This window comes from Hippopotamus amphibius, chromosome 11 (assembly GCF_030028045.1).
Source record: "Hippopotamus amphibius kiboko isolate mHipAmp2 chromosome 11, mHipAmp2.hap2, whole genome shotgun sequence".
Classification (NCBI taxonomy): Eukaryota; Metazoa; Chordata; class Mammalia; order Artiodactyla; family Hippopotamidae; genus Hippopotamus; species Hippopotamus amphibius.
In genome coordinates, this window is record NC_080196.1 from 105,848,244 (window position 1) to 105,918,083 (window position 69,840).

Below are 69,840 nucleotides of genomic sequence, written 5' to 3' on the forward strand. Positions count from 1 at the left end.
AGTAATTTTTGTCGTAAAGCAAAACATCTGGTTGTACTATAAAATATAAGGAAAACAGCAAAGGACAAACTTTTGTGTGTATCAGCTGTAGAAAGCTTAAGGGAAATTTTTTAATTAATTTTATTTTCTCTGCTTTACGAGAATGACCCAAGTGGTGGAATTTTATAACAGCCCTAAACACTTTTCAGTTTTTAACAAGGACCTTCGATTTGGGGACTGTAATCACTAAAGTAGTCCTTTCTTCTTTTTGATATAACCTGTAAAAATTTAATAAGCAGGATTTACTCTGCAAATAGAACTGTTGGATAAAATATATTAAAATTACCTTTAATTTATCTGAAATAATCAGATTATAGCTGATCCAGAAATTAGAGTACTACATTATACATGAGACAAGAAATGAGCAAAGAATTACCTGAAGTCCCGGAATCCCTATGGAGAAAAGACTAATGGGGCATAGACAGAATAATTGGAGCAAAATCCCTAAGAATCCAGATTGATTCTTCTTAGATTAATGTATATCTTTATTTTTGTATGAATACGAAGAGGTTAAGATTATGCTCTTAGGGCATTAACTCGGGGCCTACATCAAAGATATGTTGTCTATAAAACCTGATATTCTGATCCAGTAGCCAAAACTGATCCTTCTCGCCTCAGAGCAGTTAGTCTTCAACTGAATTAATCAAAGCATCTTCGTGTCTTCTACTAGGATCATCTGTAAATCCAATGCTACTATACTAGGTGAATCTCTGAGGATAATGAAAAACACAATTAATTATAAATAGTTTTTGCTTTCTTCTTCTTATATTGCCATTCATTTTTGTAATGCTCCTAATCAAGCAGCTCTATTAAGCTTACACAGTAAAGATCTCATGATTGTGATTTCGTAGGCAGAGAGACTCAAAAGGTTAAAAGCTGGTCCTTTCTAGGCATGTCAGTTTGCCATAAATAAAGTGATAAGTATACACACTGAAAGTAAATATATTTGGAGTAATCATTATGTGATACCTTTTGTCTTTAGTGAAAAAGTCAATAGTAAAAATATAGAGTCTAGAGAAAATATTGTTAGCAGATTATCATGCTAAAGAGGCTGCACTGGCAAAATCTTTACGCAAGAATCTTTTATAAAACAAACACAAAGCATGAGGAGGATCAAAAACTTCATCATAGATATGGAAGTGTGACCCCTACATTTAAAAAATGAGCACTGGCAATGATCAGATTTAAAATCCGCAGGGGTAAGATTTAGAAATGTTAGACTAGCCATCTGACTGTCCCAGGTAAAACCTCAGATGCACACTTGCCAAAACCCTCCTTGGAGCAACACAGTAGAGACTAACTGTAAACATTCAGCAAACGTTGTGAGAGACACTGGGAGGAAACTTTTCTAAGATAGCGGCGCCTGGGAAATTCATGACTTTTATGTGACTGATGTAATTAAGAAAAAGTAAAGGTAAAACTGAAGTGGAACTATGTCCTAAAAAGATCCTTTCGGCCTCTTCAAATAGATTTTATATAATCTCCTTCCTCTGTGGTTGTGGCAATATCCGAATAATAGTTTATTATCTGAACTGGTTAGACCATTTTCCTATAGAACGACAACCCTCATAATGGCTAAAACAAAAATAGATACTGTGTTTCCCAACAGGGACAGTCAAGTTTATCTACCCAGTGAAAGAGGAATATATTTTACTGGGACAGCAGTTTATAGACTTTGCAAAGATTTGTCACTTACTCCGAAACTTAATTTCCTTATCAGTCCCAATACTCTTGAAAAGTGGCAAAAAATAAACATTAAAACTACAGTTAGCTAACCAACCAGACACCGTTGAATTCCCATGGCTTAAAGTACTACCCTTAGTTTGTGTGGCCCTGTGGTCTTGCCTCTCAGATACTCATAGACTGTCTCTTCATGAATCATTCACAAGCAGGCCCCTGCATCCAGAAGTGTGGCCATTCATGCTGGATTCCAACAGTTTAAATGCTGCTCTAGCTAACCATTGTGGGGGATGATCAAATTTAATCAGTCCTACCATTAACAGATGCAGGCTGCCTTTCCTCAAAAAACACCTAACCAGCTCCTCACATGACCTAAAAACAGGTGAACAAGAATCCTGGGGAGATATCAGAGAAGGGTTACCCTTAAAACCTGCTGGTGGAAGACCTTGCCAAGGACTCTATTGCCAGTATGGAAATTAACGACAAGGAACTAATCCTTGGCTACATATTTCTCAACTAAAACGACCACACAACCTGTAAGAATTGGGATAACACCTGTTAAATATCTTAAGCTGCTATTCTTCACAGAACTTTCAGAAGCATTTGGTACATAGAACACTAACACAGGATATTTGGAAAACACAGGCAAACGCCACGTAGAGTTCTGCCCAAGACCAGTGGAAAAATATTCTATGTGTCACACCTTATATTAAGACTCAAAGGCAGAGTGCTCCGTGGACCTGATTTGATTCTGCGTCATAGTAGATGGTGATCCCTTGACTTCTAATTACCCGTCCAGTCTTATTACCCATCAGAGAAAAGGCTCTGTCTAGAGCCTGCTTGATTGACACAGGACTCTTCAAAGAAGTCAACTATTTGACCTGAAATGAATGTCTTGGTCCTTCTGGTATCAGTTATCCCCGTGGGATCCTGATTCACCAAACAAAATCTTGCCTCTGACCTTACACTAAACTTTTAAAATGTGTTTTTGTGGGGAAAAACGTAAAAAGTCATCACAAGGAAGAGCCCACAAGTTTTACTTTTTTGGAGATTCAGAATGGGACTGGGAAAAGAAATTTACTTAATTACTTCCTATCAAATTTGATAATTTAAATACTTAAACAGCAGATGCTGTTTTAGAGTATGCCAAAGTTGTCTCCTGGTATAGTTTGCTGATCGTTATTTTTATGTGTGAGAAAAGGCATTTTTAATGAAAGAAAATTTAGTTATCCTTGTGGAAGGATTTCACTGTTACTGGTTTTACAGAAGTTTCCTCTAGACAGTGTTAAACTTTTAAAGTGGAAAATGATTGCTAATAAACTATAATAATATCCTTCTACATGTTTTATAACACGATAGAGCATTGGAGGAATAGAATGGTCATTTCAGTGGTATCATGAATTATACATTCATGGCCATCAATGCATGTTAAAAGTTGAATTGTGACATTCACTGTAGGGCTTCATGGGAATATGAGCGGCTTAGATATATAAGGGCATGGGAACCATCAACTGCATCACGATTACCTATAAAATAGAGGTTAAAGAAATGTAAAAGAAATTGTGTCTCATTCTATCCTATGCAAAATGCCTTTAAAAACCTTTCATAGGGCTTGCAATTTATTTAGTCCTTTAATGAAAGTCAGTAATATACTTAAAAATTTGGAGTATGTTCCATGGTTAAAAATCCCTGACTCTTCCAGGGTTCAGTAGCATGCCAGGAGCTATTTTTCCAAAAGGTATATATAATTATGTATTTCAGTTGGCATATTTTAGATCAGAAACTTCTCATGGTCAATGCAATGATTATTCCATTAGGTCTTATTACATATGGTGTCTTTTCTCATCATTGATAACATTACACATGGAATCAGGCACATGGTCCAAGCAGCTGGCTAGACCTGCCATGGAGAACATCTGAGTCTGTGCGCCACTGAAAGCAGACACCTTTCCTGTCACCCACTGTGTAGGTCAGGGCACACTCCTAAGTGCGAAACATGCTGTCTCCAGAACTCAAAGAAGCCCATCAAGTAGTGTGCTTTTCTCCTTTATCGTGGGTGCTTGAAGACACAATAATCTGTCCTTTACTCTCCTGGGTTCAAACTTATGGTCAGATAATCCATAAGTTTCACCACTCTTTAAATTATTATTCTTAACAGAACTCTTGGACTCATAATGCTTTTATAGTTTTCTTGAAAATTTTCTTCTGAAATTAAAACAGTAAAATAGCAAAGAATGTATTTAAACTGACATATATAAAATTAAAAAACTATAGTAGTATAGTTTTGTTTGTAGCTTAGTTTGTAGTTCCTCTACAAAATAAGTACACATTGCTGCCTTTAATCAGATTTTTAAGTGTAATCACTTTAACTTTCTTGAAGTCAGTGTATAACCAATAAACTTAAGGTGTATTATTTCTTCTCATTGACATGATACAAGAAAGCAAAGATAATTTTGAAGGTGATCAAAATGCTTTACGGAGGAAACTGAGTATAAACTCCAAAGCCTTGAGGGATATCAAAATATTTGCATTCTGAAAACAGACAATTTAAAAAATGAGATATATAATCTGCAATCGATAAGAATCTGCATTAAACTGCTGATGATAAATGGTACAAAATAAACCGGTAGATATTGTTTCAATTTGCATTTTCTGTGGATTAAGGTGAATATGATTACTTGATATAAATTCTGGAAATGATTGCCAGGACACAAAATATTTGAATACCCTGGAGTAGATTTAATAATATATTAATTCACTGATGGTTTATGCAAATACTAAATTTATATTAATATATTATATATTAATATATAATATTATGTATATTATGTAGTGTATATTATATGCTATATTAAATTTATAATTTAAAAAAATCATTGAAAACAGTCAAGACTTCAGCAAGTCCAGTCCACTAGGGTTATAACACTTAAGCACAAATGTATGAGAGTTGATTCATTTGACAGAATGATTTGTTTCATACTGCAGTTAGAAAAATGATTACAGCTCTTTGATTCAGTCGGCAAAGAGATTTTGAAAGCTTTTCAAATTTATGCAACTGCTTTCTTAAACCTCATAGCTACTTCCTACAACTGCTCACTAGATTTGCATATCAACAGGAGAAAACAGTAACAACTTTCAAGTTAAAGCACCCAGACTTCTTTAGCTCTAACCCTGTTGAATTTCCTATTAAACTTAAATTTTTTATTAACTCAATATCGATAATAACGTTGTTGCTGCCTTCTTCCTAAAGTAAAATTACTCTTGTATTTCAGCAGACCAGTCTCCTCCTCTTCTTATTCTACATCGTTCTTCTCCTCCTCCTTCTTCTAAAATACCCTTGGATGCATATTATTAATGATAATTAATTAATGATCATTCTTATTTCATAACACGTTGTCATTATTGGTCCATGCCTGGCCCCTTTCTTTCCTTCCTCCCTTCCTCCCTTCTTCCCTTCCTCTCTTCCTTCCCTTCCACCCTCCCTCCTCTTTTTCTTTCATTCTTAAAATTAAGATGAACATCTGAAACCTACTACCTTACCCAGCACTAGAACCTTAACATTAGTGTCTGGTTTCCTCCCTCCTCCCATTCTTCTTAATCCTTCAATTTTTGAGGATTAATTAAAGAGAAAAAGGGACAAATATAAAATGCTAAATTTGAGAAATTATCAGAAGACAGAACATTAAGGAGACAAAGGGTTGGGGAGAGATGGGCAGATGAAGAGGAAGAAGTGAGAGTCAAAACAGAAAGAAAGGGATGGACAGAGGAAATACAAGAAGGCGGAGGAAGGAGCACCCCTTTCCTCCGCCCTCCTGTTTCCCTCTCAGCAAGTATTTGTTATTAGAGAGTGTGATTCTGAGAAGCACTGATGGCTGACAAGCCATTTACTCTTCTGGGCCTGAGGACTGGTCATTTTTAAGATCTTTTCTAGGTGACGTATTTCTCTTATCACTTCTAAATTTCTGCACCTCATGGGAAGGATTATTTTGCCATGTGGGACCAGCTAATGTAAGATTATTAGTCCAAGACAGGAGTTTAGAGTAAACTCTCCCTGAATATCAGTCTGGTATTTACCAGGTTTACCCAGAAATGACGATGGACCCTTCCATCTTTAGGACAGAATTCCCTCTTGAAGTAACATCATGTCATACTCATCTAGGCTTAGATGTAATATAAACTTAGAATGTTTAAAAAATTCATGAATAGTAAGTGAAATGAAAAGAAAGATATGTATCTCTTCTTCTTCTGCATTCATTATTGGCGGTCATTAATGTATGTTGAAAACTATTAATTGGTGCTGTCACTGCACGACATTGCTACGACATTATGTAAGTTTGAGGCTAGTTCCATAGCCTTTCTTTTGAACACTCAAACCTCACTCTTCATCACGTTCTAACTTACAACATAATTTGTTTACTTGGCCTATTGTTTATTTTTCACCCCTCTAGAATGAAGGCAGAAACCTTTGTCTGATGACTACATCCCAAGCACTTGTAGCTTCTTATATGTAGTAGGTGCTCCCTACATTTTTATAGAACAAGTGAAAGGATTCCGTTTGGAAACTGTGTATATTTCCACTTTAACAAAGTCTAATGTTTCAATAAAATAATTCCTTTGGGAGTTTCTCCATAAAAAAATGAAGTTCTCAACTATGTTTTAAAGAGCAAACTCTTCCAACCTTTTATTACTCATCACTCATTAATCAACTTGATATAAAATTAACAATACTCAATTTAAAATTATTATTACATACATATTATTCTCTTAACATTAAAAAGCTTAAGCAGATACATTTATTTCAGTGTTTTGGTTAGTTTTAGTGAAAGAACCAACAAGAAATTGAAAAAAATACTGATGAAAGTATATATATACATAGAAAGTCTTACAAAGCCAACAATAAATGGCTGTATGCATGTTCTACAAAGAATACTCCTATTAAATTCAGTCAATTGGGCAATTTTAGCACCTGGTCAAATAAATGTATCAGGTAGTAATTCTTATAATTAAGTATAAATACCTATTTTTGTCTAATAATATATAAATTTAGGTGTTTTTTGACCCTACATTCCTTATGCTGTTTCCTTAATTTTATAAACCAGACTTGGATGTCAAATTTTTACAACTGAATTTGTTTGCAGTGCAATATCCAATCACTTATTACTTTCTACTTTGCACAGCAATGTCTCTCTTAGAAAGAGACAGAGGGGAGGGCAAGGAATGGAGGGATGGAGGGAAGAAAGAAGAGAGAGAAGGAATGGTTGGATATTTTTTTTAAGAGCAACACAAAGAGCCATATAAGTGGGATCAGCGCTACTAACCTTGGAGCAAAAAATAGTTACAGATTCACAAGCCTTGTCCAAATGCCCTGGAGCCAGACTTATTTCAAAAGTACAAATGTTTCACACTTTAGGAAAGTGATCGAGTGTATATATTGCTATTTTGTCACATCCTCAGAGAAGTCGAAGGTAGCCCTCCCGTAATCAAGCACATTAATATATCTGCAGTAGAATATATGATTACTCATTTTAAGTGGGGTCAGTATTCAATAACTGGTAGTAAGCACAAATAAGTGCATTGTGCATATGCTAATTACAAGTGCAGAATCCACGCCGCTCCATATATATGGAAAATTGTTAATCATTTCTTATTGTCTCTAAGGATATATATTGTTTTGTAAAAATATGTACTATGGTTAAAGTTTCTCAAATTTATTCAATTCAGAGAGGGCAAGAATACTAAAAGTTAAAAGTTGAAATGACCTGAATTGTGAAAAATGACCTGAACTATGAAAAAGTTAGAGACCCTTTAGGATTTTAGATTTATTTAGGATTCAATATAGAAGTTAGAATAAGTAAACAAGAAGATGATTGGAGCATGTAGCCTATGGAAGAAAATTAAACCTAAACCAGAGTCCATGCACTGGAATAAGAGAAAGTAAAACTTAAGAACAACCAATCACAAACAGCTAAGGAGCTTTCCCCAAATAAGGCAACTGCTTAACCTATAGCCAATCAAATTATTGCTTTGCTTTGCTTTGCTTTGCTTTGCTTTGCTTTGCTTTGCTTTGCTTTGCTTTGCTTTGCTTTGCTTTGCTTTGCTTTGGGTAAAAACCTCTCTACTGGATTCTGCCAGTGGAGCAAACCTACACACTTTCAGTTGGATGCTGCCTGGCATGATGTTTGCTCAAAAGAAACACTACAAATTTTAATGTGCTCAGTTTACCTTTTAACATACACATAGATTAGTTTTAAGATAAGAGATGTTATGGGATTAAATGCAAACAGTAATGGTACAGATTAAAAGTAGCATTACCTTCAGTAAAGGTCTGTTAAGTGGTTAAGGGAAGATAATAAGGAGAATGTACATATTGAACTGGATACATGTATTGGGAACAGATCAAGGGGTGTTAAGGGACAACAGACAAAGGGACCATGTGTTGTAAGTTGTTCTAGGTCAACATTGTCACCTAGGGGAACACCAGGTCCTTTTGCACTAGTGAAACATTTCACTTTCATGTTTACGCTGTTTGGACACAGCTTTGTCCGAAAGACCCTGTCAAAATGAAATCATTTGGGAATTTTTATGCACAATAATGTAGGAAGAAGACAGTTTGGTCCTTACTTCGCACTAATTCATTTCATTACACCAGACTTTCGCTACCCACAAATTCATTTGACTTTTTTGCTTCTAAGAAGATGTTACTTTTATAATTACAGAAGACTCAGTTACTAAGTTTGTCATTCCTCTTTCATCTAAATTCCATTACTAATCAACTAAATGTATTATTAATTAAAAGACCATTAGGATAATGAATTGTAACAAAATGACAGATCAGATGAGTTATTTAAAACATCCATATTCTCAGAGAATGAGCTTTTTTTTAGATAATCAGTTATAATAGTCAGATAAGTCATGATTACATCTGATTTACCTGATAGATATTGCCAAATCTCATAACATTTCTTACCCTACCATCCCTGTGCCATAGGTGATCATCTATAAGCTCATACCCAGGGGTAGTGTTCAATATATTACTAGGATAAGTTTATAAATTAGTATGTATATTTTATAAAAATATTTTTAAAATATACCACATTTATTATTAAGCTTCTTTTATTAAGTGGTAAGTTATAACACAAAATATCTATTATTAACTTTTAAGTCATTTAATTATTTCTAAAAGATGGTTAATGTAATCTTTTGTATGATATGACTGTCTCTAGAAAAGATGATTCTATCTGAGGAATGGGTTGGTGTAGGTAAACATGTTAACTTTTTTCAAAGACTCAGAAGACATGAAGTCTTGGTGCACAGGACAGTTCCTTCATCATCTGTGATATACTTTTTATTATGCTGAATCCCCTCTTAGATTCTGCTGAAATAACAGCAGTGATGCACAAAGTATTGTGTATATTTTGTGTAAATATACTTGAGTAATGTGTTATATACCAAGTTACAAAAAAAAATCACATTTGAGGAGCGATTTGCAATGAATTATCTTAATTTAATATTTTTGTACAGAATCTCACAAACATCATTTTGTTAGTTTTAGGACAAGTGAAATAAAAGACCTAGTTATATATAGTGGAATGGGAGGTAATACCAAATTAATAGATTCATTTTTTTCTAAAATGTGACCAAAACTCAAACTCTCTTCTGTCATTACATCAACAAAATCTATAAAAATCTAATAATGTTTTTATATGGACAGTTCTTACTGAAACATTTCTCTTGAGCAGCAATAATACAATTTCATATATTATTTTGGTTATCATCTATTCTGGTCACAGGAGTTAAATAAAAATAAGTGCAGTTTCTGGTCTTCCATAGGAGACCAGAAGTATCATTATTTTAATGATATGTTTAAGCGATAGTAATAATCTTATAGAAATGTTATTTTCCTTTTATTCGGGGCTTTGGTTTTTAATATTTTATTTGAATTTCTGAATTTGTACATTCACAAGAATGTATAAATTGCATTTACACAAGAATTACAACATTGTATCAGAAAAAATAAAAATTCCAGCAGTGTAGAAGTGGGAGAAACAGCTTGTTTTGTGAATCATAGTGCGTACACTGAAGCGTCTCGTAGAACAGTGTTCCTACAGGAATGAGCGCCAGAACATCGCTGCTCGCGGCGACGCCACAGACACTCCTGTGATGTAGAACAGAACACGTGCTCTAATCTAGCAGTGACAGAAGGACCTTACCATGATCAATGTGACATCCACTATATCCGCTACCTTCAACTGCAGGGTTCATATGAGAACTTGTGTTGTTAATGTTTCTTCTTACGGTAGCTTAGTACTACTGTATTTAAGGATAGGCATGGGTTTATTTCAGCATTTTAACACTTCAAAGAGCCAGGTCAAAAATTATTTCCCTATAGGAGAGGGGGTAGGTTAGTGTTTAAGGCTCAGGGATGATTTAGTGGGGTGACAGCATCTATTTTGCTCCTTAACTAGTAACATAAAAGGAGAGAAAGGAATATAAATATGGTGGTTTATTTTCCAGCAAAGCCAAATTTTCTCCTCACTATAAGAGCAACATCAAAGTGAGTATGTCAGAATGTGCTTGGCATTAAAATGGCTGTGTCAAAATATCATATACCCTTAGGAAGTGTTAAGAGATAAGATCCAACAGGTAGATCAGAACCAAATAGTATATGTCCTTGGAGCACATTGTAATTAATTCTGTAGGTTAAGAGTCATATCTGGGATTTTGTCAAGGGAATACGATGTTGGAAGTGGTATTTTGGGAGGATTAATTTAATCCATAGCTAGGATAGTTTTGAGTTTGGAGAGCATAAAGAAAAAGGTCAGTTAATCACCTATTATCACTATCCAGGATTAAAATAAGAAGTCATATAGGAGTGGAATGAGAAGAATGATTTCAAAGATAGAAATATAGGATTAGGATAAGTGGCATATATTGGAGAGGAAGACTAACAAGGAATATTAATTACAAAATTCCAGTTTGTTTTTTTTCATATTAAAAATGTATTCAAATGTAGGCAACCCAAGGCTGATTCAGTTGCTTAATGTTCTTGCCAGGAATTTTGGTTCACATCTGCTTTCAGGAGACATTCCTTAAACAGCGACAGTAAGTAGCAGAGGTAACATTATAGGCAAATTACATCAGGCAAGTGCAAATAAAATTCAAGGCAAAAATCACTAAGAGGCAAAGAATTAGTCATTTCCGATAAGTAGAAAGAAATTTCATAATATAGTCAAATGTCTACTGAAAGTCTTTGTGATAAATGAAACCGAAAGAAATATATAAATCCCAAACTGTTGAAAATTTAAAGAAGGCATTGACATAAATTCAGAAGTTGTAGGACAGATCAATTTCTGTCATGTAGGCTAACATATAAAATACTTAGAAGTCTAAATATTAATTTTATGTAATATGGATTATGTCTGTACTATATAAGAATATGTGTGTGTTAACAAAAAATGCATTTTTGATTTTTATAACAGGACAGTAAAAGAAAATACTTGTGCTAAGTGACCTCTATTTCCCTTACAGGGAACCACAATATTTTTTATTTTTTTTGCTGTATTCCCAAACTGACTCATCAGTTGGTAAGTTACTCCCTGAATGCACATGAGTGTTTTTCTTTTTTTCCTTTTTTTCTGAAACTGTATCATGTCTTTCAGGCCACTAGAGTAACATCTGAAAAATTACCACTTCAGTGGCTCCTCATAGAATGTATTTCTGAGTCTTACTTCTTATATTCTGGGCAACTGCCAGTAAATTACAGGACACTTTCTTTGTAGTATTTTGTCATTTTAGGCATCCAGTCTCAACTGAAAATCCAAAGAGAAAATGAGAAAAAGGTCAAATCTCTTAACATTGAGGAATTTATAAAACTCTAGGTAAAAGTTAATTCCCAAAACTCTCATAAGAGAATGAGCACTAAGTGACATCTTGATATATAGGTTGTTGACAAAATAAATTTGTCTATTTTTAATTAGCCAACCAGGTTTTGTTGACCTAAACGGTCCATTAAATAAAATGCATTAGAAAAACTATTGGAAATCCTAACAAAAATCACTTTATAAAAATGTACATTTTCATTATCTACAAAACTTCTCTCACTGCTTACTTCCTGGGCAGAATTTCCTGTTTCTTAGCTTTGCAATGTTGGGATGAAAATATGCTGGAGCCGTGTATCTAAGTGTGGCAATTACTGTGATCCCCTGGAGTAGTGAGCTCTCCTCCAACAAAATCAAATACAAAATGATTCAAAAATTGATGTAGTTATGTGTAATTATGGCATTGGAAATATATTACACCCTACAATTAATTTTCTCCTCTGATTTTCCCCTTCTGTTTGCATCTAATCTAAGATATGGACCTTGAGGGCATTATGCTAAGTGAAATAAGTGAGAGAAAGACAAATACTGAAGGATCTCACTTACTTGTGGAGTCTAAAAAACAAAACAAAGTAAAACAAAATTCATAGATACAGAGAACAGATTGGTGGTTGCCAGAGTACAGGCAGATTGGGGGTGTGGATGAAACAGGTGAGGAGGATAAAGTGGTACAAATAAGTATAGGGGCGTAATGTACAGCCTGGGGACTATAGTCAATAATATTATATTGCAAGTTTGAAAGTTGTTAGGAAAGTAACTCTTAAAATTTCTCAGCATAAGAAAAAAAATTGTAACTTTGTTTGGTGAGAGATGGTAAATAGACCTTCTGTGATGGTAACTCTGTAATGCATACAAATGTCAAATCCCTATGTTGTACACCTGGAACTAATATAATATTGTATGTCAATTATACTCCAATTAAAAACAATAAGAACTTCTGCTTTCTGAAAGACAATGTCAGAGAATGAGAAGACAAGCCACAGATTCGGAGAAGAGATTTGCCAAAACATATCTGATAAAGGACTGTTATTCAAAATATACTATTAAAGAACTCTGAAGCTCGACAATAAGAAGACAAACAACTCGACTTAAAATTGGACCAAAGACATTGCTGGACATCTCACCAAAGATATACAGATGGAAACTAAGCATATGAAAAAGTGTTCCACATTATACATCATCAGTGAAATTCAAATGAAAGCAACACTAAACACCTATGAGACTGGCCAAAATATGGAACACTGACAACACTAAATGCTGGTGAGAATGTGGAGCAGCAGGAGCTCTCCTTCACTGCTGGGGGGAATGTAAAATGGGACAGCCTCTGTGGAAGACAGTCTCACAGTTTCCTGTAAAACTAAACATGGTCTTTATAAAGGTATATAATTACTCTCCTGCACAGAAATATGTAAACAGAAAGAATAGGACAGAAAATTGAGCTGAAATCAATTAAGGATTCACTCTTTCATTTGATACTTCTCCTGACTTCAAGTTGTAAAGCAATCTCACTCTCAAATTCCTAAGGGAGCCTCTAATTTTAATTTGGGGTTATGTTTTCTGGATGCAGGCACAGAGTAGACCTTGGTTTCTAGATAAACAGCACAAGGATGGTGGACAGCCTTAAAAACCTGGTACAGGGGCTTCCTAGGTGTCACAGTGGTTAAGAATCTGCCTGCCAATGCAGGGAACGTGGGTTCGATCCCTGGTCCAGGAAGATCCCACATGCCAAGGAGCAACTAAGCCCGTGTGCCACAACTATTAAGCCTGTGCTTTAGAGCCTGTGCGCCACAACTACTGAGCCAGCAGTCTAGAGCCTGAGAGCCACAACTGCTGAGTCCATGTGCCACAACGACTGAAGCCCAGGTGCCTAGACCCCATGCTCCGCAACAAGAGAGGCAACCACAATGAGGAGCCCACACACCACAGTGGAGAGGAGCCCCCACTCGCCACAACTAGAGAAAGCCCATGTGCAGCAAAGAAGACCCAACACAGCCAATAAGTAAATAAATTAAAATAAATAAATAAATTTTAAAAAAAGCCTGGTATAAAACTGGAGAAAATGGAAAAGGACATAAAAGCCCAATATCCTACCAATTCAGAAGACAGAAGGGCCCAAGAGAGCAAGCTAGAAATCATTAGTGAATGCTCTGGTTTCTCTTCAGATCGCATAAATCTTTCGCCTTTTACTAAAGAAATCATTAGTGATTAAAAGTTAACAAATACAGAGTGCTTACAGTGAATAAGCATTCCTCTAAAAACCAGTGTATTAACTCATTCAACCCCCAGAACAACGCTAGGAAGTAGGGACTTTAAAATTGAATTCCTACCTTACATCGCAAATAAAAGTCAATCAGTGATGGAGATCTAAATATGAAAATTAAACTATTAAACTTTTCAAAGACAGTATTAGTGAATAGATTGGTGAAATACTTTTTACATAAGACACAAAAAAGTGCAAAAAAGAGTGATAAACTGTGCTGAAATTAAAATTTTAATATTCGTGAAATGTCACCATAAAAAATATGAAAATATGAGACAAAAAGTCCAAGTAGGTTATTTACAACCCTTAAACTGACAAAAGATTTATATACAAAATATATAAGGCACTTTCATGCTGCAATAATAAGAAAACAAACAATAAAATTGCCTAGTCTTAAAGAGGTTCTTGACAAAGAGTAAACCCAAACAACCAAGGGACATATGAAAGAGAAGATGGTTAAATGTCTCATCAGGACAGTCCAAATTAAGCACACAATGAAATGCCCTTTAATACCCTTCAGTTTGGCAAGTATGAATAAGTCTGGCAACATCAAGTCTTGTGAGGGAATGGAACAAGGCACACTCACTTTACTGCTGGTGAGAATATAAAGTTCTGCGTGCACACTGGGTAAATGGTTTTGTGTTAACTGGTGTAGCTGAATATGTTTGAATGTCTTACAGTCCAGACATTGGATGCCTGTGCATATGCCCTAGAGAGACTACACAGTGCACAGGAGACATGTTAAATAATGGCAATAAGACCACCACCAACAAAACCACAGATAACGCTTGGAAGGGGTCTATATACATGGAAAAGCTAACTTTAAATGCATCATAAAAGTCATTTAGTCGTCAAAATCTTATGAAATGGGAAATGATATATTTCCACTTATTAATAAGCACACATATATAGATGGCTAAATAGGAAAAAAATAAGACAAAGGAAAAATTTAACAAAAATTGAGATTATGGTTATCTTAATGGTCTATATATGTGAGTTTTGGACTGGTGGTGTAATAGGGCTTCTAACATGGCAATATCCTATTCCATTTTTTATTCTAGACAGTGGTAACATATATTCACTATTTCATGGTTTAATATATATATATTCATTTTATATATGTTTCCGTGTAAAATACATATATCATATTTAAAAAAGTATTTTCTATTAATCAGCATTTTCACTTCTGGTTATATACCCTAAAACCACATACAAATAAACACAAGGTTCTTTGTGGAATCTCTATTGCAACATTGCCCCAGAAAACAAAAACAAAAATATTGGAAATATTTAACATACTCAACAACATGGGACTATATAGACAAAGCATGGTATAAACAGGTAAAACCATACAGTTGTTAAATATTGATACACATAGCTCTAGTAATTAACTAGATCTTCAGGTATTAATATGGATGAGTATCTTCAATATTGTAATTTACAAGAAATATGTATTTGGTCATTCAGATGACCAGAATGTATTTCACATATATATTTGGTGTTCATGCAGGGTTCCTGGCTCTCAGCTCCCCAAATCCTTGGAATTTCCTGAGCGAGAAGAGCAACGGGAGAATCTTTTGTTAGGATATTTGCTCTCTTGTCCTCAGTTCCTGAAATCACTCCAGAGAAGAAAGGTGAAATGGGTGTCTTGTCATTCATAACTAGCCCCTTTCCACCACAACTGAGTTGATATTAATGAGATGACTTTTGTAAAGCTCCAAGGATGGGGCTGGCTTGCCCAGAGAACCAACCCTGAACAGAGGGTTGGAACTTTTATCCCACCTCCTGATTTCTGGGGAGAGGAGAGGAGCTGGAGTTTAACTCAGACATCAATGGCCAGGAAGTTAATCAGTCATGCTTATATGATGAAGCATCCAAAAAAAAAAAAAAAAGAAGGGGTACAGAGAGCTTCCAGGTTGGGGAACCAGAACACTTTCCCGTGCTAGACTCCAAGGGGACAGAGGTGCCATTGTTTGGGGATTCAGCTTATGTATCTCTTCATCTGGCTGTTGATTCCTAATCTGTAATATCTTTTGTAATAAACTGGTAATCTAGTGAGTAAACAGGTTTCCTGGGTTCTGCGAGCCACTCTAGGAAGTTAACAAAACCCAAGGATATGATCATGGGAACCTCTGATTTATAGCCAGTCGGTCAGAAGTACAAGTAGCAGTTAGTTAGGTAGAAGTACAATTGATCCAAGTGCCTGGACGTTGCGTTGGCATCTTGAGTTGGCAGAAACTGTTTGAGCCTCCGATTTGTAGCATTTGGTCAGAAGTACGTGCGCTTGTGATTAGCAAGTGAAGTCGGGGTAGTCAGGTGGGACCGAGCCCTTTACCCGTGGAATCTGATGTTGTTTCCAGGTAGATAGTGTCAGAATTGAGTTGAATTAAGTTTCTCAGTGGTGTGGGGAAATCCCTCCTACACACATTGGAAATTGGGTCCAGAACCTAAATAATATCAGAAGCATAATATTGACTAAAAAAGAAGAAGGAAAAAAATGATCAGTTCTTAGTAGTAATTGCTTCTGGGAAGATGGATGAGTCTGAAAATGAAGCTGATGTGACATTTAAGAAAGATAGTTCGTGACATTTTAAATCTTAAAAATAATCAGAAAAGGATATAACAAAAAGTTTAATTTTAAAATTTAGTTAGGAGAATATGAATGCTTGTTTAAACATATATATATATATGCTTGTGTGTGTGTGTGTGTGTGTGTGTGTATAATTGCTTTTCTTTCCATAATTTGTTTGAATATGATCCTGTTCTGTGATGGGACTGTGGAAGATCCAAACTTTTATTTGGGCTGTAAATAAATTGCACAAGTAAATTTACTTCTCTCTATATTCCAGGTTCCAGGCATAAATGGATATATCTTTGACTAAAAGGCAGGCATAGATCGTATAAGTATTAAGCACTGAGAAGGCAAGTATAATTTATTTTAACAGCCCAATGGAGAGAGCAGACAGCACTGCTTAAAGAAACTCAGGAATCAGAAATGCTTTGTGCAGAGGATTGCAGTTGCTCTGGGACTTGGAGGGTAATTAGGAAATCTCCAGGTGGGAACGAACACTTGTCCTTTTAACGAAATTCAAGAATTAAAAAGGGAACAAGTAAGAAACCTGGAAAGCTCAAGTACAACAATTTAAAGATAGTAGTTTTAGTTAGTTGCCCTGGAAGAATTCACTTTTATCAGGATTGCTCTACCTCCGATGGAACTAGTTGCCATGGAAGAATTTGACTTCTATCAGGTTAGACCACCTCTGATGATAAACTGATTTTTTTATTTGATTAACAGTCTTTAAATAATATTACTTCTTGATTATGTCAAGACTGTGTTGTTAAATCTATTTGTAACTGCCTGACACTCTGAAATATTGTCTAGTGATTGTAAAAAAAGATTTTTACTTCCTTCTCTAATTAAAAAAAACCATCTAAACTTGATGATTATCAAGTTATTTAAGAGGTTTGCCTACCCACTTGTTAAGTGGTAACCTCCCTAGGAGTCCTTTTGAAGACATTAATTATATCATAAAAAGCTGTATTCAATTTTAATTACATCAGCACATATTTCTTCCCATCATTTTGCTGATAATAATCCCCGAACAACAAGCAATCACCCAGTTACCTGGACATTTGGGAAAAACTATGCATGAGAATACACCATTTAAATTAAATAGCATAAGGACTACCAGTTGCTGGAACAAACACCCCTCAGATTAGTGGCTTTTCTGTCTCACGTTACAGATGAGTACAGGTCAGAGGCTCTCCCCCAGTGACAGAGATTCAGTGCCCTTTCATTCTTTCGCTCTGCCCTCTTGAAGCCCTTCACTTCCAGTCGCAAGGATGAGAGAAAGAGAGAACGTGAGGATTTTGCAGGACATCATGTCCATCCATATTGCATGGTCCAAAACCCAGTCACATCACTCACACTTTATTCTATGGGAAGTTGAGGATGTTGAGAGATGTGGTCTGATCAGATAAAGAAAATAGAATTGGTGAACATCTAGCCAACCTCCACCACACCTGCCTGAAGGATAAAAAGGAATAATCAATCAATCTCTCTCTCTCTCTCTAACACACACACACACAAACACACACAGAGTGATTTTGACAGTGGAGACAATGGAATAGGGGCATCAGTGGCTCCAGAATTTATATTAGAAGGGCTTAGAATATGCATGTTGCTTGGAAACAGGTGTCAGAGTTTTGTTCACACTATTAATTCAGCAAACATACTTTTAAAAGAACTGTTGACGTATCTTGAGGTGGGGGGTGAGTTATAGGGTTAATATTTTTGGCTGGCTAATCTAACATCCTTTCTTTATCCTTTTTCCCCTTGCTTACCTCCCTAAGGAAATACAAATAATAAATTCTCCTGTTTCTACATTTTCATGGCTAAGAGTGGTCACATGTTACATTTCTGTCCAGTGAGACATAATAAAAATTCTGCCAGAATTTTCTGGGGAAGATTTTGCTTTCCTGGTAAAAAGATTGAAGCATCTATTGCCATAACTTCCCCTATTCCTTCTCTCCTGAGAGTGGATGTAATGTCTTGATACTGGCAGCCATTTTGCTACCATAAGAATATCAGAGCTGCCACCCCAACATCACAGAACCACTGAATCACTACTAGCATGTGCCTTCCTCTCAAGACTTTTTGTTATTTTAGAAAAAATAAATCCATATTTGTTAAACCCACTCCTTAGAGTATTTATTACTTGAAGCTGGAAGCGCTCCTAGCTCTGGAAAGTTCATTCCTAGCTAAGAAAGCAAAGCTCAAGTATTTCAAGCTATGCCTTTGGTTCTCCCATTGGTTATGAAAAGAAACAATGGCAGGGACCTGGAGAATCAGCATCTGATTAAAGAAAAATGTTTAAGTAAAATAGAAACATTCTTTGAGTTTTCATGTTTCTCTCTTCCTACACACATGTGTGCACGTAACATTGTGATTCTGGATATTTGAATGGTCTGAATTCTGGAGTATTAAAAATTTAGCTTACAAATAATGATTCTATTAAAATTTATCTGGTGAAAATATTTCTGAAACTTGGTGAATATATGGTGATTTCTGCCATCCAATGTTGCTTTATAAGTAAAACTTAAACATTTCCGAGTGCTCATCAATTTGGATCTTAGGTAACTAATTGTATGTTTATCTCTAAATTATCTTAATTGACTGACTCCCCAAAACAACTGTCAGGACCTCTGCTATTCTTCCCCTCTGAGGTATCACTGGGAGTCCCTGGAAGAGGGAAATTGAACAGAGACACTTTCTCCTGCAGCCTCACCCTCCACTTTCCTCTGGTCCTTGTGCTGCTCTCCCTGTTCCTCTTGGCAGCTCTCTGCGATGGTTTCCTCACTGGTTTATAGTCCCTCAATAGGCCGAGGCCAGCCACGCTGTGTCACTTGCCCCTTTGATTTTTAATGCCCTTTAGCGACTGCTTGTTTCACCATTGTTGTCTCTAATTGACCTTAATTATTTCTCTCAAACCTTCCAGCCTACAGAATTCAGGTGTTTACTTCTTTCAAAAGTTTATGGGAAACATTTTTCCATTCCTACACCCAACTCTTCTGTGGAGAAAAACCCAGACAAGATATGTTGGGCCTTAAGGATGTAATTGTTCACAGCCCTCTTCTCCTCAGATGACTCAGAAAAAGTAAGCTTTAGTCCAGGCTAAATTATACCGATAACTACTGCTTCTCCCAACCTGCTATATTTGACACACCATGACCATGCCAGTTCATCTCTTAGGGCCCTGTTGTCTTTTCCTGGGATATGACTTCCATCGGCATCTTTGTCTCTTCACCAGCCCCACCCCATGCCTCAGGGCTTCACTCACGTGGGTTATGTTGCTACCCTAATTGGAGAGTGACTAATGCCTTTCTCATCGCCTACCTGGGGTCCGTATTCCTTAGGGATTCTGGTTAGACATAGAGGAGATGTCACTAAATTGTACTAGTAGTGCATCCAATTCTTAATTCCGATCCACTGTGGAGAACCACTTTACCTACTTAACTTTTTCGAACCTCAAAAGTGCAAACCGAGCTTCATGATCTCCATTTTAGGATAATGACACTTAAATTCATAGAAGTTAGGTGACTAGATCAAGATAACATGAAAAACCTAACAGTCAAACTTTTTTTTATCTTAGGTATTGGCATATCCGAGCAATCTGTACTGTTCTAGGGTGGGGTAGCTTAGGAGTGAATATGATTAGAACTTAATGCATTTTTAGAGGGTATCAAATTCAGAATCAGGAAGATCCATCTCCTGACTCTAAACATGGTCCTAAAGTAAATTAATTGCTTGAGGAAATTGGATCCCAAAGATTATAGGTGGGGAATTTTGAAGTGTGTCCATATTCCACTGGAGATCAAAGAAACCCAACTAAAAGAATTGTGGACTGTCTGACATGACAACTGTGGATTGACCAAAACTTTTTGAAAGGGCTGTCTCATCTTGAAGATTATGACTTTGGAGGAACGAAGGTGATTGGCAGTGGAAAGAATCAGAACATGAAATTCCTTAAAAATATATTGACAAATAATTTTGCCTATGTTACACATAATGAAAAAAAAACCCTTTAAAAAAAGTTGACATAACTGAATGAGTAGAAGGCCCCATATCTGGCTTTCTGACTCAAATCCCCACTTCACCGGTCATATTCTTCCTTCCTCTCTCTGTCTCCTATGTCCTCTCGCCTGTCTTCTCTCTTCCTATCCTTCTCTCCACCTCTCCCTCTTCCTCTCCTTCAGTCCGTCCTCATTTATATAAACTGGCCCCAAACTATCACCAATAAACTCAGAATTTCTAGATTAGATGCACAGATATGCATCCATTCAACACTAGAAATTTAATTGTCTTAGATTCTCAAGAATATATCTTTACTAAAAATCTAATCTTTCAACCTTAATAAATTGGTACTACTATATTTTATTTGCTTAACCACAAATGTAGAAAAATTAAGAATTAACCTCGACAAAGAATAGTTGGAATTTCAAGAGAAATGTAATTATTATTTCAGCAGTTACTTGATTATAAGTTAAAGAGAATTGCAACATATTTATTTCATTGTACAAAGACTTGTGGCTATATACTGAATACTTGATGATGTATGTGATTGCTCGTGCCAGACTATTCGTAATTATAAACAAATACATTCCATTAGCTCAGACTTAACTTCTTCAGGATATGTAATACAATACAAACCTTAACCAGCCCAAATTTAACTTATCACCGCCAGTAAATAAGAGGCACTTACTGAGCTAGTGGAAAATATTTTAAAAAAGTGATTCTCAAGAACAATATAAATTCAGCACCTAAGACATAGAATTTTAACACAAGCGAACACATTATACTGGTGATTTGAAGTCCTCATTACAGATGTCTTCATCAAACATCAAAATTGCTTAACCTAGTTACTAGCATGGTTCCCACTTTTCCTTCAAAATGTCACTCCAAACAGCAGAGGGAAGCAGATGTTGGGTGGAAGGAGGGAGGTTGGAGGGAGGTTGAAGGAAGTCTTCCCAGAGTGTGTTCTGTGTGGTTTGATTTTACTGCTGTATGGGACCAGATGGTGCTCCTTCACTGATAAAAGGAAATTTCGGGGACCAGAGGAAATCTCCACTAATGAGTGAATTAAGGTGGGAAAAGTGAACTGTAGGCTTCTCTGACACACTTTTGCATAAATACAATTGGTGTGAAAGAGGCTATTTTCTGTGCGGCATTCAAAAATGTCCTGCTATGAGACCATCATTTTCCTAGAAGAAAGTTACCAGGCTTTTAAGGCTTGCTTTGAAGAGAAAAAAAATCAACACACATTTCAAAAGAAAATACAAATATATTATGGTTCTAAAAGTGTATTTGATTGGAACTAGAATATTACCTAGACTAAATTTTAAGAAGTTCAGAAAATGGGAGGGTCAATAAGAGAAATTTTTATGAAAGAGAGAAAGATAATACGTATGTTGGATGTTAGAAACGGATTTGGTCTTTGAACAAAGACTAAATATTGGAAAGATGTAAGTACTCTGCACTTGAAATTGGTAATATTAAGCTTAACTTAACATACTTTACATTTTTACTTTCTAAGTAATTTAAACTGGCTTTGTTTCATAATTTCCCCAAATATTTGTATGTCCTTTTTCTAGGAGGACGAGTATTGGGAAAATTTTGTTTAAAAAATTAGGTATAATAGTATTGCTTATTGAACTGCATAGAAAAAAAGTAAGTGCATATATGGAGAAGATAAATAATTTGTGGACTTTATCAAAATAAATTGTAGAAGTGCACATTTTCGAACACGTGGACACACACGCACAGCGTCCTTTGTATCAATCATCCTTAGAAGAAAACTGCATAGTGAGTATTAATATTCTCATTTTTACAGATGAGAAAACTATGTTTCAAAACGGTTTAAGTAACTTGCCCCATACTACAAGTGAACCAAGTATTAAAAGTTAGGAACACCGACTCCTGAGACCCAGACTCCACAGCGCTGCTCAAACCCCACCCGCAGGGGCATGGATACCATGGCCCCTTGGAGTCAGCCACAGCCTTCCTTTGTGCACTGGGAGCCCTTGTACCATTAGAGCCCCCACTTCATCCACACAGTCTCCCACCAGACTTCGAGTTCTTTGTGTCTTCCTGAAAACCTCTGCCTGGCGTGCAGCATCTCACTAAATATTTTAATGCTGGTTATTAAAAAAGCAAAGCCCCAGGTTGTAGTGCATGGGTCTTGATTTTGCGCCAGAATGACTCAAATGATATTTTGAGTTGAATTTAAAGCTCAGCTGAAGCATTTTTAATGATGTGTCACTTTAGTAAAACAATGGTAATTTATCTCTCAAATAACTGCGTGTAGTTTTTTTCTGTACATAAAAGTTTCTCGCAGATGGAGAAAAATAACACTGCTGGAAAACCCACTTGGTAAATATTTGCTTCTTTCCAATCCTTCCCTATCACACAATCAATATTTGACTATTCATATTAAAATTGTTATATATTATTCTGTTACTAGATAGATAAATGGTCAATATATTACAAAAATCCATGAACAGTAAAAATAATATAAATTCAAAATTTGTTTCCATAGAAGCAGAGAGACTATCGCTATCACGATTATGTTTATGGCCCCAATATCTAATTTAGTTAATACAAAATGACTTAAAATTATTTTCTTTACTAATCCATGATGTGAAGTGTCAGTTCTGAAGTTAGCTGATTTTGCCTTCTGTTTGTCATGCAAAACAAAATTTGGAGCTTTCTAGCACACCAGGGAGAGAGATGGGAAGAAGTTTTCTATAAAGAGACAGCACGTTGGAGCCAAAAAAGAATTCCATATTTAATTGTAATTTCTTACAGGCACCACACTAAAATTCCCCTGAAATACACCCAAAAAACTCAGGAAAAGATTTGTCACATCATGAGCTTTTATTAATAGTGCATTAGAGGATTGAAAGCAGTTTCTGTCCAAGTTTAGGACAAATCAAGCAGAGAGAAAGTATCAGGCTGCAGACAAGCAGGTCAGATTAGCACTGACACCAGGAGAAGAGAGGAGAGGTGGCAGAGCACAGTCCAAACAACTGATAAGAATCCCAGTGGAATCCTGTGAAAGGCTGAGAAAATCATCAGAACATTTTTGGAGGTCACTAAGATCGTAAAATGTTATAGGGCATCAGAAGTCAAATTATGTATTTGTGCTTAACAGAACTGGTAACTGCAGAAAGCTGGATATCTTACGAACATTCCATTTCATTATAGGAACATCTTCATGCGAGCCCAAACATGTAGCTTTAAAGGTAGAATGTTTCAATCCTAGGAATGTGTGTCTTGAATATAGTTCAGGCATCTTAGACATAGAGCTGAAATCTAGAAAAATGGTACTGATGAACCTAGCGGCAGGACAGGAATGAAGATGTAGACATAGAGAATGGATTTGAGGATTGGGGAGCGGGGGTGTCAGGGAAGCTGGGACGTAGTGAGAGAGTAAAATTGATATATATACACTACCAATATAGATGGCTAATGGGAAGCTACTACTGAGCACAGGGAGATCAACTCGATGCTTTGTGACGACCTAGAGGGGTGGGATAGGGAGGATGGGAGGGAGGCTCAAGAGGGAAGGGATATGGGGATATATGTATACATGTAGCTGATTCACTTTGTTGTACAGCAGAAACTAACACAATACTGTAAAGCAATCATACTCCAATAAAGATGAAAAAATAAAAAAGAATCAGAATGCTGATCTCAAGTCCTGGATTTTTCTAACTATATGACATGAAAAAATCTCTGTATAATTGCTTAAAAAATGTCAGCTGTTGTTCTAAGAGCTTTACGTGTTCAACTCAACTGACCCGTTTACAATAACCTAGTGGTAGGTTCTATTATTGTAATCCTTTTACCACTTGAGGAGACTGAGGCACAGAGATATTAAGTAACTGGCCTAAAGTCATGTTTTGTGGAGACAGGATTTGAACTCAGGAAGTTTGGCTCCAACCAATTGGAAATGATATCCTATCTTGGTGTGAAGATTCATTTATTCTTTGCCTCAACAAACTTTTGCTTAGTTCCTGAGACGTGCATGGTCCCATCCCTGGTTTCAAAGAGCACATCACTCCAGAAGAGAAAGGTCTTCTATCACACATCTTATATACAGATGCCTCATTTTATTGGGAATCTACCTTGCAATTTATAGATTCTGGTGGAAAGCAAAACAGGTATTAGTAACATATTTATAAATATTCAGATAGTTATTTTTTAATCATTCCTCTCAGTATTTTCCATAGTTTAGAACAAAATTCTGTTTATTCCAAAAATATATGTAAAGCAGCTGTTACCAAAATAAATAGTTTGAAACTGAAAGCTATTTGAACAAGTGATAGAGCGGATTATTTGGAGAATTACTTCTTACAGTTCAATTTACTGGTATATGCCTTGTCTATTTCCTGACATATTTCAGAATAGTTAAAACACTATATAATGTTAACCAACTTCCTTTTAACTGACTTTAATGGGTTTCTAAAAATTTGTATTTATATTCAAATATAAATGCTAGTTTGTCTTTATCCACAACTGGTTTTGACATTTTGAGTGAATAGGTAGATTTGTATTTCTAATGAAATGACTGGTCTTTGGGTGGAGAGGGCAATACTTTCAACCCCCTGCGGCGGGTCCTGCCAGGAGGAGCTTTCCCTGTGCCTGGTCACTGGCTCTACTCTTACTTCTCCCCATGGGGTGAGGTCACCTGATGGTGAATCTGAGAGGGGAACGGGCACATAGCCCACACTCTGTTGCTCCCAAGAGTAGATGCTCTGATGTCTTCCCCCATGGCAAGAGTACTATCAGGGTAGACTCCCATGAGAGGTTTCCGGCACCAATTGGAACCGATGGACAACTTTGCCTATATCTGGTCACAAGGATCAGGCTGCCCATTCTCCCCCATATTCCTCCAGCCTAGTCATTCTCACTAATAAAGCTTCCATTTCAATCTCTAGCTGCCTATTCCTCTGCTGACTCTCTCTCTCTCTTTCTCTCTCTCTCAAAAGAATCAGAACTTAAGCAGGGAAATAGAAATGCAAAGTATTTCCCTCCTCAAGACTTACCAGTCTAGTCAATAAAGTTGCCTCCATGTAGATTAAACCTCAAGTTTTCGCTAGACTGTTACCTAACAAAGCCTGGGTGCACTTGTCCACCCACAGCAAAGCCAATCTACTGACACCAGGTTGTGGTGAAGGAAAGTGCAGGCACAAACAGAAAGTCCAGCCCACCAGGCTTAAAAGACCGGAACTCCTTCATGGCTTTCAGGGAAAGATTTTTAAAGACAGATGAAGGAGGGGGGTTGTGAGGTATATGATCAGCTTGTGGACATTCTTCTGATTGGTTGGTGGTGAGGTAATCGGGAGTCAACATCTTCAACCTTCTGATTCCAACTCGTCTGGAGTCTACGTGCTTGTGGACTTGGGCGCCACACAGTAAACTTCCACCTGGTGGGGGTTTCAGTATCTGCAAAACAGCTCAAAGGACATGGCGCAGAATATTATCTATAGCCCTTGAAGAGGAACTACATTTTCTTGACTTTAAGGGCTAAACTTAATATTTTTCTTGCTTGACTGTTTTCCTTTGTTTCTGCATTTTCTCACTTCTCTGATTAAATTTACTCTTTGGAACTCAGGGAAGGCCTGGGAGGCTAGGTTTCCTACAAACAAAAGGAAAGGGGGATCTGTCCTGGGAAGGCCCCATAAGGTCCTGCTGGGTTACAGGACTTTATAAACGTTTACATATGTGTATATGTCATAAATGTGTGTAAAACACAGCTTGTGGTGTGGAATATCAACAAACTTTCAAAACCATTTACTAAGCTACAAATGGTACTGCCTATTAGAACAGAATGACTGAAGTGTCCCTGCTATCATGAATCTAATAGTTCGTCCGCAATGACTGTACTTGTGTAATAGTATAACATACAAAATAAAATGCATGGTGATAGGCAGGATAATGCCCACCTAAGATGTCAACGTACTAACTCCAGAACCTGCGAATACGTTAGCCTATATGGCAAAGGAGAACTAAGGTTTCATATTGAATTAATGTTGCCAATCAGCTGACTTCGGAATGGGAGGATTATTATAGATTATCTGGGTGGGCCCAAAGTAATCACAAGGATCCTCAAAAGGAGAGAGGAGGGAGGATTAGAGATATGGCAGTGTGAGAAGGACATGACCCAGATGTCTTTACAGATGAAGAAATGGAGATATGAGTCAAAGAGTATGGGTGGCCTCTCGAAGCTTGAAAAGGCATGGACATGGATTCTCCTCCAGAGACTTCAGAAAGAATCACAGATATACCAACACCTTTATTTTAGCCCAGTGAGAGCTATGTCAGACTTTTGACCTCTGTAATTGAAAGATAATGAATTTGTGTTGTCTTAAGTCACCAAATTGATGGTAATTTGTTATAGCAGCTACAATAACCTTATACATACATATACGGTCAAACTTTTATGAAAGCACAGAAAAATGCATACCCAGTCCTGCTTGGATGCTTAGTGAATATTGACCATAATCAAAAGTGAATCACAAGCAGAGATTTTCTGTCATTTAGCTTTGATTTTATTAAGATTTTCACAATTATAAGGCTCATTGCCATTATAGATTAAAAGATTTAAATTCCAGTGGCAACAGTTTAAAGATGGGTAATTTCTGTAACTCATGTATCCTTTGGTTTTCTACATTAGATGATTTTATGTATAAACTACATGAAAATAAAAGCAATTTGGCATATCTTCAAAAAAATGTTTAAATAAACATTATAATTTAACAAACTCTGCCAAGAACTGTCAAAAGAAGCAGGAAACATGAACACTTTTTAATACCACATGTGAAGTAGTTCTCCTAGCGTGAAGTCAAACTATATTAGTGACTCAGCACTGTGACAGCTAGCACCCTGGAGATTAGCTCTTTAAAGTGCAGAGACAGACTGAGGAAATTAATGGTATTTTGTCTCAGATTCAAACTAAATGTCTGCATGGAATAATATTTCCTAGTAGATAGTCACATTTTCAAATTTAGTAAGATAATATGATAAGGAATGCTAATTTTACTTTAAAATCTCCTGTCTAGCATTGCTAACTGATCAGGGCATCAAATGTAATCTTGCCCTGTACCAGAGTATTTGAATTTTTAAAATCATCTTAATACTTCTATGCCTGGAAGGAAGTATTTGCACACACATAAACTTCAGTGCATCTTGTTTTTGCACATTTGTGAAAAATTATCACCAAACACAAATGTAATAGAATATTTTGAATTTTTTTCATCAAATATCTACACCAGAAAAAAGATGAACTCCATTTCTTTTATCAAAGTGTAACTTTAATTAAATTTACAAAATTAATGGCTGGAACTCACTACTGATGAAGGATTGAAGCTAAATTTTTAAAATAAAAAATCACTTACTTATGTTAAATAAAAGTGAATTTTGTAAGCTTACTGAATTTACTTCAAATTCTTGTCTTCCAGTCCAGTCAGCATACCTCTCTGTGAGACTGGCTTCTCATTAGTGGTATGAAATCAAAGCACTGAGGTTAACCTCTATGACTGGAGATGTCATTTATCCAATCTAAATTAGATCAGTTAACAAGCAAAATGCAAGTGCATCTGTCACATTAAAAATGTTATTGACAAACACATAATTGATTCAAAATATGCATACAGATGTTTAGTATGGGGCTTGTTACTTCAGTAATAACTTTTGGTGAAAGTTGGAGGACAACAAAGAGTTACAATTGTAATAATATTTCCTATATTAATTACCTACATGCACAATTTCAATGAATAATGTGTATAGTTTTTGCAGCTGTTCTTTTTTCCTACTGTATATTTGATTGGATTATTGAAATGTGACTTTATGCCTGTTGAGTCTAATAATAAAATGGTTCTGGTTTCTCCTTTATTTGTAATTTTTCTAGCAATTTTATTTTTTTTTACATTTCATTTTTTATTGTATTTTACAAAAACATACATTACTGACAACTGGATATTAAAAAGCAAAACTGTCCCTTATCACAGATGGTTCAAGAAACACTGCTATGAAATCCACCCCATATTAAAGATAAGGAAAAGAAGCCAAAAGAAGATTAATAGTTTTTCACAGAAAAATCAAGTTGTATTGTAGCTAGATGCCCAAAGAATGTTAATAAATACTAAACTACAAAATGGAGTAGTCTCTAACAGAGTCCTACAGTGTGTGTTGGCTCTTATCCCTATCTTGTTAAAAATTTGATTAAAAACCAGAAGAAAGACAGATAAAGGGCAAGGCTTTAAGATTTGTAGACGGCAGCAAGCTGGAAGTGATAACTAAAGCAATAGAAACAAAATCAAGAGGAAAAAAAAAGAATGGTTTCGACCATCTGGTATGCTGTGTAGAAACCCAGACAAAGATTTATAGAAATGGAGCAGAAGTCTGATACTTTTCAAAACTCAGTGGTATAATTTCAGAAAAGAGGAAACCTCTTTTGCAGTAGTTCTTTAAAAAAGTCTGAAGATTTGAATTGGATGTATACATGCATTTTGATTAGCAGGATGAGGTTCCTGAAAATTCTAACAGAAATGCTTTTTGTGGTTTGCAAGATAGGTTAACATTGGATGTTATATTCCATCACCCTCCTGGGTTAAAGGGCAATTTCAAACTATATTTTTCCTTTGTCAAATGAAAAGGATATTTCTTTCCATCACGATCAGCTCTCAATTTGTCCAAGTCTTAAATCTATTGGCCAAGGGTGCAGCATGTAAAGCCACACAGCAAGCAAGCTCTATTTCTTGCTTCTCAATTTTAAGTGAATATTTTTTCAGAGATGCTGTCTCATGATTGTTAATATTAATAATAATTTAATAATTTCACTATTAAAACATGTGTCTATATCATGGGACAGTCTATGACATTTTTACTTCCTTTTTGAATGGGTCTTTAAAGAAATTCAGAGTGTGCAGTAGGCAACTCTAAGTAAGATCTCGTTCCATGCCTCCAGGTCCCCATTTCCCAAATGACGATAATCATGGAACCACGCTCCCTCTTTATGCCCATGTTATTGGCTTTGTTTTCACTCCATCATGAATATCACAAGTTTCCATCTATTTCATTACTTTTCAACCTAAAGAACATACCTTAGCCTTTCTTATAGCTCAGATGGGTTGATGATACATTTTGTCAGGTTTTGTGCATAACACAGCCTTTGTTTCTTTTTTCCTGAGACATTAGTTGATTGTATATAGAATTCTGGGTTGACAGGTTATTTTTTCATTCAGCCCTGTAAAGATGTTGGCCCCATATCCTCAAAACTCTATTGTCTTTGAAGTCATGAGTCATTTGAAATATTGCCCAGTGTATACATGGCACCATTTTGTTCTCACTGCATTTAGATGTTCTATTCATCTTTGATTTACAGTATTTTGACTATGGTGTGTCTTGGCATAGTTTTCTTCACATTTAACCTACTTGAGGTTTTCTGAGCTCACTGAATATAAATTTGTATCTTTCAACAAATGTGAGGACATTTCAGTTATTATTCTTTGAATATATTTTTCTGTCCCATTCTTTCTCTCTTTATAGGACCCCCAATATGTATGTATAATTGCTCCCAAATATAACTAGCATTCTGTTTAGTTTTGAAATAATTTCTATGAATCTGTCTTCAAGTTTACAGTCTTTTGCTGTCTCCGTTTTGCTGTATCACCATTGAGCATTTTTATTGTTTTTTTAAGATTTCACATATTGAGGTTGTTAGCTATGGAATTTCCTTTTCATTTTTTATTTCTCAACGGAAATATTCTGTTTTTCAGGTATTGCAAATTAAGCTTCCTTTATGCCATGGAGCATGGTTATAACAGCTGCTTTAAAATCCTAGTCTGCTAATTCAAAAATCTGGATCCTCTCATAGTCAGCCTCAAAAAATTGTCTTCAATTTCGAGTATAGATCACATTTCCCAGTTTCTTCATATATTGTGCAATTTTAGATTGTATCCTGTGTGCTATGAAAAGTATTTTGTTGGAGAATTTGGATTCTGTTATTTTACCCTAAAGAGACATTTTTGTTTTGTTTTTAGTAGGCAACCAGTTTAGGTGTTCTGAAATTGAAAACTCTATCTTTTAAGTAGCAGGTATTAACATTAAATACAAAATGGGGACCAGACTTGAGAATTCCCTGCGAAGACTAAACCATTTAAGCCACGTAAGCAGAACTAAATCTAACTATTTCATGAACATAATGGAAACAACTTAGGTTATTTTTTGTAAACGCCTCTGACAATCATAAAAGAAACTTAGGTCATCTTCCTAAAAACAATATGAAATGATCACTTTTAATCAATCCCTTGCCATCTGGAAACTCTCATCCTAATAACCAATCTCTGTACTTCCTCATTTTCACATTATAAGCCATCCTGTAACTTAATGAAGTCCCTGAGCTTCACATCAGTTTTTACTTTTGAAAGCTCTTGGTTTGCAAAATGTCTGTATATGTATGATAGACTCTTATTAAAGCCTATTGATTGATTTGGTGGTTTTAATTCTGCTAATTTTTGGATTTTTGACACAGATCAAATCTTAGTTCAGTTATTTTATTTTTATGTATACAGCCAAGACGCAGCCCTTAGCTCTTGTGGTTTAGGGATACACAGATGTTTAGGCAGAGTTGTGCGTGTGCCCCCAATCTCTGGCAGTCCCCTTTTCCAGTTTCCTCTTTCACTGGAAAGTGGCATTTTGTAGTCTATTGGCATTTTAGGTTCCATATATGGTGCAGGCGAGGCCTGCCTTCAGATTAGAAGTGGTAAAATGAGAAAATCACTAGTGCCACTGCCTTTTTCCAAAGGTGAACTTCTTCCAAGTTTCTGCCACTTTTGGATCGTTCTGCAGTGTCTGCCAGTAGTTGGGTGTGTGTGTGTTTGTTTATTATTTATTTTAAAAATTTTTCTTCAGAGTTAATAGCTGCTGTCTGTGGGAGGGTTGAGACAATCACGGCTTCCTTGGCCCTTATCAAAAGTGAAATCAGCATATTTTGGAGATTAATCCCCTGTCGGTATAGCACAAGGAACTCTGTTCAATACTCTGTAATGACCTATATGAGCACAGAATCTAAAAAAGAGTGGATATATGTATATATATAACTGACTCACTTTGCTGTAGAGCAGAAACTAACACAACATTGTAAATCAACTACACTACAATTTAAAAAATTAAAAAAAAATGAACTCAGACATGTAAATGTTGAATCATAGTTAGGAGGCCTTTTCCTGTACCCAGGTTGAAGAAAAGATTCTAAAGTAATCAGGTAACTCTAACAAGGAGACATTTATCCTAATGCTCTCTCAAATATTTATTTTCTCCAATTCTCATTACATTTTAATTTTTTTAAGAATTTATAATCTATGCTCTTACTTTTTCCCCTATTTATTGAGGTGCAATTGGCATATAACATTGTGTAAGTTTAAGGTGGACAACATGATGTGCAGGTTTGAGAACAAGTACATGTTGGGAAATGAGCACCGCAGCAAGTTAACACAGTTAGTTAACACATCTGTCACCTAACGTAGCGATCATTTTATTTTTGTGGTGAGCATCTTTAAGATCTCTCTCTCTTAGCAACTTTAAAGTATATAATAGAACATTGTAAACTATAGTCCCCATGTTGTACATTAGGTTCCCAGAACTTATAACTGAAAGTTTGTACCCTTTGATCTCCTTCACCCATTTCCTCCATCCCCATGCCCCCGACAACCACCATCCACGCTCTATTTCTATGAGTTAGACTTTTTTAGATTCCACATGTAAGTAATATCATACAGTATTTGGCTTTATCTGACTTATTTCTCTTAGCATAGTATACTCAAGTCTCATCCACGTCATTGAAAATGGCAGGAATTCCTTCTTTCTTATGTGACTGAACAATTTCCATATATATAGACATACATATATATATTTGTCACATTTTCTTTATCCATTCATCAGTTAACAAATAACTTGTATTGTTTCTGTGTGTTAACTATTGCAAATAATGCTGTAACGAACATGGAGGGGGTGCAGATTTCTCTTTGAGATAGAGATTTCTTTTCCTTCAAGGCATATGCCCAGAAGTGGAAATGTGGGTATAATGATAGTTCTATGTTTAATATTTTGAGGACCCTCCATACTGTTTTCTGTAGTGGTTGTACCAATTTACATTCCCACCAGGAGTGGACACAGGCTCTCTTTCTCCACATCCTCACCAGCACTTTATGTCTTGTGTTTTGAATAATAGACATTCTAACAAGTGCAAGGTGACATCTCATTGTGGTTTTGATTTGCATTTCCCTGATGATTAGTGAGGCCAACTACATTTTCCTATATCAGTTGACCATTCTTTGGAAAAATATCTATTTAGACCCTTTGCCCATTTTTTAATCAGATTTTTTTTTTACTCTTGAGTTCTATGAGTTCCTTGTATATTTTGGATATTAACCCCTTGTCAGAGATATAGTTTGCAAATATTTTCTTCCACTCTGTAAGTTGCCCTTTCATTTTGTTGATTGTTTCTTATGTTTCGAATAAGCTTCTCAGGTTTATGTAGGCCCACTAGCTTATGTTTCCTTTGTTGCTTGTACTATCAGTGTCATATTCAAAATATCATTGCCAAGGCCAATTCAAGGAGTTTCCCCTATGTTTTGTATTCTTTTTCTAGGAGTTTTAGAGTTACAGGCATTCCATTTAAGTCTTTAAGCCATTTCAAGTTAATTTGGGGGACTGATGTAAAATAAAGATCCAGGTTCATTCTTTTGCATATAAATATCCAGTTTTCCCAACAATATTTATTGAAAAGACTATCTTTTCCCCATTTACTTGGTTCCCTTGACAAATATTGTTGTCATGCATAAATCCATGCATATAAGTTGATCTTGTATGCATGGATTTAATTCTGGACTCTCGATTCTGTTCCATTGTCTGTGTGTCTATTTTTATGCCAGTAGCAATAGTGTTTTCATTCTTGTAGCTTTGTAATATACAGTAGACCCTTGAACAACATGGGGGTTAGGGGTACTGACCCCCTCGCATTCAGAAGTTCAAGTATAACTTTGCAGTCGGCCTTCCATATCATTGGTTTCATGGATAAGGCTATGGATTCAGCCAACCACAGATTGGGTAGTAATGAAATAATATATTTTAAAAAAAAAATCCGCACATAGGTGGACCAGTTAAAACCCATGTTGTTTAAAGGTCAGCTTTAGTTGGAAATCAGGAAATGTGATACTGCCAGCTTTATTCTTTCTCGAGATTGCTTTGAATATTCAGGCTCTTTTGTGGTTCTATTTGAATTTTAGGATTTTTCCATTTCTGTGAAATATGCCATAGCAGTTTTGATATGGATTGCATTTAATCTATAAGCGGCTTTGGGTAGTATGGGTATTTTTAAAATATAGATTCTCCCAATCCATGAACGTGATAAACTATATGCGTTAAGTCATTCATTTTCTGTCAAATTCTGTCAAAAACGTCTTATAGTTTTCAGTGTACAGATCTTTCACCTCCTTGGTTAAATTAATTCCTAAGTATTTTGTTATTTTATATGCTATTGTGAAGAGATTGTTTTTCTTATTTCTTTTTCAGATATTTTATTGTTAGTGTGTAGAGATGCAGCTGATATTGGTGTGTTGATTTTGTACCCTGCAACTTTACTGGATTCATTGGTTATTTTCAAGTTTTTTTGCTGGAGTTTTTTATGTTTTTCTTTTTTATTTATTTATTTTATTGGTTGTGTTGGGTCTTTTTTGCTGTGCGTGGGTTTTCTTTTTTTTTTAAGTTGTGGTGAGCGGGGGCTACTCTTCGTTGTGGTGCGTGGGCTCCTCATTGCTGTGGCTTCTCTTGTTGCAGAGCACAGGCTCTAGGCACGTGGGCTTCAGTAGTTGCAGCACATGGGCTCAATAGATGTGGCTGATGGTCTCTAAAGCGCAGGCTCAATAGTTGTGGCGCACGGGCTTAGTTGCTCCGCGGCATGTGGGATCTTCCTGGAGCAGGGATCGAACCTGTGTCCCCTGCATTGGCAGGCGGATTCTCAACCACTGCACCACCTAGGAAGCCCTATGTTTTTCTATATACAAGGTCATGACATCTGCAAGCAGAGATGATTTTACTCCTTCCCTCTCTTTTTCTTGCCTGACTGCTTCTGACTAGTATTGTGATGAATAGGAGTGGTGAGAGTGGGCACCCTTGTCTTCTTGTTCCTGATCTTAAAAGAAAAAATTTCAATCTTCCACCATTAAGTATTACATTAGCTTTGGGCTTGTCATATACAAACTTTATAATGTTCATGTACATTCCTCCTATACCCAGTTTGTTCACGGTTTTTGTCATGAAAGGAATTGAATTTTGTCAGATGCTTTTTCTGCATCTATTGAGATGATCATGATTTGTATTCATTCTATTAATGTGGTATACCACATCTATTGATTTTTGTACGTGAACCATCCTCGCTATCCAAGGATGAATCCCAATTGATCATGGTATATGATCTTTTTAATGTGCTGTTGAATTTGGTTTGCTAGTATTTTGTTGAGAATTTTTTATTTGTATCGGGGATATTGGTCTGCAGTTTTCCTTTCTTGCTGTGTTCTTTTCTGGTTTTGGTATTAGGGTAATTCTGGTCTCGTAAAAGGAGTTTGGGAGTGTTCCCTCTCTTTTATTTTTTGGAGAAGTTTGAGAAGGATTGGTGTTAATTATTCTTTAAATGTTTGATAGAATTCCAGTGAAATCATCTGGTCCTAGACTTTAGTTTGTTGGGAGTTTTTTGGTTACTGTTTTAATCTTCTTATTGTTGGTCTTTTCAGAATTTATATTTCTTCATGAGTCAGTCTTAGCAGGATGCACGTTTTTAGAAATATATCTATTTCTTCTAGGTTGTCCAGTTTATTGGTATATAATTGGCCATCATAGTCTCTTAGGATCCTTTGTATTTCTGTGGTATTAATTTTAATTTCTCTCCTTTTATTTCTGCTTTTTTTTTAAATCTCTCTCTGTTTTTCTTGGTAAATCTACTAAAGTTTTATCAATTTTGTTTATCCTTTTGAAGAATGAACACTTAGTTTTGTTAATCATTTCTATTGTTTTCCTATTCTCAATTTCATTTATTTCTACACTAATATCTGTTATTTGCTTCCTTCTGCTAAATTTGCCCTTAATTTTTTCTTCTTTTTCTAGCCCCTTGAAATACACTGTTGTTTATTTGAGCTCTTTTTTCTTAAATGTAGTCATTTATAGTTATAACCTTTCCTCATAGAACTACTTTCGCTGCATCCCATGAATTTTTATATATTGTGTTTTTCTCAAGATATTGTTTTATAAATTTATTTATTTATTTATTTACTGGCTGCCCTGAGTCTTCGTTGCTGAGTGGGGGCTACTCTTCGTTGTGGAGTATGAGCTCTAGGCAAGTGGGCTTCAGTAGTTGTGGCATGTGGGCTCAGTAGTTGTGACTCATGGGTTCAGTAGTTGTGGCTCGCGGGCTCTAGAGCACAGGCTCAGTAGTTGTGGCACCCAGGCTTAGTTGCTCTGGGGCATGTGGGATCTTCCCGGACCAGGGATCTAACCGGTGCCCCCTGCATTGGCAGGCAGATTCTTAACCACTGCACCACCAGGGAAGTCCCTCAAGATATTTTTTTATATCCCTTTTGATTTTTTTTGGTCTTTCAGGAGTGTGCAGTTTAATATCCAAGTATTTGTGAATTTTCCAGCTTTCCTCCTGTTATTGATTTTTGTTGACTGGTTCAGCTCTGCAGATGTGCAGAGCCACTGGCTGGGATCTCTACTCAGGTACCACTACAAGCAGGAATGCAGTCCACCAACATCTGAATACTGGTTGCTGTTAAGTCCCACCCCTCTTCTCCATTTCTGATCCCCCAGTTATTGAGCTCTGCAGATTCTTCTAGTGATCCCCAAGAGATGAGACCCGAGTGGACCTCCTGGGAAGTGCTCTGCAGAGACAGGAAGCTGGATATCCACCTTGAGCTCTTTTCCCCCACTGGATAACTTGCAGGCCGAGGGCACCCTCTCCGTGCAGCAATGTGCCAGCCTTGGTGTCAGGTTCTGTGGTCAGAGTGTAGCCTCTCCCCTTACCCTTCTAACGCTGTCCCTTCTCAATCTCTGGAGTCCAGAGGGCTGCTTCAGCCTCTCTCCCAAGGTTCTGGGATTTTCATAGTGGTATCTTTTCTAAGGATCATTGCTAGTCGTCCCTCTTGTGAGAGGGACTGAAGTCGGGAATAACCTATGTTGCCATCTGCCTTGAGGACTGACTCGTGATGCACTGTGGTTGGGCCTCTGCACACAGATCTGGGTGGTGGTCTCCCTGTCCTAAGTGGCCTGCTGCCTTGCAGGCTGAAGTTGCTCAGCATGAGAAGGAGCTGAATTCCCTGAAGCAGAGGCTCATGGCAGCTGTGTTGGCCAAGCCAAAGCTGGAGCCAGAGCCAGAACGCATGGTTCTGGTGTTGCAGCTGCCAACAAAGGCCACCATATGCTCTTATTAACTTTTAGTACAAAACCAATTTCCTCCCATTAAGGAAAAGAACATGAATATTTTTGATGCTAGTTGGAAAAGTTCAATCTAGTTTTAACAATCTTATGTTAATATCTGAAAAGTAGGTTACCTACTACAATGCCTTATAAAATAATATTTCAGTCACCATCAGAGATATCCTAATCACCAATAGCGAGTAACCTAGGTTCATCTCTACTGAAAAATCTGGGCAGAATGTTATTTAGTCAATAATAATCTGTGCTCAGGAGGGTAGGCATACATCATGAAGCCTCTAAATTATTCAATTTGGGAGTTACTTTTTCATTTATGTGAAAGATTAGGAAACAAAAGTGGCAGAGTTAATAATGACACTTGGGATTCATCTTCTTCCTGTGCATTGAGTATCCCAGTTCTTTAAGGAACGTGAGAGAGCACTTTCAAGGATGCTTGTTTAACTGGAGTCTGTTTGAATAGGTATGAGTCTCCATGCTGAATGGCCCCTAAATTCTGTGAATAATGATCACCAGCATATCAGACAAACCCTAAGTGTTTGGGAGATTTTTTTCTTTCTTTCATCTGCAGGTTTCCTCTGGAAGGGGCTGGTAAGGAGTGTGCCCTGGGATGTGAGTTTTATTCCAAGGTCATTGAAGTATCACAGGAATGCAGTCAAATGAAAAACCGGTGAATAATATCGCGAGGGCACTGCCAGCAGGATCACTCTGAAGCTTCAGGAAAAGTGAGAAATGATGATAAGGAAACACTTTACATCTAGTTTGTTGTTCGTGAGAATAAAAATATCTTTTGACAAACAACCAACATTTTTGTCCAAGTTTAACTGTAAGTTGTAGATTTGTAACTATCCAATTCACAATGAATACCTTATCATTTTTCAGTGATGAAGTCTCATGTTCAACAGATATTTAGTCTTTAAAACACGATTTGTTACCTAGAAAATAATATAAAATGAAATACATTCAAGATCATTTATGATATTCATGTACTTTCCATTAATGGTAAGTACTGGGGTGACTTTCAGGGCATTCACTACCAGTTTTGTCATTAACAATGTGCCAATTAGAAAGATCACTCATATTACAGAGGTATTATTTTCTTATAGACAGACCAGGTGATCATAAAGATGCCTTTCAACTCAAAAATTCTTTCCTTCTACTTTCTGTTTACTATTTACTCTTGTCTACTAAATTGAAAACTCTTAACCAGATAAAGCAGCCTTAAGTATACCAATCAATAAATAATCACAAAAGAAAATAAATGAAAAAGTGAACACACATGTTCTCATCACTCAGCTTAAGAAAGTAAATATTATTTTATGTTTAGAAACCCCTGTGTGGCTCTAAGCAAGTTACCTTGTATTCAGTGGCTAAAACTGAGCCAGAAGCCTGCCTGCTTGCTGTCTTACAGGATAGAATGAGAAAGATGTCTACCACTGAAGTTAGAAAATCAGAGACAGGAGGAAGCATGGAAAAGGAAATCATTGAAGAGCAAGACCAAATTTTGCATATAAACTCTGGCCAAATGTCTGGCAGATCCAGAAACTGGGATGGCATGCGAGAGACTCCAGATGAGGCCAGAAGAGCCGAAGCCATGTTTCAGCTGCTGTCAACAGCAGAGAGGCAGAATTTGCGGTTTGAATTAAGCCAGGTTAACCTTTAAAAACAAAAGGTTATGTTCCCCTGTAAATTTAATCCAAGAAAAATAGGAGGGAAAATATATTTGAAGAAATAATGGACAAAATTTTCTTCAATTTGTGAAAGATGTAAATTTTAGATTTAAATTCATCAATCTGAAGCATAATAAATACAAAGAAAACAACCGGTTCTCATATCATCATCAGATTGTTGACAATCCAACTTAAGGAGAAACATCTTCAAAGGAGAGATTTTTAAAGAACATTTTAAAAGTATATGGGAACAGTGATGTGAACGTCTGCAGACTTTTCACCAAAAATAATGGAAGAGAGAAAACAGTGTAATAGCATTTCAAGAGTCTAGCGTATTTCCAACCCAGATTTTTATGCCCAGTGAAAATATCTTTCAGAAAGTAAAGCAAAATGAAAATACTTTCCAGTGGCGGGGGTGAGGTGGGAGGAGAATGCTTTGTCAGCATATCTGTACTGCAAGAAATTTTAAGGAAATCCCTCAGGCTGAACAGAAATTAATAACGATATACATATTATGAACTAACTTGACCTAAACAACTATAAAGTATTTCACCCAACAGTATCAGCATATTCATTTTTTTCCAAGTGCACAGAGTACATTTATTAAGACAGACCATACTCTAGGCATAAAAGAATGCTTAGTAAATATAAAAGGATTGAAATCATACAAAGCATCTTCCCTAACCACAATGAAATTAAATTATTAAATAAAGGAAGGATAGAAATGAAAACTTTTAAGTATTTGAAAACTAAACACACACTTCTAAATATCCTGTGGTCAAATAGTGAATAATAAAGAAAGAAACAAAAAGTCTAAGAGCCAAGAGCATTTAGCCTAGTCACGTCTGGGTTTGCTGCAGTGCAGCCTGTTTAAAAGCAACTGGCAAAAAAAAAAAAAAAAAGCAACTGACATGGAGCACCCAGAGGTAAAAAGCTACATCTGAAAAGAATTCACCAACATCTCACTCACTGTCATCACCATCCATTCTAAAAGGGAAGCTAGGACAGCAGGAAAATCCTATCCTAAGAACAAAATACAAAATAGTAAATCAGGAGTAGCAATGGTTTTCAACCACATTCTTGATGTACTACTTCCTTTTTCATTCAGGATACCTTAAAAAAAAATAAAACAATAACAAAAATGACAACCAGCTCATTTTCTAAGTTTGGTGCTAAGCACTTACTTTGCTTATTTTTGATCACAAAATAAGTCTAATTATCTAAGCTCTGAATTACATCCTCTGAAATATATGCTTTATATTAATGAAATAGATTTTATTTGGAACTTTGTATTGGAAGTCCTGAATGAAAAGGTGTTCACATTTTTAAGCTTTTAATACTTATTGCTATTTATTATTCATGAAAGTTCTGTGAAGAGCAACAGTATTTAAAAGCCCAGTTTAACTCATAATAATCCAGAGGTATATGTATATGTATGTATATAAAATGTTACTGTATAAATAGATAATGTGTGTATATGTGGATAAAAACACTAGATAGAATAATTTGAAATTACTGATATTTGATCACTATTGACATATTATAAAGACCATCTGACATAATTCATTGTACTATAAATTTTATTTAATATAAAAATAAGATCATTTCCAATTGTTTTATAATCAATTAATTTTAAAAATTGTCACAAAAATTTCCCTAATAAGCTACTACACATCTTCACTGATTTTTTTTTGCACTTTTAAGAAGTTTCATGTCCTGTTATTATAAACTGATGCTATAATGAACACCCTTTTATATACGTCTTTCTACATTTTATTCTCTTTTCTTTTCCTGTGAGATAAAATGCTTGAAACGGAAATGCTGGGCCAAAAGGCAAGCTTTGCTGGTGGAAGAGGCGCATCTGTAAGTTATCTGGCAAACAGCCAACTTGCTTTTAATAAAGAATGTATATGTACATTACTAAAGCAGTAGCTAATAATTTATTCTTTGGTATATTCACCAAAATCAGTTTTCTTTTTACTGGTTTATAAACTAAGATACAATACTGATCTCTTTTAAATTTGAATTTATATAGCTATACCAATGAGATTGATGGTGTTCATATTTTTTGGTCAATTGTATTTTTCTGACTTTCCAAATTGCTTTTTATCCAGGCAGATGTTGCTTTCTATTCCCATACTGTGTAAACTAAAAAATAAACAAAAGAAATGCAGTTTTGACATAACATTAGAGTTAGCATAAATTTGTGTCTATTGACTTGAGAGAAGGAAACTTCTACAGTGGGTTGAAAAAAGTAAGTCCCTCACCTATGGCTTGGTACCAGGCCGGTCACTGTAGTAACTGCTGATGTCTTTCCTGAAGCAGCCCAGGACATTTGTGAACATGAAGTGATCTGTAACCTATCCCTCTTTTTCAAAATTTGAAAGTAGAGAGCCCTTGAAAGTTGGTTCCACATGACCCTCAAAACAATTATGTGTGCAAGAAAGGACAAGAAAATACATGAAATAACATTCCCCCGAGAAGGGATTTTAGACTGGTAATCCAGGCTCAACAAAAGTATCTAATGGTTTTTGCAGGGGATGGAGTAGGGGTTAGGGGGTGATTTCTGCATAATATACACCTAATGTAGACAGGTTTTCTAGACCCAAGAACAGTGGTGCAGTAGGTTGTCCTTTTGAGAATAAAAGTAAGCAAAAAAAAAAAAAAGGTGCATTAAAATGAAGTGGCCTTTTGTGCATGGGTCACTAATGTGAACTGTGCAGAAACAATATAAGCATGTGATTCTAGCCTCCATGGAAAAGTGTCATTTGTAGAGTTGGGCAAGACCGGTCATCTACAGTGACACTTTATACCAGTGAGAAACAGGGAAAGTTTTGGTCACATGGGATTATAGCTCTTACTTCATTTATGTTTGGAAGTAATCCTAAACCTTTTGATTAAATTCTAGGGAATTTTAGACTTTTTTCCCTTGTATATATTTTTTTTCCATTTATTTAGCAGTGGGAGGACAGGTCCTAAGTAGAAATAATTTGGAGGCTAAGATATGAATTGTAAAAGAAAAGGAAAGTGACACTATTTGTACTTTGAATTGGTGAAAGAAATTATCAGTTTTATGCATGTTTTATCACTTTCTCTCTTTTAAAGTTGTAATCACTTTTTCCTTACAGATATGTAAAATCTTTTCTACATTAAAGATATTAAATCTTTATTTTATAGTAAAATCATGCTTCCTAATTTCCTAAGTAGTGCTCTTTTTTAATGCTGTTATTTTTATTTGTTTTTTGATATAGAGCAGAGCAAAGCTGTACTATTTAAATCCCTCTTACTGTAATAAGCAATAAGTCCAGTTTGTTACTGTTGGCTTTTGGCTGGTGGACATTGACAAAAAGTGATGGGGCATATCATTAAAAAAAAAAAGAAAAATAACAGAAGTTAGAGAATTAAATTAAGGAAATATGTAAGACTAGGAGCCTGTTGTGCGATAGCAAATAAACATAAAATATTAGGTAAGAACAACAAAAACTAAAAATTAGTCTTTGAAAAGGCAATTTAATTTGTTTAACTTATATAGAAGGTAATTTAACTATATAGCCTATTATTGTCAATATCCACCAGCCAAAACCACCAAGAACAGAAAGAAATAAGGCACACATACTTAGTTTTAGGGATGGAAAAAAAAGTGTGTAGGGAATGGATAATTAGAGAGGCAACAGAATGCATTTTGAGCAAATTTAGGTCAATAACTGTGAAAGATTTAAAAAAAAGGACTAATTATTTAAAACATAACTTGCCAAAATAGGCTTCAAAATAAATACATGAGGTAAGTAAAATAAGCCTGTAACCACCAAATAAAATCCTACATTTTGTTAAAATGTTCCCACAAAGAAAACAGAATGCTCAGATGAGCTTACAAATGAGTTCTAACAAACATTCTTGTATTAGATCATTTTGATACTATGCAAACTCATCTAGAGAATATAAAAATAGAACACCCTCAACTTACTTTGTGTGGCAAGTGTGTCGACTTCAAAATTAGACACGAATATTACAAGAAAATCACCATTACGAATGTTGATATAAACAAATTAATTATTAAGACTCAATCCAGCAACGAAGATAAATGTAATGAACCATTCCCAGGCTGGTTTTATGACAGCGAGCCAAGTTTGGTTTAATCTCAAAAGAAAAAGAAATATTTCCACAAAATACACTGCATTAACAGATAAAGGCAAAGAAACATATGAGTATCACAATAAATGCAGCAAAAGCATTGAATGAATCTCATCATGCTTTGATGATAAAAAGTCACTTATCAACTGGAAGGTGAAACACAACACCCATCATTCATTTGCTCAGTGGTGAAATGAAGAAGCACTCCATTCACATTAGGAACAGCACAAGAACATTACATTACCAAATCCACTCAGTATTTCACAGCATGTCCTAACAAATCCAGTAAGAACATTAAAAAGTTATAAGATTAAAAGGAAGGAAATATATTCTCATTAATTGTAGATTACAAAACCATCTATATAAGTATTTCGAAAAAATTTACAGCTAAATTATTAAATTAGTAAGAGGATTTGTAAGTTCCCTGATACAATATAAATACACAAAAATCAATTGTATTTTCTATATACTATCATCAGTTAGAACACATAATTAAAAATAAATGTCATCCACTGTAATAACAATATATAAAGTGCTCATACTTAAATCTATCAAAGGATTAACAAATATTATATAAAAGAAGAGATATAACATGCTCATGAATAGGGATTAATGTAAAAAGGTCAATTCTCCCAAAATTGATGTAATGCATTTACAATTAACAGGTGTTGTTCTTTGTTTGTTTGCTTTGCGGAACTATGCAAACTAATTCTAAAATGCATATGGAAGAACAAAGCCTTAAGAAATGAGGAAAAAGAAAATAAAAAGACTTGCCTTGACAGATTTCAAGGCTAACAAAAAGACTATAGCAATTAAGCCAGTACTTTATTGTCATTGAGTAATTGAATTTGCGATGAGAATACAGTAGAGAACTCAGAAATCAGCTCACACAAAATATAAGGACGTGATATGTAGTAAAGATGGCATTGAAGAGTAGTGGACAAGAAAAGGGTACTGAGCCTTTTCAGTCTAGGGCAGCAGGTTATTCATACAGGGAAAAAAATCTCAGAATAGACATAACAATTAATATAAAGCAGATTAAATATTTAAATATAAAAGACAAAATCTGTGGCAGGGAGCCTCTAAAATAAGCCCCAGTTATTCCATCTCCTGGTATTCATGGCCTTGTGAAGTCCCTTTCCCTTGGGGGCATGGGGGGCTTGCTCTGACTTGCTTTTAACCAAAGCTGACTGGGTGTCACTTCCATGATCATGATAATGTTAGCAGTTTATTGATTCTCTCATCTTAGCCTTTATGACATTAACTGCCAATGGAGAAGCTCACATGGCAAGTGACTCAGGGTCTCCAGCCAACAGCCAGAAAAGAACTGAAGCTTTTAGTCCAGCCACCCACAAAGAACTAAATCTTGCCAACAACCACGTGAGCTTGGAAGGGGAAGCTTCTCAGAGGAGATCCCAGGCTCAGCAACTTCACTGCAGCCACATATAAGAGCAGAGGACCCAGTTCAGCCATGCCGGGACCCCTGACCCACAGAAATCGTGAGATAATAAACGTGTGCTGTTCTAAGCCATTACATTTGTGGTAATATTGTTTTGCATCAGTAGATAATGATAAGAAAATGAAAATGCTTAGAAGAAAAAAGAGGAGAACATTTCAGTGCCAAGACCTTAAGAAAGATTCTTTAATAAGATGCAAAAAAGGATAAATAATAAAGAAACACACATATTTGTTTATATTCAAATTAAGAACACCTGCATATCAAAATATATCACAAAAGTCATAGTACAAAAATCATGAAAATATAAGCCAAGAAATTATTCACGAGTATAAACAAAGAAAGGATTAGTATTATTAATATGCTATAAACGTCAATGAATCAACGAGAAAAAAATGAACTCAATGGAAAAACGGATAAAAGACATGAACACAGATTTAATTTAGCAAAAGAAGAAACACAAATGGAAAAAATAAAGACTGCTGTATGTGTGTGTGCACACGAGTGCACGTGCTGCATGTGTAGTCTATGGTAGTAATAGAACTGCCAAAAAAAAAGAGAAACATAACACTCTTTTACCCCCACTAGAAAGAAAACTATTTAAAACTATGAAAATATCAAGTACAGGAGAAGTTTTGGAGCAACACAAACTTTTCTACAATGGCTAGGTGTCAATTTGTACAAACAATCTGTAAAAATAATAATTTTGTACCAAGAATAGTTGAGGATATGCTTTGAGCCCTCAATATATGTACCAGGCTGGAGTGGGGGGGGCTAGGTGGGAAGGTTCTGTGTACAAACAAAACACACTAACAAAATTCTTGCATTATACTGCACATATAAATAGTTTTATATATAATGTTTGAAATTGCAAAAAATTAAAAATATTCCCCAAATCCAACAAGATAAAAGATACATAAAGTATGGTATTGCAGATAATAGCATATATTGGAATCTACCATGTTGAAAATAAGTGATCTCCATCTACAAACATCAACAGGCCTTAGACAAAATTTTGAGCAAAGAAAACCAAGTTGCACAAGAACATGTGCAGTATGTTACTGTTTACATAAAGTATAAAAACATTCAAAAATATACAACATGTTGATAAGGATAGAGACACATATGGTGGAGCTATAAGAAGAAGAGCAAGGGAATGGTAAACACAAAATCCAGGATAGACATTACCTCTGGGATCGCTGGTGAGGGCAGGAGGGTACGGTAATGGAAGGTCAGATACATATGTTTTGTGCCATATTATAGAGTATGTGAGTATAGGAATTCTGACTCCAAGTCCCAGCTCTGGCCATACACTTATCAATATCCAGAGAGGAGGGCTTCTGATAGGGGCAGCACATCTTTTCAGTGACAACATAGCAGTGTAACATAGCTTGTGGATCCACAATACCTTCAGTTTGATAACAGGGGGCAGTAGAGCTGATATATGCAAGAATCAGCCAAATAGTGTCTTCTGATTTGCATACAGTGAACCTCAGCAAGGGTGTGGACAGCAATATCCAAGGAAAACCAATCAGAGCAAAGGAATTTCTCTCCAGTGGTATGAATCCTGCTATCATAGACCTGTGGCACCTGGTCCCAAGGCAGAGGCGCATGCTCTCTTGCACTCCTCGCTGGAAGGCTGAGTTTCTGGCTGGAGGCTCTGGAGTTTGCTCCTCGGTTGTCACCTACAGCCGTGGAAGAGAGAAAGCATCCAGACTCACAAAGCACCAAGCCGAAGATGACCGTAGAACATTACCCTGACCTGAAGAATAATATTCGACAAAGATGAGATGATTTTATATTGAGCAAATCATTTGTTGGGTATGGCATCAAGGTAAATAATCAAGATATGTGTAATTTTCATATGCTACCTCAGATTGGTCCTCACTTATTCCATCATAGCCAGTGGAGTAAATGTCTTGTTCACACGTAGTCTTAGACACCCTCAGCTTTTATGCATATTTCATAATAAATAAGTGGAAAAATTAAAATAAGAAAAATACAATGATGATATATAAGATCATAATTATGTATCTACTGAATGAAGGTATGAACACAAAATTATGATTAATACTTTACAAATGGCACTTGCAACATGAAAGAAAATTTCAAGTAATAGCATCCTACTTAAATTCAAAAACGTCTCTGTTGATAAAACTCAGAAGGAAATATGATATTCTCTGGAAAAACTCAAACCATGACTCTAGAAATAATGAACATAATGAAGTTGAAGTACAGGAAAATTTGAATAAATTATTTTCTTAAAACGTGGACATGAAAAAAGCAGTATTCCCAGATTAATATATTAAGTGCATAATTGTGATTTTACATGCTTGTGCAACTCAGCTGATGTATGAAATACCTATTTGGGCTACATACCAACGATGTATGCTCAAAATCTCTGGAAACGTTTTAATATTTTCTTATTGGGAAAATGGTGCACCACATTATATATGGATTTGATATATAATGAATCAGAGATGATCACAAAAAGGAAACAAGTATTGCTCTATTAATTTTCACATGTGATTTTATTTAATCCTTACATCAGCTCTGGGGGAGTTTTACAGATGGGGAAATGGGGATTTAAAATTAAGAAAACTGCCCAACACCTCACAGCTGATCATTCGTTACTGACCTAGGGATTTGTAGTCAGTTTTACCTAATTTCAAAGTTTATATAAAAGTGTTTCGAATACAACATTTTTAGTAGAAATCTCTCTCTTCAAATTAATCAAGGAAATGGGAGAAAGGTACAAAGCTTGTGAAAAACCCACCAGTGTAATCTGTTGGTTATACACAGAAACCTCTTATGATAGAATTCTGCCAAGGTTTCAGGTACAAACAAGTACCTTTTTATCCATGTGTTCAAAAATGGGATTTTTGAGAGTTTTATTATTAATGTTTGGTAAAAGATAAAGTATAACTGAATGTATGTACATTTCGCTTTATTTTGGTAAATCTAGAGAGAAGTAACACGAGCTCCTTGGCGCACGAAAGCCCACTGCAAGCGTGCTGTGCTCTAGTTAGCACTGGATTACCTAGGGCAGCCAGGTTAATAGCTAGAGTAAAAATGAAGAGCAAAAATCACCTATTTTGTTTGTGTAGGGTTAACTTTTATTAACTTCATTCTTTATATGCAGTTGTCTTTTCATGGGTATTTTATGGAAGCAATTTCATCACTTCTTGGTTGTTTCGTGTTCTTATAAATCTCCCTTCAAAGTTTTGTGAAATATCACATTAAGGCATCAAATTAAAGTGGCTCAATATAGTTTAAAAAGCCTTATTTTAAAATTCCAAGAACTTTAAACAAATCTACTACAAAATTAATCTTTTGGAACAAGGCAAAGGAATAAATGAATACATAATTAAAACAATAAATAAATACTAATAAAATTGGGCAGTCATCTTTCATCGTAGTATAACAAAGGTTGGGAGCATTATTTGCATTATGCAATGAAAAAGGTAAGACGTGCCTTCTGCATTGTGTGTAGAAGGATGTCAGATTTTAATGCAGGGATTAGAGATTTTATGTTGTTCATTTACTAAATGAGAAAAGTGACAGTGATGGGAGCTGAATCAACTTCCAAAAGGAGGAATGGACAGCACCATGGATGTCACATGTGCATGAACGTTTGCTTCCTTAAATCATTAGGAACAAGGTATATACCCCATGTTTGTAAATAAAAAGGAAGACAGTATATGGGAGAACACCACATTACCTAGGAAGTTGGAAAACCTGAGACACCTGGGTGAAATTCAACATCAGTGTTAATACGCTTGAAAGAAAATTTTCATTTCATCTCAAGAGTCACAGCAATACAGAAAGAGCAATTGCAATGTACTGTAGAAAGATTTGTTCAGATTACAATCTATCCTTTTTTTTCTGAAGTTTTAGCTATAATAAGATTTCAAAGAGATTCTTAAATAATTCACACAATAATGAACACAATTGTTACAGGAATGATTCTCCTTGTGCATCTTTGTGTTCAGATTTGGTTCAGAGTTCCTTCCTCCCATTCTTTGTTCTTTTGTTCCTTCTTTTCTTCCCTCCCTCCTTCCCGTCCTTCCTTCTGGTATTATTTACATGGTAGGGAAAAGAACAGATTGGATTTTTTTTCCCCAAAATGAATTCTTTTAAAATATATTTGACTGTCAGCTCCATAGGTTTTGTTCACTGCTGCATTCCCAGGATTGGTTAGCTCTGCCTGGTAATGCATATCTGGAGATACGGAGAGGGGAGGGAAAGGAAAAGAAGATGCTACTGGTCAGCTGGAGCCCGGATGAAATACACCGAGTTATCTTTGTACTGTTATTACAAGCAGTGATCTGCATGCATCCCAGTCAGACCACACTCACACATCCTTTTCTCTTCAGGGCATCCCTTGATATTCCATTATGGACCACATTTCTTTGTGATAAATGTGCTGGGCTAGTTAAGTGAGGGGGGGAATTGGGAGAGAGCAAGTGTCAGCAGTTTTGTTCTGTTTGCGCTTCTCTTTGGGAAAGGTTACTCGTTGATGGGACATCCTGTGACAACTCTAGAGTCAAACCTAATTAGGAAAAGCACAGGTAGTGATCTCTGTCCAAATTTACTGAAACTCCATAAACTACTCCCTTTCCTCATAACTGCCATTTCAGAGATAGATCATGTCTACTGCAGAGCAGATGACACTTGCTGGTGCCTTTCCTCTGGTGGTCACTGCTACCTGCACGCCCTTCCTCTCCTATTCTTGATGTGTTCCTACTAGTTCTGAAGTCTCTGGAGAGACCACCAATTCTTCAGGGTAGGGTCAGAGTCAACCAATTTTTGTGTTCTTCCCTCACGCTAATCAAATCTTGATGGTAAATATCCCAAAATTAATGTGAATAAGTGAACCAATAACTGAATTGTAAACCTGCTCCAAATTCCTTCACAAAAACAGATTCCCTAGAGAGAGAATATGGGCTACAGATTTATCTGTAAAATGAATATCAGGGAATTCTGAAGATTGTAATCATATACATGAAAAGCTTATGGTTCTGTGCAGCACACACTAAGAGACTAATTTACGATAGGTCCTTCTCTCTCCTTAAAAAAAGTCTTCACTGTGCCAACCCTGTGCACCACCTACTAGAATGTCTCAAGGGACCTACAGGAACCTTCTTTTTAGAGATTTCCTGCTTGAATAGAGATGCCACCAGTGGCAGGAGGGGCAGATGTGACACACAGGTGCATAGCACCAGGATGTTCTTGCCACTTAGTAAGTTGGGATGATGTACGTTGAAGAGTGAAATGGATTGAGGGCAAGTCAAAGAAGGGACTTGGAATTAAGGGAGAGGCATGGCTTGCCCATCACTGAAGGGTGCAAGTTTAGTGGCTGAAACTGTGGGTCTGCATTTCCCAACTGTGCCTTCTCAGCTCCATACAAAATCCTAACACAGTTACTCAAAGACCTACAGAAGAAGGGCCATTACAAATGATCCCAACCATAGCCAAGTTGCTCTCAGCTTTTTATTTGTTTATTAATAGAGGAGTTGTGTTATATATATAGTTTGAATAAACTGGTCTATGATCTTTAGTATAGGTTTTCTTTGCTGCATAACTGGATAGGTGTGAAAAACAAAAAAACAAAAAAACAAAAACAAAGACCCCCATGGATTGGAAGGCTTAGCTGAACCTATCTTTGGAAATAGAATTAAACATGTTACTTGGACTAAACACAGCATAAGCTCATGTAAATTATAGCTCAAGCATCTACAAGTTAACCAGAGAATGTGAGAATCTACTGTTTGATGTTCCTATCATCTTCTGTGAAAAAAAAAAAAAAAATCGGTCTAGATCTTAAAATATTACTTGGATTTTTCTGCCAATATGAAGGGAAATAATGATATTAGTCAAGTACTGAAAACATTGTCTTAGCAGCTACTTTTGGACCTACTTTGGTCTACATTTAAATAAGCAGTAGGTAGCCCGCATATTAAATTCCTTGATCTGTCTTAGAATATTAGGCACCCTTACCCCTGTAAGTGGTATTATAACATATTGCTTTCTATTCACATTTTTTGCTAAATTGGTGATATTTTCTAATTATGATCAAAGTCAATCAGATTTTAAACCATTGTTAATGTTTACTTATAGATAACTGAATGTGATCCTTAATATAAAGAACGTGCAGGATCTACAATGGTGCACCAAAAACTCTGCTGATAAATGATACCAGTCAAAAGTCAGTGGCAGACAGAAGGGGTGGCGTTTCTACAAAAGGAAAAGAAAAAATTAAACATAACTAGTGCATGTGGAGTGAGGTTCTTCTCTGAATATGATGTTTGAGGCAAGTCCTATGCTATGCCCGGGAACTGGACATAAGTAATTATCCCATTCTCGTCAGGCACGGACGGTACTAATTCTTCTGTTTGTCCAAAAAGCCAGCCAATCAGATGTCTAATACTAGGGGTCTAGGCTGAGCGTGTGTGTGCGGTTGTGCCATCTGCCTAAAACTCGTGCCTTTCTGGATTTCCATCAATTAAACTGAAGTATAATCACAGATTATCCTTCTTTCTCCTGAACAGATTCTCCCATTTCCTTCCTTTCTGGAATTGTCATTACAGTAAATTCAGCTCTGGATCTAGCCTACTGCATCCTAAGTGAGTAATCTGCATTATTTCAAACATTTGAAAACTAGATCAACATTACCACTACACTTAGGTTACTTTTGTTAGCAAAACTAACACGCTCTTGCAAAATTTCAATATTTAAATGGTACTATTTTAATAAAAGCTTTTATTCGAATTGCGCCTAAATTAGGGGAAGTTCATGAAAGAAGGAAATGATTTTATGGAAAAGACTTTTAACTGTTCCTGTTGGAAGTGTCACATAGTGATAACTGTTGCTTTATTTTCAAGATGATCAGAATAAAAATAAGTGTAGGGTCTACTAACATTTTTCCTAGGATGACACCCTAGGAGTGCAGGACCTAGATGTTCTGAGATTACAACTGAGATTATAAGGCAGGGGGTCCCAGGCATGAACAAACACACACATATGCAATGGCGGGGCCATCCTTCATCCACCTATAACATTCCTCAGAAACAGCATCTGTGAAAAGAAGTCTCTTCCAGGAAACTTTCCCTTGGAGTGGCAGTGGATGGGCAGACACATTGACCTTGCTATATGGTAAAAGTTAAGGTACACTGTGAAGATCATCTTAAGTGTGCCCCTTTCTTTATCTATAAATGACATATTCCCATATTGTTCCCACATCCATTCACAGAACTGCTCTTTCTTTTCCATTTCCCACATCTCTCCCCCAACTCCTCCACATACTCAACCGGGCTCTCTTGTGCCCGTGGGCATTTCTGTACAAGTTAAAGGAAACGCACCGGTACAGCTTCTGCTTTCTCTGCCGTTACCTGCACACATTTGTAATTTTTGCCTTGATCAGACCTAATGTTACTTTCAACCTGAAGCCTTCTTATTTGATCTGATTTAAGATCACACATCCTGGGAATTGAAAGCAAACACCACGGAGACTCTGACCAATAATGGAAACAGTGTTATCATCCATGTAGAAATGTGACATGTTTGTTGATAACCCTGAGACAGGAAGAATAATCTTCCTTGAGAACAGCAGTGCGAATTCAGGTCTTCAGTTGCCCTCTCAACCTGTATTAATGCAATAGGATTTTCATTCATTTTGACATTGTAGAGAGAAGGCGGGGAAAGCTATGCTAGGAAGTAGATGTGGGGGAGGAGGAGTGGCCTGCTTTCACACGGTAATGGAGGAAAAATGACAGCCCAGTTACCTTTAGATGGAATGTAACATATCCACAGCTTTATCACCCTGGAGGCACATTTTGACATAATAACAAACTACTGAGAAAGAGCCACTTTTATCTAGGTCAGAATGACAGACTCCCAAGTGTTAGAGCCCAGTGGGGGGCGGGGGGAACTAAAGTTTGAAACAGGAAGAAGACTGCAGTCTATACAGAGATTTTCATCAAGTCTCCACTCTGCCTAATACTTTTCATCCAATACCTTGTAATTACTCCACTGGCTTCTAATGGCATAGCATTTTGATTTCAGAGCCTACCAAAATAAAATGAACCACAGTTTATGACGACTACATTTATAATAAGATGCAGATGGTAAAGGAAACAGATGCCTCTGACATCATCTCCCATTCGCCTTCAACTTTTGCCGACACTGGCGGTCTGTAGACTCATTCAAAGGGATGCAAGATAAGTCAGGCAGTTTTCCAACTCTGTTTCCAGTCTAAAAAAACACTGGCAGCAGTGGCATTGCTTTCTTTGAGTCATACAGTGATAATTCCACAAGGAGGAATCTGATTCTAAGGCTATGTAAGGCTTTGATGCGAAATTAATCATCAGGACAGAAAAAAAAAATCCCCACAAATATTGGGAGTTCAGCCATTAGTAACTACTGATTGTTTTGCATGACAGCGGCAGAAAGGATAGGGTGGGAGTGGTGGTGGTGAACAGCTGCAGCTTCAAGGAAGCAAGAAAGAGAGCATTTTAAACAGACAAGCAGGTCTGAAATACTGCACCGGTCCTTGGCAGCCTCTGCTCCAAGACTGATTCCTTATGACTTCTAAGTGAAAAACTTTAGGAGGATTTTCAGGTCACTGTTTCTGATCTCAAAAAAAAAAAAAATCTTTATTTCCATCTGTATTTTACAGAAGGGATCCTATAATTCTGATAGGAGCTTTCGCCATTTCTCTAGTGACACCAGTGAACATTATACACAGTAAAAGGATTTGTGTGTGTGTGTGTGTGTGCACGTGCGCAAGATAAATATGTTAGGACACCTTCTAAAAAGATAAGGAACTTCTGTAGTCCACTGAAAGCAAGAGACACTTGGGTAAAGCAGCAACTGCAAGGCCTTTAGCAGCGTGTGAGGTTCTGAGCTAGATAAGCACAGTTACACATGAAGGAGAGAGTTAGACAAAAACCTTTAAAATCTTCCGATCTCCTCTGACCACGGTAATATAACTTCATCTACACCTCTGAGGCAGGAACACTGTAGCAGAAAAAATTCAGAGACAAAGGCAAGGAAAATGGTGACATAAAAATAAATCCTGCTAGGCCAAATATGGTACTTATTTTTAAAATAATCTCTCTGTGCAAGTAACAAACTGATCACACACACACACACACACACACACACACACACACACACACACACACACACGGTACAAGAATAAACAAGCTCTTCTAATTCATATCCACACACTGGGTTGGAAAGTATTAGTGCAAATTCTGCTGACCTGCAGCATTCAGTCCATAAACTTTGGATATCCTAGACGAGCCATCAGTGTCCAGCAGATGTTTTCAATCAGTTTAATTTCATCTCTAGGCAAGCTCTGTTTCCACACATTAGTATTAGTTGGTGATATTTCCCCTTCATAGGGAAGATAGAAGAGGTTCGTGGAGGTGGCAAACAATATTTGGTTTAAACTAGCAGGAGACAAAGGGATTCCAAGAAAGGCAAAAATCCTTTCGGTGGTTTTCTGAGGAAAATGCACAATATCTTCAAACTTGACCAGCTGGTAGCGGGTAGGCAGCAGGTCTGTGTTGATCCGCAGGGCTGCTGCGGTGTTTGCCAGCCACACGTGAGCCAGCAGGGCGACGGCCTGTGGCCTGGGTTTTGATAATTCTTTCCTCAACGATTCATACTCGGAAGCGTAGCCCGAATTTAAGTTACATTTGCCTTTACCTCCCTCTATTTTAAACAGTTTAGCTAAGTGCTCTGGTACATTCTTCAAAGAGTAAAGACTTGGTTTACTACTGTACAGCATCGAATAAATCCACGCACGAGGGTCCCTCACCACGTACAAGGCCCTCATCGAAGGTCCTAAAACTTCGTGAAAGAGATGCAGCTTTAAGGTCCAGCTCCCACTGCTCAAGCTGAGCACGGGCCGCGCGCTGGGGTAATGGACCAGGTGTCTCCTCAGAGCCCGAATGTATTCAGCGTCTCTATCAAAGGCGCCTTTCATTCTGCTTCTTTGTTCTGGCAAAGACTCCCTCCTTTTCAACTTTCTTTTTCTGTCCTTACTCGTGGTAAAATATTGGGCCAGTTTACCCCTACTGGGTTCGTGCAGATGGATGTTTTGCAAATGGAGTTTTGTGTCTTGGACCAAGGATTGCAACCAGCCTCGGAGTAAACGGAAATGCACGCCGTGGACATCTGATGCCTTCCATTCACAGGCATCCACAAAGGAGTCGATCTCAAAGTCAGTTTCAGGGATGTCAATGTAGGCTGTGGGAACCCTGATGTAGAGAAAGTCACTGCTGTTGAAGAAAAGTTGTTTGAGAATTTCGGCCCCTGAACCAGGAAGTGAGGTAATGACGACATCGGGAAGATCGGCGCGGTGCCCTTCGGGAGACACAGCCTTGGCGCTGGCCTCGGCCTCCGGCCTTGCCCATTTTGCACAGATGGGCTGCGTGCAAGTGCTCCACACATCCAGCAGCTCAACGAACCACAAGGCAATAACAAGGATGAGGATCCACCGCATTAGCTTTCTAAAAGAAAGGTAAAACCGCCACTGAAAAGTTAAGATCACCAAGCTGATGCACAAAATCAACCCAACTGCTACGTTAAATTTAAATCCAAAGGGGAAAATAACTCTGTCACGTCTTTCGGGCTTCACTATAGCTTGAGTGCCCAAACCAAACTGGGTGATTTGGACCTGATCAGCCACACTGGCAAAGCCACCAAATCCCAGGTAATCGAACCTCGTCTTCAAGTTTTGGTAGTCAGTTACAACAGAAACAACATGTTCAGTATTATTGACATTGAGAGAAATCTGCAGTCCAGAATTGGAATTATCAATAAATCTGCAGCTGGAAACGTTGACATAGGGCCCATAAAAGACATAAGCGATTCTTGTAACTGTGGATTCCATCTGAAATGTCACATTAACAAACTGAGTCCACCGTTTCTTAAATTCAGCAGCTTGCTCTGCTTCCTGTATACTAGCAATGGGGCTACGGCCACGATGGTCAAACCAAAACATCTTGTAGTGTGCATCCCACACGTCCATCATGGCGCCATTATACCTGTTCATGAACCTGTATGGGATGTACTTAAAATCAATGTCCAGATTATGGAAGAAGGCACTGACAGATTCTATTGGGGAATCTTCTTGCCTCTCGACGTGATCAACAACTAACAGAGTCTGAGAATTTAAAAGAAGCAAAGCCCGATACACGCTTTTCAGCTTCATTGCTGAGGAGTAGGCAGCCACTGCTTCCCCACTCACAAATATCATGTCCCCATGCTGCGAGGCAGTGATGACCTCCCCCGCTGCATCCCCAACCTCCTCACCCGTCCACCGGAGCCACTGCGCACACTCGCCCAGCTGACCTTCCCAGGGCTTATTGCACTGGCTTGTGGGTGATGGAGCAAACACTAGTACGTTGTTAAGGTGGCTCAGCTTGGGTCCATAGAGAGCTTCGGAAACAAACACCTGCCCGTTGGGGGCAAAAGTAAATGAGTTCTGATCTGGATGTTCATGTCCTGGGTTAAAGCTTCTCCACCCATCGATCCAGGAGTATGGTTGGAAGTGAACTATGTCATACACAGCTCGCCCTCCTAGCTTCCCAGATTTAAAAGACACAAAGGTATTGGTCTGTGTATTTGGCAACCCAGCCCCATAAGTGACAACACCCCAGTTAGGGAACATGTGCATTTTTGCAGTGCCATATTCCGCAGGAGGCTGGGGGGTGAGCTGAGGGTCATACCAGATGTATTCCGTGTGAAGAGTACTCCACCTCTGGGCAGTAGAGGGGACCATCGGTCCATCTTTAGGTCGGTGCTTTCTGATTTGCTGAGCTAACCAATTTCCAGCTCCATTCTTTAAGACGAACTTATCCAAAAAAACTAACTGGCTCTCGGGACCATAAAACCAATTATAATTGGAATCTGCTATACCCACAGTTCTTTGGAAGCCTGGCAAAAGGGTGGCATAATAGAACCAAAAGTGCATTTTTAACCAGTTATTGTCCAAGTTGTTGATATTAAAATGGCGCTGGGCCAGAAAAACATACTGGGTGACTGACTTAGCTGTGTAGCTTCCGTAGGCCACACCTTCATCCAAAGAACCATCGACAATATGATTCAACAGAAACATCGTCTTTTCCATCACATCGACTACAACCTGCTTCCACAGATTTACTTTAGATCCTTTATCTACCCCCGTCACCAAGGCCCCGGTGAGTAATGCGATCATATTAGTAGCTTGGTGGTTATGAAGCAGCTGTTTGCCCCATGAGCGGACCTTGGAATACTCATACATTTCCTCAGTAATAACCCATATTTTTTCTAGATATTTTTGTCTTCGATGATCATCTAAGAAGTTATATAAAAAGTCAAAGGCAGTGGCAAAGCCTGTTAAGGAATGGCCAACTGGAACCTCATCCCCTGGTGCGTTCTCTACCAGCCAGTCTTTGTAGCCCACCATCCTGTCCATATATTCCAAGACAAATTCAAAGGCAACTCTGTCTTCCGGGCATAACAAACAGTACAGTGCTAAAGGAGGCAGATTGTTACCATAAATTTCATTCCACTTGGCAGCAAAATCAGCATGCTTGGATGGAGGTAGGTAGTATGTCGGGTTAGACAGCATAGCTGTCACTGCACTTCTGATAGCTCTAAAAAGATGCAGATGGCTTGTGCGAGACTTTTGCCTCATTGCTTGGATCTCTCCAGCATCAAAATATAAACGTGGGTGAAGCATACTTTTCTTCAGCTTTTGGTTGGGTCTGGTATCTTGCACTTTCTGTGTCTTAAACTGATCTATGTCATCTGTGAAAACTGCCCAGTCAGAGTAATTGCTCACAGAGTCCTCAAAAGTAGAGAAAGCAAACATGGCTAATACTACAAATAAGAAATGTCCTGTAAACACTAACGCCATGATCCATGGGGGAGCTCCTTTCCTCAGGCATACATGTCACACACAGTGCTCAACGTGTTTCCCATCTGCTGAGCATGAAACATACATTTAAGGCCTTGATAAAACAAAGACTGTAAATCATATACGCTGTGAAATCCAGCTGACATTCGGCTCATTCAAAGCCAGTACAGTTGCCAGAGAGAAAACTTACACTGTGGATCTGTTTCCGTGATGCAGTGTTGCTTCCAATTAAACTTCAAGGAATGGTAAAACCTCTAATTTTCTCATATCACCCAGCAAACAGGTGGAGATAGTCAAAAATACCATGAATTCACGATTTACTTCCTTGACATAAATCTACCGAACTTGAAGAGTCATAAAACACGCTGTTTAAGAAAGAGAAAAAAAAAAAAAAAGAAAGAAAGAAAGGAAAAAGCACTCCAAAATCCAAATTAAGACGTCATTCCTGACACAGGAAACCATCACCAGTGATAAGATCATCAAACAGGTCTGATGCCTTTGCCTGTGTGCGCTCAAAGCAGTTGACGAAGTACTGAAATTCTTGGAGCAAACTGGGTTGTTACTCTGCTCAGCTTTTTACACTTCTTGCTTTGAGAATTTTTTTTCTTTCTCCATTTTTGGGAGAAAAACATCCTCAACAAGTGTTCAAAGTCCTACTTGGTTTTAAAACACGATTCCTGCCCTCATTTCAGATCTGTCTTTTTCAGGCTTACTTACTCATCAGCCTATTATGACCCAGAGAAAGCATTTTCCCATCTTCTTTTATCAGCTTCATCGGTACAACTATGAAAATCTAATCTCTTCAGCCACCTAGAAGGTACTTCGCTTCCAAATATGAAGTAATCACCAGCTGGGAAAGAAAACTCCCCTTCCACCAGCACTGACGTCTCTTTTCTGTTCCTTTTCCATGACACTCCTTTCTGGGGGGAAAACAAAACAGAAATCCTCTGAGGCTACAGGTACGCTGGGAGTGGACATAAACAGAATGTTGAACTGTTCTACCGTCTCTTGACAGAAATTTTAGAATCATAGTAAGATCTGTTGTTCTTAAGTACACAATCTAAGTTAGACCAAATGATTTCTTTTTTCTAACACTTTTCAGTGCACGTATCAGGATAACAATGGTGGCAGAAGACAAGCGGCTACAAGATATAACCTCCCCAAGAGTATTTATTTTAACTGTGCCTTGCTTTAGTCATTTAAAACGTTTTTATTCAAATGCAGCTAACAGATGAGTCCTGCTGTCATTCTTGTTTTGATTACAAAAGACTCAGAGACAAAAAGGGAAAGCTGAAAGGACCCTTATGATTTCGGGTGAGGGCTTAACTTTGAAGGGCTCAGAAGGTGTCTTCACCGGGGAACTACTTAAGAGCAGTCCCTTCTCTCGAAGGAGAAATCGTGACGACGTGTGGGAGCGAGAAACTGAGGTTCTGCTCCAATCTCGCTCCCCTGGCCCGGTTGTCCATCCTTACGAGAAGCCACCAGAGGGAGCTCAGACCCAGACTCAAGGAGCAGCTTCGCGGCTGCCCGTCTTCGGTCCTGAAGAACCCAACCAAGTTTCAGTCTTGGACAAGTCTCCTCTCCGCAGGAAACAGTAACGCTAGGAGTTTCCCGATCTGCCCCGCCTGTTGCATTTTTTGGTTCGCTTCCTACGAACACGCCAACTCCATCCTCCGCTCCCCACCCCCGAGCCCTGGCTGTGGTCTGGGGGCCGGAGACCCCTAAATGGCCAAGTCCGCTTACCTCGGCGGGTCCGGACGGGGTCTTCCGGCGGCGGTGGGCCCCGATGAGACGGAGGCGGAGAGTTGGCGAAAACTGCTCTGCCCGGGGAGCCGCGCCGCGCAGCCCCCGCGGGGCTCCGATCGCCCCCGGCCCGGCGCCCCCCGCGCTCCCACGGGCTGCGGCCCCGCGTTCGCGCCCAGCCCGGCGCCGCGCGGACACGCCCGTCCTCGGGGAGCGCCGCACGCCCCCAGGGCAGCCCCAGGCCGCGGATGGCCGATCGCCGCGCGGCGGGCGCTCGCGGGGACGCCGTGTCCAGCGGGGCGCGGGCGTCCCCCAGAACGCGATGCCGCCGCGGCCGCCGCTGCTCGGCGCCAGCTCCGGCCGCGCCGCCCGGGGAGGGCGAGAGAAGGCGACGCGGGCCGGGGGCGGGGCGGGAACGGCCGGGGGCGGGGAAGTGGCGGGGCCTCGGGACCTCGGGGCGCGGGGAGAGCAAGAACGGGCGCCGCGAGCGGCGGGGCGGGGGCGGGGCTGGAAGGCGGTGGGGCGGGGCCGGGGGCGGGGCCGGTCACTTCTCGAACCCGAATCCGAACCCGAACTCGAGGGGCTCGGAGCGTGCGTGTTCCCGGCTGCCGGGCCAGCAGAGCCCGGGGAGGGAGAAATTTGGGGGTGGGAGTGTCTGAAAACCTCTCCCTGCCTTCCGAGTCCCGCTGTTTCCACTTTGGTTGCGGGGAGAGGGCCAGCCTAACAGGGCTAGGAGTGGGAGGAAGATAGAGGAGGTTCTGGGCCTCTTTACAAATGATGGGGGAAGCGGGGGCGGGCGGGGTGACGCTGTGGGATGTCAGGGATCACTCTTAAGGAAGAGCAAGGGCTGAGAAAGGGAGGAATGTGAGGAAGCCTGGCTGAGGTTGCTGTCGTTTAGAAATGCAAAATCAATACACCGAATTAACATGAGACTGGCTTCAGGAGCACAGATGTTAAGGATCAGGGGAAAACCAAAAAGACTAATCAGCTTTATTGATTGGAATAATTTCCCCGGCAGTATAAATATGGGAAGGTATGGGACAAACAGGTGGAAGGAGCCTCTTTCTTATTAAAGAAGTGGAACCTGGAATTCAGTAAAGACCCACGGGCAGCGAAGACTGTGTGGCTGTTACTGTGATACGTGTGTGCAATTCCAGACCTTGGAAATCGGAGAGCAGCTGTGATTCCTGTGGTACTGGACATATGGAACTTCTCACAAACATCTGAGATTACACTTGGACATGAGTCAACCTAAGGTCTGCTGTCTACTATCACAAATAACTTAGTAATGATAGGAATACAGTGAAATATCAGTTGTTGGAAATAAACCAGTCCCCAGTTGGGGATTGATGACGCCTTCAGTTTCCTCCTAAACCATCCCGTTTTGGTAAAATGGACACATATGTCTATTAAAAAGTAAATGTCTTGCTTAGATCACTTCCTGGTAAACCAAATAGTAGATTGTTGCTAGCCGAATAAATGTCAAAGTAATTTACCTTGGGCGTGAAACATGGCCTCTGCCTCCTCATCAGTCTTCTGTTTTGTCCCCTTGGGAACCCTACCCCAGTCCAAATAGCCAGTCGTGCTTTCACTTTGCTGCTTCTGTAAGTATGTTTGTCCTGTTCCTTCCTGGGTAGCATCCTCTGTCCAACACCCCCATTGACTAGCTGAAATCTTTTTTGACTCTTGAAGTTCTCTTATCATACTTGTTTCAGCTCAGATGCTTAAATTCCTCTGTAAATACACCCTAGATTGTTCCCTAACCAGAATGAACTAGTCCAGCACTCTATCATTTATATCTATATTCAGCCTCAGATCATGCTTAATGTTTTCCCTGGCTGACTCCTGTGCTCCATTCAAAGCTCTTTCAGGTCACGGCCAGTCACTCAGCCCCCCTCAGAAGGGCTGCATCTGTGTTTGAAATGAGTTGAACCTTCAGCAGTTGGGCTCATGTAGAGCGTTGTCTCCTCCACTGAGGTTCATTCTGAAACAAGGATCCTCCTGCAACCACCAGAGACAAAACTTCCAGCAAACATCTGGACTGTCCCCCTGTGTGTCCCACGATGGAGAAAGATGACCCATGGCTTCCAGCCTCGCTTACGGGAGAAAGTAGAGTTGGAGGAAAGAGGATCCCAAATTCAGATTCTCATAATTTTCTGCAAAGAGGAGCTTTGGAAACCGGCTAGGAATTGGTATTAGTAAATACAATGAGTAAATATGCAGACCATTTCTCAGAACAAAATGTGTGGATGGGGTTCTTTCATTCCGTGGATCCAAAGTGTCTCACGACAAAGTGAACCACGGAGAATTGTTACAAGCACTAACATCTGCCAGGGGGATATTTTAACTTCCATCCAAACCTTTGCTTTTTTTTTTTTTTTTTTTTTTTCAGATTTAACATCAATACGATCATCTTCACTTTACAGATGAATGCATTCAGGTACAGACATTGTGGCTTTCAGGTCTGCCCCGTGCATCTGTGCTGAAGCTGTGGGATGCAGCGAACCTCTCAGCATTTCCAGATGAGCTTTCAGGCTAATTCACTTTGAACTGGCATCGTCTCCCAGTTGTGAGTCCGTTGAAATAAAACAGAGGTTGCAGCTGAACAATTCAAATCATTGGCCGAAAGGGTGGTAGGTAAATGGCACCGTGAAAAATGGACAGCATCTTGCTTCCTGTGAACTAAAAATGGATAGCTCCAATTATTGCTCCTTCTACACACGAAGATGGCACAAAGTTAGTTAATTATAAATGATGCATCCAGCTGTAGAAGGGATGAGCTGTATGTTATGTTATTGCGCATTAAAAATCTTTATGAGTGTGGCAAGAGACACATATACCAACAGCTGCTAAATTCAGAATCCTGGAGCAGTATCTTATTTTAATGTAAGCGAAGAACTGTACAGTCTATCGCTCTAGAGATTTCCTGCTATATCCTGCTATATAAAAAGATCTTAAATCTACATGAGATTTTACTTGTGATTTCAAAGCACTTAATGAAAATCTGTTTTTTTTTTATTTGAATATCTTTCAACCCTACCCCCAGCCACCCTACTTACAACAGAGATAATACTTTCTTGACTAGAGTCCCCAAGGCAGGAGGCTTCCCTTCCTCCTCCCTTCCTCTTTCTTTCTTTGCCTTTTTCTTTCCTTACTTTCTTTTTTCTCTTCTGTTTTTAAAGTCTTCAACATCTAGCTCGGAGCCCAGCACTTTGCGTTAAGTGTGTATTAACTGTTGAACATGAATTATCACCCTCATTTTATGGCAGAAGAGGAAAAAGTTATAAACATCTAAAGTGGGCTGCTGAGTTGTGAGCACAATCAGACGCTCTTACTCTTTCAATGGTGCTGAGGAACTTGTCACCACACAGTCGGAGCTGGAGCTATGTCTTGGAGTAACTTAATTCAAGTGAAATCTCAAAGGGAAGTGGGCCAACATTTTAAGGAGAATTTCTGCAAGAATTTTGTGTCTTAAGATAGGTAAGTTCAAGTTCCGAGCATCAGAACATAAGATAAATACTATTGATATGTCTCCTTACAGAAGGGTAAAGTGCAAGCAGTAAAACAAGCCAAGACACTCCATAAAGCCCCTTGACTGAGGTCCTGTTTGTCCATGATCTGTTATTTTGGTGGACTCAATAACCGGGACAAGGATACCTAAGAATTAATCGCTGTGCTTTCAGCAACTGACTGTGCACAGATCTCCGCGGCATAGGCTTGTGCAGAACTCAGGCATTTGAATCTGGGGAAGACTTACTCTTCTCTTAGCATGTCTCTTCCTTGACATGATTTTGTCTGTGAGAGCTCAGATGCAGATTTCTTGAACCACTTATCAAGGCCAAAGGTATATTATATTGATCCATGAGCACTGTTAGTTTTGCCCCAGAATTTGGGAAGATAGCAGCTCTGTACAGAAACAGACACCAAACTTAAGCTGCAAATTTCACTGCACAATTGGCCAGCAGTAACAGGGCACACCAGTAATAAAGACAAAACCACAGATTTAAAGCAGGCAGTAGAATTTGAAAATACTCTTTCTGCAATCGCTTTGAATAGAAAACATCTCAAAGTGACAGGGATTTTGCCTGCAGAGTTGCTAATGAAGACGTGGCTGAGAGTGTTTCTTGAGTTTGTTTACCCAGCTGTACAAGAGTCTGTATGACAGTAACTGGGTTTATGAAAATTTAAAAATACCAAAGCCAACTTCTGAGGAAAGAAGTTTCCCTGTAAGTCCACTAAAACCTTGTGTTTATAAATGAGAAACTTTGTTGCTACCACATCTGCTTAGGTATATTTGTGCTTTTACAATGAAAGAAAATTTTAAACAAGGTGAAACTTACAAAGGGAGCCCATGATGGGGTCTTTCCTCTCTCCCTCCTGCCTGTCTGTACCAGTGGTCTCTAACAGGGCCTGTTTTGCCCCTCAGGACTTCTGGCAATGTCTGGAGAAGTTTTTGATTGTCTCAACTCGGGGATGGGGAGCTGCTGGCATCTAGAGAGCAGAGGCTGTTCAACATCCGACAATGCACAGGACCACCCTGCCCCTAACCCCAAACAAAGAATTTTCCAGCCTAGAATGTCAATTGTCCTGAGTTTGAGAAACCCCGCCCTAGCCTACTGACTCTGAAAATCGATTCTGTGTGTATGGTTGGTAGCTGTTCAAATCAAGCCTTGAATTATCTCCTGGGTTTTCAATCAGCTCTTTACCATTGGTTCCTGAGCCAGCTGTTACCTAATTTGTTCACACATAGCTTTCTGTTTAGCAGGCACTGAGTGCATTTGTCTTCTCTTGACCAAAGACACCACTAAACCCAGCTGTTTCACCTTAAATGAAAGCCTGGGCTTGGCTTCCTGGCACAACTGGCAGTAAATCAATAACTTCAAAACAGTAAGGGAAAGATATGACTTCTGGGTTATTGGAAATCCCCTTCTGATGGTAAAAAATCATACCCTTCACACGCATACACACACACACAGGCACACATATTCTCCCCAAACATCTTTTTGATTATCTGAATTTTTTTCCTTTAGGACAGTGCATTGCAAATTAAAAATGGACCCCCCAGTATCAGAAAGACCAAGGTGTTGTTAAAAACCCCAGTTTCTCAAATTTGTCCCAGCCCTATGGATCAAGAATCCCTGAGTGTACGGTCCGGTAATCTGTACCTTTAAAATGCTCCTGGGGTGCACACCAAGTTTTGAGTTACTGTTCTAGGACAGGGATTCTTTTCTTCCCCACACCTGTGCCTATGTCTCTGCTGGTTTGTTTGGATAGGTAACCGAAACATCCCCAGGCTGACAGGAGCACAGGGACTAACCAGGGATAGAAGGTGTTGTAGAATAACCCAGAGACATGTGGGTAAATATTTTGCAGCTAGTTTAATTATTTTACATACTAATTGTTTATTCACACATGAAAGAGTGAGGTAAATAGGATTTCTAAGACAGAGAGGAGAGAAAAATTAAGACAATCTGGGAACAGTGGAATTTATATTGCACATTTTGGGGGCAAATTGATTGACTGGAAGGTAATGGAGAAGTTTGCCTTGGGTCCTTGAGTGCCCAACTTGCAGTTCGTTTCAGATTCCCCAGAAAGCAGTGAGAGCTTAGCCGTGAGCAGATGTGACAGGTTGTCCTTGTCTGATGTCAGCAGTAACCTACACCCAGTGCTGTCACCTGAGTCAGATCAGCCTGTACCATGTCTGCTGGAAAGCCACTAGGAAATAAGGTCCCTCTCTCCTTCCATCCACATCTGGGAGGCATCTCTCTTTGCTTCTGAGCATTTGCTTCATTTTTCTCTTTCTCTGGGAATCAGCTTTACCAGATCCTTCATGGGGATCTGACTAAACATGGCTGCCTGTCAACACAAGTTTACATCGTCTTGATCCTACAATCAGGCAGAAATAATTTCTCCCTTTTGAACTCCAAATTCTAAAGTCTCAGGACAGAAAAGATGACTGCACAGCACCGTCAGGATTCTATCACGACACACACACACAGATGGAAAGCAGTTCAGGGTCATGTTGTTCAAACATTGCTGCAGGGGCTGACATTTGTGGGTTTAGGGTATCAATCATCACAAGAGAACAGAACTGGCTCATATCTAAAAAGTATCTGCTAGAAAATGACCCACTAGAGGGCCGTGCTCCCCCTTAGAGGCATGTGAAAAGGAGTGGACTTGATGGTGGGTAGTGGAGGTGGCGGAGGCTGAGGTGGGGGTGGGACAGTAGAAGGCAGGGTGGGAGGTTGGCATTTGTTGTTCAGAAATGCCCACACATTGCAGAATGCAAGCTGATTCCTCTTCCTTATCCTTCTGATAATTATAGCTTTGATAGAATTTATTAAATTTACCTGATTTTAAGAATCACCTAGAAGGTGCCTGTTAAGAATACACAGTATGAGATCTGAGGCCCTATTCTAGAATCGTTAGGGTAGGGTGGGGAAGGGGATCCCAAGAATTCATATTTTTTAAAAATTAATTTAATTTATTGGCTGCATTGGGTCTTCATTGCTATGCACAGGCTTTCTGTAGTTGTGGAGAGCAGGAGCTACTCTTCATTGTGGTATGTAGGCTTCTCATTGCGGTGGCTTTTCTTGTTGTAGAGCATGGGCTCTAGGTGCTTGGGCTTCAGTAGTCGCAGTGCGTGGGCTCAATAGTTGTGGCTCACGGGCTCTAGAGCACAGGCTCAGTAGTTGTGGCACACGGGCTTAGTTGCTCTGAGGCATGTGGGATCTTCCCAGACCGGGCTAGAACCTGTGTCCCCTGCATTGGCAGGTGGATTCTTAACCACTGTGCTACCAGGGAAGCCTCAAATTCGTATTTTTACATGCCATTTTGACATTGCAAAACTGGCAAATTACCCTTAGAGAGATAACTCGTATAAAATTTTGCCAGGTTCTTACAATAGAACATAAGTTAGTTTTCAGTTTCAGAGCAGTTTGATAGGCAGAGATGGGTGGAAAAATAACAGTGTTTGAGTGAAGCTTTAGAGCTGTGTGGTCCAATATAGTAGCTGTTAGTCACATGGGGTTAGTTAAGTTAAAATTAATTAAAGTTAAATAAAATTAAAAACTCAGTTCTTTAATTGTACTCTCCACATTTCCAATGTGCAATAGCCACTTGTGATTAGTAGCTATAATATGGAAAAGCACAGGTATAGAACACGTCCTTTGCTGCAGAAAGTTCTATTGGATCACGACAGAGAGGAGGAGCCAAGGAGGGAGAAAGATGGTGTGATGTTTATGTCGGGGTCCCCCTCATAGGCCTATGCAGAGTTGGTAGGTAAGTATGGTAACATTGAGGATGTTGATATACTAATGGTGAGGATAATAATGACACGTACTGAACACGTTACTTGCAAAAGACTCTATCATAATCCTCCAAACAACCTAAGCATTTACTGTGGTACCGCATGGTCACACTAGGTGACATATGTGGGTAACTGTTGATTGTTGTCAAGTGGAATTTACGACCCCATATAGCCAGATGATCTGATTTTGCAAGGAAAGCTGGAAACCTAGATTTTTATATGAAACAACCAGATTTTTTAAATGGCTTAATTTTTTTTTTTCTTGAAAAGGCAGTGAAGACCAAATAAAATATGTCTGTAAGATGGATTCAGTTCATATAATGCAAGGTTTTGACTTTTTTGAAGCTGGATGCACTGGAAATTAATTTCCTGATTTAACTATGTTCATCCAACTCTGCCTCAGGAATTTAACTTCCATTTTAATGCTGGAGAGAAAAGTACCATTCTGTCTCTTAAGTTATCGACTCCTACAACCCCTCTCAGTCTGGAACAGCTCAAGACTGATGATATATTCAAATAATATTTATATCTGCAGAAATGCATTAAACATTATTTCTTCCATTTATTCAGTAAATATTCACTAAATGCTCAATAAGACATTCTGCCAGGCACTGTTTGGGAAACTTTTACAAGAAAAAAAAACATCCTAGCCAAATGGAGCTTATCTATCTAATCTTATGGACAGAAAAAGCATAATGAAAAGTCATGATAGGTATAAATTGTTACTTCGTATTCTGTATTTTAATCACTACTTTATGAGACTTAAATTGAAGGAGCCTCTGTGTCTTGCTGTCCACTATTTTGAAATAAAGCACATTTAAATTGACAAGGATAGAAGATTAGTAATGACTCAGGAACTGGAAAAATGGATAAAACTCTTAATTTTGTAAGAAATCTCTAGGTTGTTTGCCTTTTTTCAGAGCTGTACCCCTTCTGTTATAATACCTGGAGTCCAGCCAGGCACAAAACTCACTGGCTGACTACTGCAGAAAGGAATCCTGGGACCTCTCTTGCTGACCTGTTTCCAGACTTTCCCGCACAGCTAGCCAGAGACTTCCTACAGACAATGAGGGAATTCAGAAACAATGAATGTGGTAGTTCAGCTATTTATCTGTCGACGGTCGGAGATGAGACGGAGCTGTTTTCCTGCAGCTGGTACAGAGCAGGCCACGGAGGAGGCTCGGTATGAAAGAACAGGGCCATGCAGTTGGCATACACCTCATTCTGGGCGACAGCTTTTTACCCTAGGATTCAGTCAAACCCAAAATGTGAGATGAAAATCATCTCTCTCATTGGTACGCATAATAAATAGAAAAGAGATGGACAGAACCATGTTTTCCAAAAGTCCTTGGATAAGAATCACCAAAGTAGCTTAATAATTCCCTGTGCTGGAAATGTAGATTCAGGGGCAGGGATGGAATCAGGATTTGGTGTTCTTCGTGGGTATATTAAGTGATTGTTACCATCAGAGAAGTTAGGAAGTACCAGAGTGGAAGGATAAATAAGGGCTTTCTCCCTGTAATGGTATTATTCCCAGGCATGTCTTGTGTGTCAGCTTTTATCGGCTTATGGTTACATACCCAGACTTTGGAGTGAGATGGTCCTGAGTTTGAATCCAAGCTGTGAGGCTATATTGTAAGTTGCTATGAGACACTGGGCCACTTGTGCAACTTTTCTGACTGTAGATATCCTCATCTATAAAAAATGGGTTACACTATTACTCTCTGCCTCGTCGTAGGGAGTTGGGAATTTTAAATGAGGGGAGTCAGGTAAAGTCCTTAGTACAGAGTTTGGGGCATGTTCCCTGAGCACTCTTTATGATTAAAAAGCAATTTTACATACTTATCTCATTGAATCCTTTTAACAATCATGTGAATAACACATGATTAACTCAATTTTGTATACTAAAAACTGAGGAAGAGAAATTCAGGAGAGAAAACATCGTATGTTGGGATAGCGTGACAAAAATAGTACACTGGTGCCTAGCAACTTGCTTTCTGAATTTGTCTAATATTAAAGACTGAGAATGTTTTAAGGGAACATTTAATGCATTTCCCTCACATTACAGGTGAAGAATCTGAGACCCAGTGAAGTAAACTAATTTGTTCAGTGTGAGAGAGAGAGACAGACCTACAGCTGGGACCAGAACTCAGGTTTTTAATGCATGTCTTACAGCCCTGCCATTGCGTTGTTGAGGATGGATGTGATTCATCTTTAAGCAAATCCAGTGACACATTTTAGATTTGTTTCTTTGATATTAAAAAAGTTAACTCCTAAATCACTATTCTATATGCATCTTTAAAAAGAGCCTTTTTTTTCAGGGGTTATCTAGTGGACAGTTGTACCAAAATTCTATCAGAAACCTTTTAAATACATGGGTTTCTGTGTCCACCAGAGATCTTTTTTGAATCAGAATCTTGATGGGGGCTGAGAATTTGCATATTTATCAAGTTTACTAATTAAAGTTTGAGAACTAGCTAATTAAACTATTAAGTCCTTGAGACCAGAAATTGCATGTTTTTCTTCTTTTGTATTCCCATCAGTTCCAGCCAGAATTTTCGGCAGACACTTTGCACTCAGTTAACTCTCATTGAATTGAACTGTGATAGAATCAAATTATGCTAAAATGATTTGATTATATAAAAACCTGTGAAGCACATGTATGGATGAATCATTTCCAAAGATATTATTTATAAAATTTTATCTGAATTAGAAGCATAATTCTTTGCCAGCTATATTGTTTGTCTGGAGAGTATATGCGTGTGTGTGTGTACATATATATACTACTTTCTTTCATATATATATGAAAGAGAGAGACTGGAGAAAATTAGCCTTCAGACAAATGGAATCTCGTTTAACGGAGAGGGGAAAAAGCCTGAATATCATGCCATTTTTGAGGAATGTTAGCTTGGATATTAGTTATCTATTGCTGCATAACAAACGATTCCAAAGCTTGGCAGCCGAAAATACATAAATGTTTATTTTCTCCCACAGTTTTTGAGGCTTAGCAGCTGGTAGCTGGCCAGGGTCTATCAGGAGGCTGTAGTCAGGAGGTCTGTGTTTTAACCACATTCCTTGGCTGAGCTATGGTGAGGGCATACTCGGATCAAGAGAGAGTAACTGGAAAGAGTTTCGCGTTTCCGTTACTCCCAGAGCCCTGGGGAGAACCCAGCAGGCCCCGCAGGGCTGGTCGGGGAACAGCGGGTGGGTCACAGGGAGAGGGAGCCGGCAGCGTGGGCTCCAGCCCTCAGTGTGGCTTCTGGGGGACAGGACAGGCGAGGCAGGGTAGCAGGTGTAGGACTGTCCAGTTTAAATCATCTAGGTGGGTTCTGGGCAGAGGGGTTTTCTCTGGTTGTCTGGGCCCTGGCCCTGGGGCGATTCAGGTGGGTGTCTGGTGGCCCTGAGTGTAAGACCACAATAAAGCAGGTAGCGGGACTCTGGACTTAAGCTGCTGCTTAAGGGGGACTGACCGGCCTCCAGCCAAGACCTCAAGAGGAGTCGAGACTGCATTTTAAAAGCCTGCAGTACAGTCTGTCAGAGCTTCGGTCTCCTAAGGGCTTGAATGGGGCTGAAGGGCCTGCTTTCAAGAAGTCTCCCGCCACAGCCGAGGGTGTGAGGCTCCTGTTGCTCACTGAGGGCACTGGGACGTCTGGGCTCTTCATGACAAGGGTGGCTCCAAAGGTAGTGTGACTGTCCGCACAAAGTCCCCCAGGA

The 69,840-nt window shown here is 38.2% G+C and overlaps 1 protein-coding gene across 2 annotated transcripts; it reads right to left on the reverse strand.

The window, feature by feature from the left end:
* Positions 1-42,682: 42,682 nt before the first annotated feature.
* DSEL (dermatan sulfate epimerase like) lies at positions 42,683-59,098 on the reverse strand. Of its 2 annotated transcripts, none has more exons than XM_057699673.1 (3): positions 58,818-59,098; positions 53,427-57,994; positions 42,683-45,846 (listed from the first exon to the last, which is right to left on the reverse strand). In XM_057699673.1, the coding sequence occupies exon 2, from the start codon at positions 57,072-57,074 to the stop codon at positions 53,436-53,438; it is 3,639 nt and encodes a 1,212-aa protein (XP_057555656.1). In that variant the 5' UTR covers positions 57,075-57,994; positions 58,818-59,098; the 3' UTR covers positions 42,683-45,846; positions 53,427-53,435. The 2 variants fall into 2 exon arrangements, with proteins under 2 accessions (XP_057555656.1, XP_057555657.1); XM_057699674.1 differs by lacking the exon at positions 42,683-45,846 and adding an exon at positions 45,932-53,179.
* Positions 59,099-69,840: the final 10,742 nt, after the last annotated feature.

Bases quoted from the DNA above. Each gene is read 5' to 3' on its own strand.
- DSEL (XM_057699673.1), bottom strand. From the start codon at position 57,074: ATGGCGTTAGTGTTTACAGGACATTTCTTATTTGTAGTATTAGCCATG.